The sequence below is a fragment of the Vidua macroura genome, chromosome 1 (genome assembly GCF_024509145.1).
Source record: "Vidua macroura isolate BioBank_ID:100142 chromosome 1, ASM2450914v1, whole genome shotgun sequence".
Lineage (NCBI taxonomy): Eukaryota > Metazoa > Chordata > Aves > Passeriformes > Viduidae > Vidua > Vidua macroura.
Window position 1 is genome coordinate 32,372,144 of NC_071571.1, and position 72,089 is coordinate 32,444,232.

A 72,089-nucleotide genomic window follows, 5' to 3' on the forward strand; every position below is an offset into this window, starting at 1 on the left:
AGCGTAAATTTGTTACTGGACTTGGCATTTCTACCCCTCTTTGGAGGTATTCATGTCCTGTGCCAGTATTGGAGATGAATAGATGCTGAAGCTTTCAAGTGCATCCTATTTACTTATGAAATAGAAACAACTAACCAGAAACTCATGTACAATAATTATACACTAACAAGCCTGTTTACTCTCCATCTCCTTTCGAAGTATGTGCCCTGTTACTCACAATTTTATAAACACAACAGTAAATAATTTTGAATGTTTTAAAAATAGGTTATAAAAGCAGTATAATTTCACTTAATGAATATATACAACAGTAGGAAAGAGTGAGCCATGTTCTCCATCACTGGAGGGAAGCACAGTGCTGGCAAAGATGAGTGAGACCCTACAGAAGAGCTATGTCCTACAGTTGTTTGGGGGAGAACATGTTTAGACTAAAAAAAAAAATTGATTGAGCTGTAAAAATAACTTTAAATATTGATAAAATAGGAGGGAAAACTTAAAAATTCTATATTTATGAAATGGATGAATGTTTTATTAACAGTGACTTAGGTTCCAATTCAAGTAATTTTAAAAGCCAAATCAGTCTAACTTTTTGCTTGAAAAACAATGTCACATTATAAGTTTTGTGGCATTGTGTTAATCTCACAATATTTTAACTGCCAGTACTACTGGAAATTAATATTTGCATTGAAACAAGTCTTCCTTTCTTGGTAGGAACATGAAACCTTTCCAGTAAAAGTGGTTTTGCAAAGCTGTAGCCCTTTGAAAGTTGTAAGCCCAAAAGAAATTGAATCACAAAAATAGGACTTTCATGGATCTTAAGCTGGAAACCTGGAAATAGGTTTTGTGAAGGAATAATCATTCTAAAAGAAATGGTTTAACACCTTGTTAAGGGAAATATATCTGTCAGCTACAGTTTCTACTTCAGCTCCTCAGCAATAAAAGATGAAGGAGCAGGCTAGTCTGGAAGCATGGAGGGAATGATACCTTCTGATGTTCTCCTAAATACTCATGTTTGTAGTGCTTCACAATTTTTAGTGTAATATCCTTGCAACATACTTCTGAAGTGGAGAAGAGCCATGACTCTCTTTATACTGATGGGAATTTGAAAACAGGTAAGCTGAACTCCTTTGATTTGGATCAAGCAGATTGTTTATGGTCACAGAGGAGATTTGTGGTGAAATGGAGAGGAAAAGCAGGCTGTTATAATCCCCAAACTCACACACAGGTAGCAGGGCCATATTGTCTCCCTGGGAAACTGCTGGATCTGGTCTTTAGCTCTAATTCATTCATATTGCAGCCAATAATATCCATCTGTGACACAGCAGCTTCTCCTGATCTACAATAAGAAGACAGGCTCTGGAGAAACTGAAACATTTTAAAAGCCCTGGAAGAGGTTGCCCTGGCAGATGAAGCCTTGTGTCCAGCTCATAGGTAGCTAATCCTCATTGTAACTCAGTGAAGAGGGTGGAGGAGGGAGAAGCACTGGTTTATTAGTACAATAAATCAGGCGTTCCAGTTTTCTTAAGTTTTGCCTGAAGCTGGAAGATGGCAACCCCAAATCTAACTTCTCTATAAAGTCATTGGAGAGAACGACTTGATTACATGTAGAGGTGTGTCTGTTTCTTTCTGTGGGGCCTTTCTTGATCACTGCATGGCTGATACAAGAGCCCTGCAGCACAGACATCTTGGTGGCTGAGTTAGGTTTCTTTCCGATTGAGTTACGATGTTGGTGTCATGTCTTTCCTTCCCCTGGTGTGTAATGTAGCTCTCTCTGGGATGCAAACAGGAGAGATGACAGCAGCCTATGCTGTAACTTCATGGCTGATGCATCCACAGTCAAAGTACTTTGGTGTCTCTTCATTCTGGTTTGAAACCAAAACCAGTGAGAGACTCCAAGTCAGAAATACAATTTATTAGGAAAAGGGAAAAAAGCCCCACCAAAATACAGGCAATAATACAAAAGAAAAGCCACTGACAGAGTCAGAATACAACCTGACACCCTTTTGGTCATGGTGTTGGTAGCAGTCCAAATTGGAATGGCTGCAGTCCTCCTGGAAATCCAAGGGAAAAGCCTGAGTCTGGTGTCCCAAAAACCCAGATTATATCCAGTTAGGAATGCTTGGGTCCTCCCTCTGGGCGGAGCATCTCACAATGGGATGCTGTAACTTTTATCAGTCATGCAGTGACGTTCAATAGGCCATTAACAGCAGATGTCTTCCCAGAGGGAGAATTGGTTGTGGAAGAGATAAGGAAAACTGCCCACTTAACAGAAGACAACTGCCATACAGATGGCAAATGGAATACATCTTGCCTTGCAATCTGGGACAATCTTTTTGACTGAGAATTCAAAATTCAGTTTTCTGATTCTCCTATCCCCATGTATGTAGGTGTCCTGACTCCTGGAAATACGCATTGCACCCATCCTCAAATGCCTACATTATGCTGACAGTGACATGGGAGAAGGTGAGGGGAGCACCACGTGTGTACCTGAGCTGAGAGAGCAAAACCTTCACCGGGTGTTCTCAGGCTTCTGATTGCCAGCCAACAAGATTTTGCACATACCACAGTCACATATTTTATTTCCAAGGGTTACTTAATATGCTTAAAGAAAATCTGTAAATACTTGAAAACAAATTGTGAAGAAAATCATACCAGGTGCTTAAGGAAAAATAGCTAACTCTTAACACATGATTACAATTTTTTTTTTTTATTTCAAGGTTAGAAATTTAAACAGATTTTTTTTTTGTCATTTCTTGCCTAACAAATATCTGCCTTCATCATAATTTCTTTCCTAAGTTATTCTTTGAGATAAGAAATGAAGGAAAAGTGAGAAGTGGGAGGGAAAGAGTAGGTTTGCAGCTGATTTGCAAACACTTTATCAGGCCCTGTTGCAATAGGACAAGGAGTAATGGTTTTAAGCTGATGGAGGGTTGATTTAGATGAGATACAAGGAAGAAATTTTTTACAATGAGGATAGAAACATTGCTCAGAGACTGCTCAGAAAGATGATAAACACCCCATCTCTGGAAACATTCAAGGTCAGGTTGAATGGGGCTCTGAGCAACCTGATCTAGCTGAAGATGACCCTGCTTATTGCAAGACAGGCTGGATAAGATGGCCTTTAAAAGTCCCTTCCAATCCAGACCATTTTATGATTCTATGATTTGAACTGTTTTAACTGATGTTTTCATTTCCTCTGCTTATTTTTCTCAGGAAGAGTTCAGACATAAGCAATCCACTTACTCTTATTCACTTGAGCCAAAATACCAGGATAATTGTACCTGATGGCAGAAGTGGTGACTTCATGCGCTTTTGCAGGCACACATGCCTGCTCCAAGCCAGAATCTGTTCCTGACCTACTTCACTCAATACAAAGTTTTCAACAGATAATTAGAGAAATACTTTATTTCAAATATGTCAGCTAGTCAAGACTAAGTTTGCCCTTTCTAGTGGTATATTTTTAAAAGGGAGGGAGATACTCACTCTTGTTATCAGAGGTGTATCTTCTCACTTTAAGCTGAAAAAAGGGGGAAAAAGGGGGGAAAAAGGAAAAAGAGGAAAAATATATACTTTTTCCAAACAAAAGGGCAGATGGCAATTTTTTTTTTTTTAAGACACCATCAAGCAAACAAGAAATTCAATTCAGTTTTTATCTCTTAATGCCAGAAAGCAAGGAAGGTTCCATTTTGGTCGAACGTATGAGCTCTGTGTCTGGCACAACAAACAAATATTCAATGGATTTGTAATTTACCCTAGAAACTGACTGGTCTGATTGAATATAATGATGTCTGACAGTGCAGGGGCAGTGACTTGGCCTTTGTTAATGTACAGCTAACCAAGAACTACCATGCACAGATACTGGAAAACCAATTAGCTATTCTAAGAAGTATTGGCAGATAAAATGCTCTGATTAATCACACAAAATATGAGTAGTCCCTTATTTCTGTAACTCCTGTTTGAAAATGATCACTAATGCTTCTGAATTAACTAATTTAGTTGCTGGATATCCTAGCAGGGTTTTTTTTGGAGCCAGATATAATTTGAATATAATTTGATATATGAATTCTTAGGAAAGAACATAGCTGTGCATATAGGCTGATGTCAGGTATATTTATACACATAAAATGTGTATGTGTAAGAAACAAATGAGGTTTGCTTACTCTGCTGCATATCACAGCAAGCTGAGGGTTATTAAATTACAATTGCTACATCATGCTAACTTATTTTTTATTTGCAGCTTACTAGAACATTTTACTGCCAAATGTGCTATTTTCCTGCTATATGTTTTTAATGCAGACATACTAGTATGGTAATGCACTAGTCCTTAAATAATTTAAACAACAGAGGCTTACCCAGCCTTCAGATGACTTGTTTGATAAAAATTATACTTGCAAAAAGAATTCAGGTGCTCTTTCAGTGCATGGAAACTAAATAATAGAGTCCCTTATTTTCTTCCACAGAATCAATAGGAAGCAAGGGAGAAATATTTCCCTGATGAGAAATCACACACAGTGTTTGGCAAATATGTTTGTTTATGCAGCTAAAGGTGACAGAGATCAGGAAGAATAGGTAGAAGAGAGGCTGAAAACCAGCTGAGATAGTTCAGGAAGATGAATACATGGTGCACATCTAGTTATGGCATTTGAGGATCCCTTTTAAATAGTAATTTTCTTCAGTGAAGACACTCAACACAAGCCAAAAAAACAACTGCCCATCCTAAAAAGGGAAGGTATCTCTGCCATTCACCCACATACAAACATTACCCATTCTGTCTGAGCCTTTCCTCTCAGGCACAGGTCTTCCTTTCTCAAGTTGGCAGGAAGGAAAAACAAGTTACTGCAGCCCTTGTGAGAGTGAACTTAACTTTTCTCTTCTACTCATGAGTTCATGACTAATGACTGGAGGGAAAGAGCACCTGCACTTCTATGTTTTCTGCCTTCACCTCTTCACTGGCTCTCAGAAAGGACCACCCAGAGATCAGAGGCTCTGTTGACTGTCAGGTTTGGACCAAGCTTCACAGTGACTTCATTCGGGTTGAAGCTTTTTGCTCTCCAACCACTTGTTTGAAGGTCAAAGTAGACAGGGGACAGCAGACAATGATGCAGCGATCTCCCAATGGAAATACGCTAATTAAAACCAAATGCCTGTGATTTCTTCTCTTTTCTCATGCTGAGGATTTGGCCATTCATGGATGTTTCTGTTGACACTGCTGAAGCACCCCATTTCTCTCTTTTATTTGAGCTGAACCTGAAGGCATGCTGGGCTACCATCCAGAAAACAGCTCATGAACACTCACTAAAAATATATTCTGGTACTGTAATATCCAAACACATCTGTCCAGCAGACACTGTTGCACAACAGAGTTAGCAGGCTGCCAGTTGCAACCCTGGAACCCAAGAGTTGTCACTAAGAAGTTGATTAAAAGGGTAGCATTCAGCACAGGAATGAAAGCACATGAGGAGCCTGTGGTTTCTACCATGGCCTCCCACCCAGAGACCCTTTAGGTCAGGACTGGGAGCAAGCAGCTATAACAAATTTAAACCTGTCTCTGCCCTGTTCTTGCAGGCTGCCTTTGAAGCTAAGCCATGGAGGATATGGTGAGGGGAACACCCAAATGTAAAGGTAAGAGTGAAAGGGGGTTCTTGCAGCACCAGGACCACAGCCTGGTCCTGATGCATCTTGCAGGTAGATGCCAGGCTACCACTGCTCCTGCTGGGTGCCTTAATTAAGTGTCACAGTATTTTGCTTGGGTAAACATTGCCATAATGTAAACAACTCTCTGTCCTGGAAGAGATGTTTTGCAAGCATAGCTGTTTTCAAGATTTTCCGTAAGTGGATGTACAAGCTATGAGGAGAAAAAAAATTGCACAAAAATAATTACAAAACCCCCCATTACAAACCAAAACCAAACAAAACCAAAATAACCACCACCACCAAAAAAAAACCAACCAACCAAACAAACAAACAAAACAAAAACAAACAAAAAAACCCAAAAAAAAACAAAACCAAAAAAACCCAAAACCCCAAAAAACAAAAAAACAAAGAACCAAACCAAACCAAAAACCAAAAACAAAACAAAGAGAGAATTTGGGCAGGTTAATAAAGCCTTTGTTCTTGGTAATAGCTTTAACATGTTAATGAAGTGATCCTTGATTTTGTTCAAGGAAAACATGTGCTTCGTATTTTTGCTGTACAAAACAATGAGAGAAAAATGTATTCAATTTTGCCTCACTCTACCTTAACAAAAAAATTGCTTAGTGTTGTCTCTAATAAAACTGAAAATGAGGAATGAAAGTACAGATTGCTCTGTGCAAGGTCTAATTTTTTGTGTGCATTAGATTAACTATCTCTGCCCAATTTTGTGATAATAAGGCAAATAAGGAAAAAGCCTCAGTTGAAAACCTCAGCATATAATCAGCAATTACAAGTGGGTAGTGCTTCGTTGTAGAGGTTTTTATGATCATTATGGATGGTAAGAGTCTTGTTTAAATATTTGAATATGATTTCCCAGAATCAGTTAGGTACCTCTTTGTAATGACTATTGATGGAGCTGTCCATGTACTCACCACCCTGTTTTTTTGAGATTGTGGCCTCTGAAATCTGCAATATTAATTTATCATCTGCCTCTGTGCAGGGCCACTTTCAGCCAAAGGTGGATAATGGGATCCCAGGGTGGCACCACTACAGGGAAGCTCTGTAGAGCTTCTAAAGAAGCAGGGATACTTCTCCTGTAGCTCCATAGGGAGATCTGCAGCTCCCCAGCCTTAAGCTGAACAAGACACCAGAAGATTGTGACTCACTGAAAATTAATCTTGTCCTAAAAATTCTGGCAGACAGTCTAACCAACTCACACTGAGCTAGAATAAGAAGATTTGTATGCTGCAAAAACAGATGAATAAAGGAAGTTCCCTCCCTGTTTCATGTTCATAACTTCTAAGATTTAACAGACAACAGAGATGAGTATAGACATATTTAGAATAAAAAAGAACTGGTAAAGAAATTCTCCAAAGTTTAAATGTAATGGAATTGTGATGGAGGACCAGTAGGTGCTAAGAAAAGTCTCTAGTATGGAGAGATGATGACTCTCAGAGCATTAATGAACCTTTCCAGAATACAAAGAAGCTGAACCACACATTTGAATTCCACAGTGGAAATTGGTTGCTTCCTTAAATATCACAGCCTTTTAAGTTCTGCCTTAAACAATTAAAAGACACTATTGTTAGTAAAAAAACAATTATTTGTTCATTGATTTTGTAAAATTCTCATCTGGTAGGTAATTTATATGCTGGATTGGGCTAGAAAAAAAAAGTTGTTTCTTTCTAACAAATGCATTAATGCTACAAAGGAAAGGGAGGAAAGGCTGTTTTTTTCTTGGTCAAAGAAAAAGAGTGAAGATGTCAAAAAGGAGCTGAAACTTTCAAAGAAATAGCTTGTGCACAGGAAGGAATCATGGTATTTTAATGCATGCAGCAGAAATTTTACACTGTGCTGAAAAGTGCATGTATAAGCCCACACTCGTGCAATGTGCAACTCCAGGAAAGGTGCAGGCGAACATAACATGACTAAAGCAGGCTTTGCCTTTATGTGATTGATAAAGACTCATTAATTTTACCCTTATGCACTTTGTCTATTTCTATCTCGGCTGTACTTCTTGCACCCTTCATTTGCAGCACCAAACATCCTGGATTGCAGCTGAGAAATGTCATGTGCCTGGGTGACATGCACTTCTAGGGTGGAGGACACCTCTGGCTCACCTCATCCTTAGTATGTTTCTGGAGTCTGATGCTGCTCTGGAAATGTCCTTTTTTGGGGGGATCTACCATCTGCTTTTGAATCAAATTCTTCCCACTGAACAGCAGTTCACTGCTCTATTTTCTCACATCAGCTGCTCCACTGAGTATTGCTGGGGCAAGGGTAAGGGAGACTCACTCTTGTAGGGCTGCAAGAAAATAATCCACCAAGGAGAACCAAGAGAAAGAAATAAATGCTATAATTGGATTGTGCCCAGGCATTGAATCATTTAGCACAAAAAATGAAAAAAAAAGACCTGTGAGTTGACTGAAAAGACCCATACCTGCAAGGTATTTGGAACTGGCAAACATTTCAGCTGCTCCTCATAAAATACTTTTGTCAATGGTTCGCAATCTGTGCATTTGCTTCCTGCATGATGAAACCAAACAGAGACATGCACATGAGAAACACACAGGCACTAAACCGTCTGAGTTAAATTCATCCTTTGTGTAATTCCAGCAACATTTCTCTGTTGGATTTGAGTGCTCAGCATTTACAGAAGAATCTGGATTGAGTTGATCTTGCATGAACCAAGCCAAAGTTGTAATTACAAGGCTTGGCAAGGCATATATCTCTTTCCTGCTTATTTTATATTTGCCATTGTTAACAGTGAGCGAGTGCCTCTGTTATTCACACACCAGTCTCAAATCTATGGAGAATGTGGGGAGATGAGGAGCTTGATCTGAGAGAAACTGAAAACATAAGGCTCAAATTAAAGCACTCTGCAAATAAAGTGAGGGTTTTTAACTATCAAAATGCAGGAAGCAGTGGGTGGCAGATAGTATTTTCCCTCCATTTAATTTGACAGTTTAGAATATCACCTACTGTTTTCTGAAGGAAATTGGTACATTTAGATTAAATCTTGAATTATATACCATGCAACACTGTCTTAGATATGGCTTCTCCTTTCATTACAAACTGCTTCTGTGAGGAATTATTCCTGTTACTGATTTTTTTTCTCTATCTTCACATGATTTTTTTGTGTACACCCTCTTAACAAACATCATTCTATACTTTTCAGACCAAATTTGTTTTTTCTTTGCATGCATCTGCTGCATGTTATTCTCACAAACCTAACAGTGTTTCCCCTTCCAGTTATATTCAGTTTTGCCCCATAAATATGTAGTAAGGGCAGTAGTTCCTACAACCAACTTGCGTATTGCAGGTTGTAGGACTCTCTGAGCTGATTTGTGTTTCATGTAGAATACTGGCTTTTGAACTACATTCAGTCTTTGTTTAAAAACTGATCTTGTCATAAGATGCGTTTCACCACAACCAGTTTTTGCATCTTATTTCCATTGTATCTCCAGCCTTAACTTTCATTTACTTGCTTTGTCTGCTGAATTGAATAACCCATTAACAAAGTTGTATTCCCTTGTAAGTACTTACAAACTCTTCAAATTCCTTTTCAACCTTTTCTTTCATTAACTAAATCGATTAAGTTCCTGCAGTGTTATTAACACATGCTTTCTCTTGTTCTTTAATCTTTTTCTGTGCTGCATTATTCCCTCTCAATGTCCTTTCCAGAACACAATATTCCAGTTGTGATTACATCAATGTTCAGTGCAAAACCAGGACCAGTTCCACATCTTTTTAAGAGATCTGGGGCTCCTTTTTTGGCCACAGAACTGAACTGAGAACACATGTTCTTTCCTAGGAATTATGTTCCTGCTTAGATGAGATCTCATATTCATAAGGAACATTGTTTATCCAAATTGAATCCCTAGAGATGCCTCACTTCCTTTGTTTTAAAGACATATGATCACCAGCTGGTCTGATTAAAGTGTTTTTTTATTATTATCCACCTTGCCAGGTGGTAAAATTCGGCTAAGCATTGAATGTTTGCTTTTATATTTCCCCTTTTATGTGTCTTTCTGTTGGCCTATGTATATGTGGGAGAAAGTGGGCAATTTTTGATGTGCACATCATACTTCTGACGCATCATAAAGTGCTCTCAATCCCTCTGCATCAGCCATCCATCATCTTAATTATATATTCCTCACCCAGTCTTTGTGTTATCTACAGTTCTCATCAACGACAGATTTATGCTTCCTTCCACGTCTCAAGCAAAAAGTTTAACTGGTGTAGGACTGGATCCCCAGTGAACTTCACTGAAAGCACACTTCCCTGCAGTGACATTCTGGAATGCGAGCACTTGCCAGTTTTAATCCCTTTAATGTGTGTGGTGTTGATCCATGGCATCCTTAATCAACGTTTTTTTTGCAGTATACGGTACTGACTGTGTAAGATGTCTTGTAGAAGCCCAAATATAGTGACACCACTAGCTCTATCAGGCAATTTTTAATCTCATCAGAGAAAGATATCAAGTTAGTTTGATGGATCTATTTCCCAAAAAACCCCACTGAGTGGCGATAATTATACTGCCTCCCTCTTATGCCTCATTAATTAGTTCCTGTATCAGCCTTTCCTCTATTTCACCTGAGACTGATGGTAGTCAGTCTGAAAATCTGGAATTACCTGAGTTGTATCATTTATTCCCTCTTAATTTTTGTTTTTAATACTAGTGTTACCTTACTTTTTCTCATCTTCTCAAACTTTCCTGGTATTACAAGATTTATTGAAAAGATCAACACTAATGGTGTGGAGGGGCTTACACATAGACTCCTTTTAGACTCTCATATATTCATTTTGAGACTTAGTGCTATAAATATGTCTAAAATCAGTAGCTCTTATTTGACATCTTCTGATGCACTGTTGGAGTGAAAATTGCTTCATGATTTTCTTATGAAATGAACACATATCTGATCCCTTGCCAAAGATACACCAGTTACTTATTCAACACTTCTGCCTTTTCTGGATTATTCTTGGCAATTTTATAATTTCCAGTCTCACTGTTAGTGTTCCTTTCTCTCCCTTTATGTACAAAATGTCTTTCTGACTATTGTCAACCCTATTTACTACAGATTTGCATTCTTTACTTCACTTACTAGCTTTCTTGTTTTAAAAGTCCTAGCTTGTAATCTCTATCCAAGTCTACATAATCAGCAACTTTTTTTCTTTTGGATTTTTTTTTCCAAATGTGACCTTTATTTTTATAACAAGCAAGATTTTTTTGTGTGGTCTTGAACATCAGTGGTCAGTCACCAATTGACACTTTTATCCCCGGTCATTTGGGCTCGTGAGGGCTGGCAACTTCCTTTAAAAGCAATCCCAATGAAGAAATGAAATATGTGAAATAAAAGTGAAGAAAGTGAAATAAAAAAAAGAGTTCTGTAAAGAGTATAAGCTTACAAGAGGTGTCACCTGTGAGAGGCTGTTCATCAGTGACTGTTCAGACAAGAGTACCCTGTCTTAGGAATGAGAAAGCAGTTTAGCTATATTGAAAAAAGCTGTGCTGTTACCTTGCCTTCATGGCCAGAGAACCGCCCTGGGTCATTGTAGCTGCAAATGCAGATTTCCTGTATGCTTCCGACTATCTGGTTGGGTTTAGGGAGACTTTGTTTGACTTTTACCCACTAATTGCTGATATAACTACTTAAAAAATCTAAAACCTGGGAATATAAACTTAATGATAATATCATCATGGTAATGCAAAAGCAATGTCATATTAATTTTGCACTGCCTGGTAAGTACATTAAAAGCAAATGTGTTATTTTGTTACAATGGTGAAGCTACCACAATTGAACAGCACCACTGAGTGTAAGAAAGCTACAATAGGGACTGGTTTGATCATTGGTTTGACCTTTAAAAGTGGATCATTTGTTAATGTGATTTTGCTTCTGCTCAATAAAAAAATAATTGTCTGGAAACTTCTGAGAAATGTGGAAATTGTTCTCTGAACAATTAAGATCATAAAAAATACCAAACAGGTATTCAAGCAAATGCCAGAAAATCTTTGCAATTAATTTTGTGACCATATCACAAATATAACTGGAGAAATTTCAGCTAACTACAAATCTCCATCAAGTCTTCTATGAAAGAAATAAATTAATTGGACAATGCAGTTGAGATTTTGTTTCTTCAGAACAATGCTTTGTTGGTTCCATTTGAACACAAGTTTATACACGATCACAGGTGTGGCAAGTTCTTATACACTCAGAAACAGAGTACAACTGATTTAAAGTATATGATTACAGAAAAATACTGGGGTATTCCTAAGGTATGGGTACCTTAGGAAAATCAGATTTGTGGGTATAGTGGATGTCTTTCCCCCTCCTCAATGAAGTACCTTTTTCTGCACTGATTTCTGTTTATATTCATTTGATACTTTGATCCATGTGTACAAATGATGAGTTTTGTGCCAATGTGCTGGTTGTGAATGATTGCTGACTCTTCAGTATTGAGGTGACAGTCTTCCATTACCAGGAGGCTACAGAATTGTTGGGGACGCTTGTGTAGAGTGCTGGCAGATGAGAGCTTAATTACATCAACTGCTTCAAACATACATGGACAACAAATGGGAAGGAAAAGATCAAACCTGTATAAACAACAGTGCTATCTCTCAGCCAAACCTTTCAGGATTCAAAGGATGGGCACCCTGCGTAGCAAGTCTGTGCTTTGCCAGATGCATTTTGCAGAGCAAAGGCTAAAAGCTGTACCAGCATATCCTCCCGTGAAGCTTTGCTTGGAACTTTGGAAAATCTGAGCAGGGTGAACACCTCTCTGCTCTCCTTTCTGTAGACCATCCCTCCAGCTATCTGCAGAGCACTGGTGCTGTGCATGTAGCAGGGCTGGCATCGTGCCACCTTTGGCTTCCAGCCTACAGCTGGTCCCTTCATCCAACCCACGCTGATGCTTCCCAAAATTTGGTTCTCATTTGAGCATTACAGCTCGCATTTGTCTTTTCCTGCTTTGGGTGGAGGTTAGCATATTGCTTAAAGGGAGCCAAAAGTATTTCAGTCCATTCCTTCTCTCATGGGAGAATGTAGAAAGAAAGACCTTTCCACAAGATCTTAAACTCAAATATAATCATGGTGATTACAGATTGGGTAACTCCATATTTTCTTACAGAATCTCTCAGCAGGCAAAAATTAACAGGTGAGACCACAGATAGCCCAGCAGCACCATATTACACCTCAATGTCTTCTATTTGCATAAATAATATCACAGCTAATTTTAATAAAATTATGTATGATCTCTGTATTTTAAGATGACATTGAGAAAGTAGGATCTTCTGCAGGATTCCCAGTTATAACAGACCTCTGTCTTAGGTGAATTGCTCTGCAGCCTCCTATCTTTTTGATTTGATGATAAGTGTCTGAACCAGTCCTTAAACCAAGAGCCTACTTTGTCTTTGGATAACCAAATCTCACCCTGTATTACCCTGAAATTAAACAATCTATCACCCCTCCTCCAGGCTTAGATCTGCTTTCAAAAATGCTGCAACTGTGGCACTTAGCGTTTCCTGTGCTGCATGCTATGACAAGCAATAAAGCATTCAACATACACAAAATTATGAAACCATATAGGAGAAAGTTAACTCTTAGCTGTGTCAATGTTGCAGGACAGGAAGCAAAAGTAATTCTGTGAATTTGCTAGGAGAAAAGATGGAGTTTTTTGAGTATAATATCCACATTTTAGACAGATGGATGCTTTTCAGGTCCACTGCCTTGAATGTAGATGAATTTACTTCTGTACACATATCAGTATGTGGTAATATTCTACAAATGAACACACAAAGCAGGCTTTTTCAGAAGGTGTCTTTCTTATATTTGCCTCTCTGATTTACTCCCTGCAGGTAAGAAGTGTGACAGTTCTCTGTGTGTGTGTGATTGGATTCTTCAGTCCTTGGCACAATCTCATCAACCTCTGATATCTCTTATGTTTCAGGCAAGTCTTTGTTGCTTCAGTTTCAGTCAGAGTCACTCAGCACAGTCTTACAGTATAGTCTGTCTGGATTTCTCTCACTTTTCCTCCTATTTCCATCTTTAACACGATTTAAGTCAAGATGTCTATTGAAGCAGAGAATGATTAATTCCAGTAATTCTGTCTGTCTTTAAGTCATGACAACTTTGCCAAGTTCCTCATCTAGTGCACATGAAAAATCACTTTCTCTCAGCATGGAGAATTTTTTTATTTTACTTTAGATTCTTAATTCATTTGCTTTAAATTACTACCTTTTTGCAAGCTGTTCCATACTGACTTTGGTCTCAGCGGTAGATGTGTTGCCAGAGGTAGCATTCAGATCTCCATCCTACTAATCTGTCAGGGGTTTTTGTAGTCCTGAGGGAATGGAAAAGGGAAGAAGGTATAGGAAAACAAATGTCATTACAGTTGCAAATATTTGGTTTGGTTTGGTTTTGTTGCTTATTTGGGTATCATTGTGTTACTGTCAAAACTGTGCACTGCACCATATGTCCCCAGGACAATTGCTCATGCCCCTCTGACCTTGTTGCAGCATTTCATAAATCTCTTTGGCTGTGTTTTCTGGAAAAAAAAAACAACCCAAAAAAACCCCAACAACTTTCATTATGAGATTCCACCAGGCTTTATTTTTCTGATTTCCAGTCATATGTTGCTGTGATTGTGAGTCAAATGCTTGCAGGGCTTTTGCTGTGAAGCTATGAAAAACATTGCTTTAAATAACAAAGAATTTATTTGTTTTATGTCTTGGGTCTGCAGCTCACAGTCAGGTAGTTGTACAGGAGCCACTTGTGCATCACCAGTGGAAGTTCAAGCCCAGGAAAGCTGCTTTTCCCTTCCCTTCCCTGCTGGAGGACAGGAGGTGTCCCACAGACAGGTCAGTGGCTCAGTGTGGTAGCTCGGTGCCTGTGGTGTCACATCACCATGGCATGTGAAGGCACTCCCTGCCTCAGTGTGTGAATCACAGGCACAGAGTGGTTTGGGTTGGAAGGGGCCTTAAAGATCATCTAGTTCCACCCCTCTGCCATGGGCAGGGACACCTTGTACTAGTTGGTCCAGGTTGCTCAGGGCCTGATCCAAGTGGGCCTTGAACACTTCCAGGGATGGGGGATCTGCAACTTCTCTTGATAATCTATGCCAGTGCCTCACCACCTTCAGAGTGAAGAATTTCTTCACAATATCTAATATAAACCTATCCTCTTGCACTTTAAAACCATTAAGCCCTCGTCCTGTCACCCACCTCCCTGGGATCAGTGTTGGGCTCTCCTGGTGCTGCATCAAAGGTGACATAGGGGCACAGGTAGTCACCCCAGAGTGGTAGATGGTGCCAGTTGATGATTTCATTCCTGGCCTGGAATGCACAGCAGGAATGCTGTGGAACTGCTGCAGGACACTGCTGATCCTCATAGTTTGCTCTGAGATACAAAACCTCAACTGCTGGTTAGGATGTTCCTAAACCAGTTTTATAGAAGTTGGGAAAAATTTACTGGGGAAATAACATGACATACTCTTCCTGTTCTGACAGTTCCAGAAATCAGCTTTTATATCTCATTGAGGGAAGGATAGATGCACTGTTGGTTTGATCCAATAAGTTCTTAATTTCTTTTATATTTTCATCTTGTTTTACTTAACCAGGCCCTACTTTCTGGTGCAGTATTACAAATCTGCTTAATGCTTGCTGGACTTGCAAGGATGGCTCTTGAAAGAAATACTACTGCTGAGCAGACAGGAAGGGAAGTTGCTTTAGGATTACAGGGTTTTCTGTTCAACTCTGACTGGTAGGTACAGGCAGAGGTGAATAAAACTCCTGAAAAGGGCACATAGAATTTGAAGAGATGGTTACTGGTGTGATGTATAAAAAGCACAATGAGAAGTTTTTCTGAAAATATTGCTAAGAAGATTGAAATCAGCAACACTGTAAGGTTTGTGAGAGCCTAATTTTGTGAGATTAACAGCCGCATTTCCTGTCCAAATAGGTTCTGATAAATTCATGTAACTGCTGAATAATTATGCACTGCTTATCTGACTGAACTTCCAGTCCTGAAGTTTCAGCTTTTCTGGAAGGTTTGCTCAGCTATGGAAGCCTTTAGTGAGACATTTTAACTGCAAGAGCACAGGCAACATCAGCTGATAAAATCTGACATTACCATGTCTCTAGTACCACATAAATCTTTTCTTCCTGGGGCTCCAGTTTTTAACACTTTCTCCCTAGTAGGAGATTGATCTTGTTCCCATATATGAAGCAGGGACTATTAATGAGGTACTATGGAATGGTAGTTTAGGATCACTGATGTACAAGGCCTTACTTTGTTACAGTGAGAAAATGACATTATGCATATTTGTAATAATGAAGAACAGCTTTAGTTCCATGCCTGCAACAGAAAACATGTGATAAATAATGCTCTGTCCAAAGTTAAGCACACTGAATTTTGTATTAATTGAGGCAAATATCATGCCCCTGTGTAGTGCAATAGAAGATATTACCATTAATAAATGACTTGAATTTTCTTTCACATTTATGCCGCTTGCAGAACAACATTATCTTTTAATATTTGGCTGTCTTGGAAGTCTTTCTGTTCTTAGTATAGTCTGAAATTTGTACAATAAATTGCTGTCTCTTGAATCTTCAAGTGTCATGACATTAAAATGTAGGCAAAATTTAACTGTCATTTTCGTTTTCACTTTTTATCCCATCAGTTCTGTATCTGGCATTGATACCTGCTCAGAGCTTTGAAGCACCCATTTCCCATGTAGTTAAATAGCTCTTTATTCATTAGCTAGGGTGTTAACTAGGAGATGCACATCTGCAAGCCCGTATGTGGCAAAGAGAAAATGTGGATATCTAAGTGCTGCTACACATGAGCTATGCCCGAGTCTTTCTGCTCTCTCTCTCAGGCTACATTCTTTAATTCCATGTGGTTCTTCTTGTCTTCCTCCACCAGCTTTTCTAAGTCTTACTCATTTATTTCCAAATACCTTTGCCACCTTCTCGTTCACCTTTATGGTCCATCTTAAAGCTGCTTGTGGAAAGTGCAGCTCTGCCACTTGTCAGAACACAAATGTCTGCCTGCTTCATGCAAGGACAGCAGCACTGGGCAAGTATCCAGGCTGAGGAATCATCAAGAGGTAAAGTCAAAAGAGCAGGAGACCATGAATCAGGAAACCAGCTCTAAAACACTCATTAAGATCACTGAGACCCAGGGACATTTGGTCCCCCTGGTATTCCAGAGCCTATATACATCTGTAACTTTAGGTATAGGGTTTATTTCATTAATATAAAAGTGCTGTATTTTTTGCATTAAGATTATACTGATGATTTTGTTATCTAAAGTATGCTTTATCTATTATTTAAAGTTAATATATGTATTAGAGTAGAAAGTGGATGACCCTGCATGGATTTGCAATGTTTCAAAACAGAAGAGAGGAATTTTTGGAAACGGGATGTTGTAGGATGGCTCCAAACATAAATGTTTCCAAATTCAAGAAAGATATGAGGTGTGTACTTTTCTTAAATGATGAAAAAGGGCATAGGCACATATCTGGAGCTGAACAGTGGCTCAATACCGTTACAGAAATAGGCACTGTGGAAAGCAGGGTATTCAAAATTGTGGGTTCAGTGTTCTGGACTTCCTACATTAAATGCTGAAACTGTATGGAAAGAAGTGTTCTCCTGGAGGTGCCTTGGGAATGGCAAAGTTTAACATATCCTAAGCCTTTAGGCCACTCAGGATCCAAATTCAGCACAAGCTGGGAGGTGCTACTTCATCCAATGGGAAAACACAACAAATGTGTTGATGTGGTCACAGTGCTCCAGGGAAAAAAATTTCTCCCCAGATCCTGCTGAACAGTTTGCAGTTACAGGAGCTGCTGTCTTGAATGGGAGGCAAAATTGATTCCTTCTCTTGCATTAGAAAGAGAGAGTTTTCCTCACAGTGTGCTGTGAAGCAAACTGACTGTTAGTGTGGCCTGTGAGTTGTTTTTTTGAGGTAACTGCTGATCCAGACGCAGAATTTTGTAGAAGGACTTAGCAAGTGTGATTCCTTAATCATTTCCTGTAAGGGAGAAGCTTAGTCCTTGTACCTCTTCATTAGGAAAAGAGAAAGGATTTGTCCAGGGGTCCTGGAGATGCCGACTGCCTGGGTGGTGGTCTGTGCCAAGATGTGCCAATGTGACATAATGCTGCACCAGGGAATACAGACACACATACCCAGGAATGTGGTGATGGAGGAATGTCATTGCCCCTTGTAGCCCAAGTAAGGGTGCAGACACCAGATTTCATGCTTATCTTGCTCTGCTGCTAGTCTGTTGGCTTTTTCCTCTCTGGACTGCCTTGAAGACTGATAGTGTGGACAGAGTGGTGTGAGTGGGAGAGAAGCAACCTCAGTTATAAGTGGTGAAAGAGTTTAATGGTGACAGAGTCACCTCCAGTTCTGTGAACTGGTGGGAGACGGTTGTGCAAGAATCATGCAGAAGCTGGTGAGAGCTGTGACTGTGGCACACCTTCCCAGATGCTTCAGTCTCCAGTGCTGTCACCGCTTGTCCCCCACACCCCATAAAAGCTGATAAACTGGATCAATACAAGCTTTGGTTTAGGCATCTTATTGGATTCAGCATAGCAAAGGAAAAATGATGGAGCCAGAGCACAGCTGCTCTTCAGAGCATTTGCAGTATCACAGGCATCTGGCTGTCACATCAGCTGCATCTGTTGAGCTGACGTGAGGACAACGTGAGCACTGAATGTACAGGAGTGTGCTGGTGGGAGGACAGAGAGCGTGGATGCAGTGAGGCCACTTTGTAAGATGTGATGTCACCCTGTGCACACATCTGCAGAAATTAGGAGCTAAAGCTGCTGGCTGTAGCACGGAAGATTATTCACACACATTAAAATTCTTCACTCAGTGTGTGATGTAAGGCATCCTGTAGTCTTGCTGTTAGGTCTGTGGCCAGTGCACTGTGGAGTCATGAAGATTTCAAAATATCTCTTGACATCAAGCTTTCTGAAATTTTCTTTGCTTTCATGGATGGAAATGGGCACAGCCTCATGAGCTTAGCTACACAGCACAAAAGCCATTTATTTGTTAGTTTTTTGGTTTTTTTTTTTCCCTTAGATAATGTTGAGATTCTGTTTCTGGAGTGATGAAAACAATTCCTGGCTTTGCTTTTGCAAACTGAATATCGTTTTTCAGAATCTGCTGTATTATTATTAAACCAATAACTGCATATGACACTAACTATGGAAATTAGTAACAGTAGTATATAAATGATATAGTTTTAGAATATGTCCTGAAGCCTTTTGTCAGTATATCAAATGTTCTTACTCGTGTGTTTGCTATTTTGCCTTCAAATTAAAGTAAAAGTAAGATATGATGAGAGTCATGATTTGTCATTCCAACTGGAATTAGTCAAGATGCTAATCGAATTATCTGTTTCTAAAGAATTAACCTTATTTTACTAATATGTGAGGCTACTTTCCAAGTCTACCAAATGCTTTGACAAATTCTGAAGGTTTGTTTGAAGGGGATTCATCTTATCCAACTTCAGCCACTCTGGTAGTCAGGTGTCTAGCCTAGCCCAGTCACCCAGGCTGTTCCTGTCATCAGTGGAGAAGGGTGTGTTACCAGAGGATTCCCACTCTGTTTATCTCAGACCTCTTTTGTATGAGGGCTTAGATCACTGTCAGGGTGTCCATCTCTCCCCACCGACTCAGATCTGGATAAGTTTCAGGAGACATGTAAGTCTGACACCTTAGCTGAATCAGTAGTTCCATGTTGCTAGGACAAGCTCCATGTCCCAGATTCAGCTGTCCTGCCCTGGGCCAGGACAGCTACTGGAAAGGCTATTGTGATCCCATGGCATTGATGAGTTGTTTTCTGTGACATGTGTCTTAGGCACAGAAATGAAACAGAATAAAGCCACTTTAGAACAGATACTCAGAAGGTGGCCCAGAATAGGAGGGCAGAGTAGGTGTAGAGGGAGGTAGAGTTGCAGCTCTGCTGCCAGTCCCCTAGGAAGCTAACTAAGCCTTAAGATTTGTTGTGGATGCCTTGAAAGTGCTCAAAACCACGCTGGATTGGTCTCTGAACAATTTGGTTTAGTGGAAGGTGTCACAGTCTATGGCCCAAGGGTTTGGAACTATCTGGTCTTTAAGGTCTCTTCCAACACAAACCACTGTGTGAGTCTCTGATTTAGCCATTTACTGGGTATGATGTCTGAGCCTATGGCACTGATTTGATACTTCTGGTTGTCCCAAACCGTCCCACTTTCTTGGCTTTATGTCCAGCAGCACCACTGCTACAAAGCCCAAGCCTGGGGCCCCTCCGGTGCCATAGGTGCGGGGCCAGCTCTTTCCCCAGAGCGCCCTTTCCCCGGGGAACTCGGGCGCTGGCAGCACGGCGACTCCACAGCTGCAGACATCCAGGCGCTCACGGCCGCTCCGGGACACTCGGGGAAGGATGCCGATCCCGAGAACACATTTCGTGGGCAGCCCGTGGGTGGGCTTCCCGGGGCGGCGGGGGCGGTGCGGGGGCTGCGCGGGGCTCGGCACCTCCCGCTCCCTCGGTGCCGCCCGGCCCCGCCCGGCCGCGGCCGCCGTGCCCCTCCCGGGGCAGGGGCAGGCGGAGCGGGGCGGGGGGGACCGGAGCCGGCGAGGCGTGATCGCCCGAGGCCCCTCCTGCCTGCCGGGGAAGCCTTAAAACACCCCGGCGAGGCGCGGAGCCCCGCACTCGGGAGCCCCGACGCACGGGCAGACGCGCCTCGCCTCGCCGAGAGCCGCTCCGCTGCAGCCGCCGCCGTGAGTGCCGCGACGGGGCGGGCACGGGAGCGGGATGGGCATGGGGATGGCAATGGGGATGGGGATAGCGATGGGGATGGGGACGCGGGGCTGTCCGGGCCGGTCAGGGGCTGCGCTGGGGCGGCCGCGCTGCTCCCGCCGTCGGGGCAGGTGCTGACGGCAGCTCTCGTCCATCCCGCCCCGCCGTGCAGATGCAGGGCACCGTGAGGCTGTGGGTGTCGGTGCTGACTTTCGCCCTGTCGCTGCTGGTCTGCCTGGGAACGCTGGCAGAGGCGTACCCCTCCAAACCGGACAGCCCCGGCGAGGACGCCCCCGCAGAGGACATGGCCAGATACTACTCGGCGCTGAGGCACTACATCAACCTCATCACCAGGCAGAGGTAGGCAGAGCGGGACGGCAGACATCTCCCTTCCCGCTCCCCGGACTGATTCTTTCCTTGGCGAGGCTCAGGGGAGGAAGGTGGGGTGCCCCCTCACACTGGGTGTCTCTCGTTGTTTTCCCCAAGGACACAGAGAAAGACGCGGTGCACAGATTCCTTTTAGAGAGCAATGCCCGTGAAACCCTGAGTTGCCGATGGGTCCGGAGCTGATTTTCCACCACCCAAGTTGGCAGAAGGGGCAGGGGTGTCAATCCTGCCTTTGCTCTCTCAGCCTCTTCTAGCTCTGACACAGACGAGCTGGCAGGCAGGAGCATGAACAGGGCAGTGTGCACAGGGAGAGCCCCCCAGAAGGGAAAGATAATCTGGGAGCTGGAGAGAGCTAGACAGGGCACTAGGAGCAGTTTCCCACTTCTGTTGCTGCCATTGACTCCATTGAAGATTTTGGTAAGAAAAAGTGCCCATTGTGGAGATGTAGTAGTCCAGATGTTTTGTGGTTTGTAGGCTACTTCATGCAGCTGTGAGTGTCAAAAAAACCGTAGTCCTAACAAAAACCTCTCTCAAGATCAAGAACTCAAGCCCAAAGAGTGTGAACCCAAGCCTCCCTGGCTTTAAACTGGCTTTCTGGGTTGACTGTGCTTGTTAAAGTATGGGTCAAGGCTCAGTCTGAAAAAAAAGGGCAAGTTATTATAAAAAACCATCTTCTTTCATAAAAAATCGTCTGTCTAGTTAGGCTGTGTGATTGATAGACGTTTGCCCTGAGGTCACGAAATAGTGTGCGACACAGAAGAACTTTGACATATTTATCTATTGTTTAATATCAAGACCAGATTAGACCAAATTAGGCTTTCATTTGTCCCTCTAGAAGTCTGAAGAATTAAATTAGAAGGGTGGCTATCATGCAACTGAGAGCTTTCCCAGAAAGCCCCTAACGTTTTCTGCCACTGCCCTAAGAGCATAAGATGGATGAAGAGGCTGATAGAAATACAGTTCTTTGGTTCCGAACTTTTAAAGCAATATTCACAACTGGTTCACATGTGAGGCATGCTTCCGTGTCTGCAGTCTGCACTCAAATAACCTTTTGTCTAGATTACCGTTAAAATAATCCAGTCCTCAAATTCTGCCTCTGCTGCCGTTTTCTCTTGCATGCAATGGGATGTCCAGGCTGGTGTCTCATCCCTTCTTTTCTTTCTTTCTTTCATCTCCTTTTTCAAAGGTGGCTTCTGTCCAAAGCCAAGTCATATTTAAAAACAAAAAATCCCAAATCCAGATGACCCCCCCAATCTCTGTCTAGCCTTCACTTCTGGTGTGTGCTCTGTGTGCTTGCTTTAATATTGACTGTGTAGCTTTTATCCTGATTTTATGAATTGTAAGTACACAACTCAGAGACGGAAACCAGTTTCATTCTTTTGTGCGGACTTAGGGTCTGAAATGAACTGAAATAGTTATTGTTTCTGATGGATAAAATTTAAATTTTGTTCTTTAGATTTTCCTCATATTTCCTACCCACCCTTGTATTTAAAGGAGCAGAGTTGACCTGGAAGTACAAGAAATTTGGCAGAAAAAAGCACTACAACAGCAACTTTGTGATGCACATTGAAAAGTTGACTGCACATGTTAACTAAACCAAAAAGGTGTGCTGTTTTTCCACTGTGGTGAATTAACAGTCCAGAAATAAAGCCATTGCCACCTCCATTTGGAAAACTTAACTGCGCTGCTGGAGGTTTCTTGTTTTGGCAGTGACACAGTCACTTGCAAAATGAATCAATAACTTCTGAAGCATTTTGGACCGGTCTAAGGATGATTGGTCTATTTCATCAGACGTGCTCAAAGTTTTCTCTCTTCTTACAGATTTTTAAAAAATCAGTTTCTTATCTCTGCTTTTTGTGCATGGTACTGCTTGGGAGCCCTGTGGCAGGGGGAAGATGAGGTCCAGGGGCTCACCTCCTTCTGTGGGTGGGTGAGCAAGTCCCGACCTGATGCCTATAGCTGGTGAGGTAGAAGCAATAAAAACATGTTGGCAAAGGAGGAGATGAGGAGATTGATGTTTTTTTTTTTCTTCAGGTTCATCTGCCCTGCCTTGTTTGATGTTTTCATGATTATGAATACCACCCCCCCACACACACACCAATACCCCCTGCTCCTGGCTCATCTTTCTGCCTTCTGCTTCTAGCCTGACTCAAACATTTGAGTGCCATTCCCCTCGGAGCTATGGTGACCTACAGAGTCTTCACCTGAACTCAATGAGCTTCTTCCTTCTAGACCATCCTTCTATTCTTGTATTTAGACCTTCTCCATCTGGCTGTTTGCTCCCTCTCTCCTTTGAAATTCATCTTCAGATCCATCTCAGCTTTAGACACCAGTGCCTGTCAGCTTTAATACCCCTGTGAGATTACCTGAGGTAAACAGGTGCTTGTATGGTGCAGATCATGAGAGCAGTTTCAGGCTTCTTGATTCTGATGAGATCCCTTGTTCCTTATGTGCCAGCTATTCATAACCTAAAAGAGAGCCCAGCACAGATACAGACTCCTGCTCTATAGATGTCTGTGTGTCTTTGGATTAGTTCCACCTTCATTTCCTGAGTTGTCCTGTGGTCCTTGCCTCATATCTCTCTACCACACTGTTCAGGAGGCTTTTATCAGAGTCTATCTTTACTCGTCCTCCTGCTACTTGCTGCTACCTGTGCTCCCTCTTGCTAACAAACTATCTTCTTTCCTTGTCACTTGCAGCTTCTCCATGAGTCTGTGGCTCTTCTGTGCTGTAGCAAAGCTGCTGGAAATGGCTCGAGCTCTAGGCAGAGCAGAGAGTATATTAAAGTGTGTATGACTTGGACGGTGCTGCTGCTCCTGCTTCATGTCAACGCCCTTTAATGGACATGGGAGCAGATCTTCCTTTGCTTTGGTTTCTTGACAATTTTCTGAATCAGATTCATCAATTTTCTGAATTGGACATTGATGGGATTTGAATCCTAGAGCCAAAGTTTCCGTAGGAAGCTCTGAGATTTTGCTGAGCCTGACATACTGTGTCCTTATTCAGACTAAGTATGTTTACTCCTTAAATCTCTTTGACTTCAGCTGGACCTGTGGCTTATCAGCATGCTCCAAACTAGGCCTTGATGTCTCAAATGGAGTATAAAAACTGACCAGGTGTTTTCACCTGGCTTGGAATAATGATTTTTAAGTCTTTTAAAACAGCCATGATTTTTGATAAATGTGTATCTCAGAGCAAGGAGCAAGGCATGAAGCAGCTGGAGCAAGGGATGTCTCCAGGCATTTGCATCAGGAAAAAGAGATTGACCCTGTCTGTTACCCTTATTTAGTAAGTCAGTAGCAAGGATGCTTCCTAGGGGCAAAATGACAGGGTATACAGGAGACTGATGAAGCCAGACTGTCTTTGCATAGCCCAGTTGGTTGCAGTCAGCGAACACCTTGTGTGCAGCTTTGCTGTGTGAGGGCATGGTGGGTCCATCCAGCACAAGTAGTGGCATGGAGTGGCCAAGATGCTGAAGGAACTCATGTAAAATATAGAGCTCCCCAATAGAGTGGTCCTCATTATTTGAGTGAATCTCTGCACTCTGCGTTGTTGCTACCTATTTCTTATTCAGGCAAAACTTCCTGAGAGATTAGTGTGAGTTTTGTCCAAGTGTGAGGTGCTAGAGCAAGTTTTGATTTGTTAAATCAGTTTCTTTAACATAACAGAAAATTAGCCTCCTCCTCAGTTGAAGTCCAGGTCAAATCCATATTAATCGGGGCAGGGAACTAGGAAGAAAGAAATCCCTTGGAGGTGATGGAGTGCAAGGTATTTGATTCAGCATTGTGCCTGATTGCACTATTGTAATAGCATTTTACTGTGTCTGGCTGGTTCTTTTCAAATACCTGCTTTCAGTCAGCTCAGATTAAGAAATTTAATTTCTGAAACTGATGCTTTGTCTTTCTGGAGCATAGGTGATGCACTAAAATGATTAAAGCAATGTAAAAACACAAAGAAGGTTGAAGAAAAGTACTGAAAAGTGGAATATGTTTCCCCATTTAAGTGCAATCAATGCACTCAGCAGTTAAAACTGTTAGTTTTTTAAATGTAGTTTGGGGTTTTTTTTTTTTTTGTTTTTTTTTTTTTTTGTTTTTTTTTCCTAAACTAAACCCCTAGAATGACTGGGGTCACTGGAGAAACATCATGATAGTAATGGATAAAATGTAAGTCTTAACTACACCTTTGTAATGTAAGTAAACTACATGTAAAATAAATGTAAGTTAACTACACCTTTGATTTTTCTGAAATCAGAATTTCACTCAAGCAGCATTCACAAAAGCTCCTAATGTACTTTGTGATTCAGAATGAAGCTGCACACACAAGTTAAACTGTGATCTTAATTCTTTCCAACCAAGGGAGCACTTGCTTATAGGTATCACTCTTAGGCTAATGAATCCTTGTAGTGATGTAAGCAGGCTGCTCATTGCCACTTCTGTTTTCCCAGGAAAAGAGATCAAATTCCTTCCCAAGTAATGGAAATTGCAGTACTTTTAACTGTTAAGTGATGTACAGTATTCAGGTTTAGAAAGGAAAAGGCAAATAGAAAGCCAGCTGCTGTGTAAATAAAGGACAAAAGTAGCTCCTGATATCCCATCTAGTTGAAGAACTCTGAAAGAGCAAGTTTTCATTCTCATAGCTACATAGTTAAAGACTATTACCTTGGGGTAGTTCAGTGTTTGCAAACTAATGTGCTATGTATTGGGCAGCCCCAAATGTGCTGGCTATCTTAAAAAATCTTGCAAAATTTCTGATGAAGGATAAGTATAATCTAAACCAATGAGAAAGTTCATGTGATGATGTAATTGGGATTGCAGGCAAGAATGACATGGAAGTCACATCATGCACAGCTTCTTCCCTCTTCCTCCATGCTCTCATCAGTAAGGTGCAAGGTCCTAGAATATCCAGGAGCAGCCATCAAATTGAGAAATATTCAGAGTTTCTCAATATAATAATGTAAAATAATTATGGAAAAATGCAGAAAAATATGGAAATAAAACAAGAATTAACATTTACTCACATGGCTAAGCCAAAATAAATTGCTGGAAAGTGTTATTTATGTCTGCTCAATTTTTTTTTCCTGAGAAGAAAGAAATCAATAATGGTTCTGTGCTCCGTCTTCATTTGTAAAAAGTGACATATACAAAAATATAACTTTTAAAAATTTTTCCTCAGATATGGAAAGAGATCAAGCCCAGATACACTGATCTCAGACCTCTTGTTGAGGGAAAGCACAGAAAACATTCCTAGATCCAGGTATGTATGAAGGATTTGGATTTAACAGTTTCATTTGTTATCATAGATATGATTCACAGGGAGAAAAGGTACCATCAAAAGCTGGTTAATCATGTCCTTAAAAAACCAAACCTTTAATTCCTTTTTTTTCCCAAGAGATAGCACCATCTATGAATGCAAGAACTGCCTTACCAGGTATGATATAGTCCTCATAAACTTCTGATAAACTCCTCATTCGCTAATTTTGGGAGCAGGCTACACCTGTTATTCAGAGAAAGGGAAGCACTCCCACGATGCTTGCCTCATTCTGGGCATTTTCACATAGAATTGTATGCTGATGTGTGATGATGATTCCTTACATATTAGAGCTCCAAAGATGACATATTGCTACTCATTTGCTCCTTACACAAGTTTAAATTTTTGCTCTAAGGATGTATAAGTGCTAAATATGCACCTATATTAACTCAAACACAAATGCACAGCGTTGACTTTTCTTTATAATACAGTACTTCACATTGGTTTTGTATCTAATGTTTTACAAAGGGAAAAAAGGCCTTTAGATTTCCAAGTGCACTTGACTAAAGTAACAATGGTGTTTCAAATAGCACTGGGGTTTCAAATGTACATAATGTATTTATCTAGTTAGGTAATGACAATTTAGCCATAGTGTAAGATACTGTAGTAGTGACTGCAATTTGCACAGCTGAAAATTAAGTACATTGAAAAGGTAAGATGCAAGAGTAGTTTTGGCTCATGAAGGAAAACACTGGTTTTACTCACAATCCAGCATGAATGAGCTCAGTTTAAGCCTTTACTGATTGTCTGAAGTTTGCTGACAATACTTCTACTGCAGAAATAAATGTTTTATGCAGTTGTCTTCTCAGGAGTCTTCAAACAAGTGCTCTGCAAAGGCTCAACTAGACTAGTTGAGTACTTAAACATAATAGCCTGTAGCATTGAATTTAAGGCATGATCATGACACTGAAAGGTGACCCCAAATTCCTACTTGCCATCCAGGGAGGTTGCCCGTGAGACCTGCAGTTCTGTGCGTAGGGAGAGCATTGTGTGATGGTTTGATGACTAACCACAGCTGTGGGGATGCAATTTTCTCTGCAGATGCTTATCTGAAAAACTGCATGGAGTGCAGTGAAATGTATTAGACTATTTTGTGTTTGGTAATGGCAAGGGAGAGCCCTCACATAATGGGAAATTTCCACTGTCTTGAATTTGAGGCAACACACATACTCTCATCATACTCTCTAATATAGCTCCCTAATAGTCTAATACTCTCTGTAATTTTCACCCCTTTATCACAAAACTTTATGATTATTATTATTGTTTCAATAGTGCTATTTATAACACACCAGGGAGCAAAAATTCATGAGCAAAATAACCAACTAGTCTGCAGTTAAGATCAAGAACTGATGAGAAGCAGATTTTTATTTCATACCCCCTGTAACAGCACTTTAAACTGAGTATGGTATTTTTCACTCATTGCTGACAGTTATGGGAGTACTGGGAACAATGATGCCTAGTTTCCTATGGATATGTTTTCTAGGATAAAACTCTGTATGGATTCTGAAGCCCACTCCAACTTTTTCCTCCATGTGAGGACACAATTAAATTTTCTTTCTATCCAGTCCTGTGTTTCATGGCACATCAGGAGCCAAATCTCTCTAAAATCGGTGTACCTCTCCTTGACTTGGTTGAAATTGTCCAAAGGGTGTGAAAGCTGGGGAAGAAGTGAGAAGAGGCATGCAGGGTAAGACAGCTGGACACACAGCATGGCTGCCTAAGCCTTCTTCCTGGGGGAAGTGAGGCTGAATGAGTGAAAGGCAGGCTGCTATTATTCCAAACTTAAATAAAGTAAATGTTTTAGAAATTGTTACACAAAAAGCTAGTTATGGAGCAAATGTAATTTGCATTCAGTGAATCAGTGACAGAGAGAGATACCTCTTGAGTTTGTGGGAACTGAACTTTGTAACTAAACATTGAGATAATGATAAATAACTTAATTGTATTCAGCTTGACAGGCTTCGTTTGACATTTCACTTTTGCTGACTAAAATACACCCCAAAGGATGTTGTAGTCTGGGTGTATGTCTGACCACATGAAGAAAGTTTAGAGAGATTCTTTTAGAAACTAATTGCAAAATAGGAAGTTAAAGATTAAAAAAAAAAAGGAGGTGCCTTGACCTGAGTACTAGTAAGTTCTTATGACAGAAATGTGTGATATGGCATGTTTCTGATTTTGTCTGTCTTATGGATTGATGACAAAATGTTTAATACTCAGTAATAGGCTGTATATCTCCTGATGCTGCCTCTTTTAAAATTAGATATCTAGTATGAAGTACTCATCTAGGTTGCCTCTGCAGTTGGTCAAAGAGATGGGTAACTCCAGAATGAGCTTTCCTGCCTAAAATGGGCATGGTCTCAGTTGCCCTCTAAGGTGCCCGTGTCTCTCCAGTGACTGTGGAGGCAGATTAGATATTTAATCGAGATTTGATGTGCTACTTTTAGATGGGAAAAATTATGGTAAATGCATTTCTCCTGGTCTTTTTCCATGTTCTCCTACTTGTTACCTTTCCTCCTGTGTAGACAAAATATCTGTTTGCAAGCAGAGGATTTCTGGATAAAATCCTGTCTTCAGCACCCCTTTAAATACATTTCAAATGCTGATATTGAGCAGTGGAATACCACTTATTTTAGGATGGTGGCTTTAAACTTGGGTTTTGTTTAAAGGTGCTTACAGCATGATGTGATTTGGTTTGGTTCAGTGAGTTCTCTTTGGAAGTTGTTTACTCCTGAGTTAGTGTGAAAAATATGTCTTTAAGAAATTTGTATCTCAACCTATCGTAGTTTTCTAGCTTAATTTCACTAAGTGCTATTTAATGGTGTAAGGCAGCTTTGTAGCTAGTCTCAGCCATGTAAAGCATGGTACCAGGGTAGCAGGATGTACAGGCAAGTTCTGGTACCAATTTTTACAATCAAGTACAGATTTTTGGCAATTCATAATGCATCTGTTTTTGCTGGAGTCACGTATACAATCTTCAACTGCAAATATGCATATATATTTCTCATCACTGCTATTAATGAATGTTTTAGGCAGTTTTAACATTGAATTTTTTCAGAGGGGGCTTTAATATGTTTTTAATGTGGATTTTTTTATTCATAATATGTGTTGCAGGTTTGAAGACCCTTCGATGTGGTGATGGGATTTTCAGCACACCTTCAAAACTTTTCCTAGTTTTCAGTTCATACTCCACACCTCTGAAGCAAATCATAGCATCATCCCCAGTGCATGCAGCCATTGTACTGAATTCTGTAGAGTTTCTCTCCTTCATCATATTTGTATATATCTTTATTTAAATAAATTATTTGTGCATTCCAAAACATAACATACTAAATGAAAACAAACAACCATGTCATTGGTATAACAAAGCATTGTTTTAAACTATTAAAACTGAATTATAACTTCCCTGTAGTGTGGACAACAATGGTGTCACAGTTATTACAGTAATTACTGTGCAAAGTAAGATAAAGACGTCATTTATTGTGGCCTCAGACTGGGCTCAAAACTGTTTAAAATAATTTATCACAGACTTCATAACTTGGGAAAACAGTGTTCTGAAAGTCAATCTTTTCAGAATGGCCATTCTTAGAACTTTAGTCCTTACGTTGACAAATGTAATAAAATTAAAGGCATTTTTTAAATGAAAAGGAATAAGTCACTGCTTAATTCTGCTAACTCCTCGAAACTGGTTTGATGCTTGGCTGTAAGCCTGAACTAGTAATTTTAAATGAAACAGATGTAACATCTTTGTTTTGGCAATATGCGAAATAGCAGAAAATAACATCTAAAGTAACTCATAAACCAAGACAAGACTGCAATTATTTGTGCCAGAAAAGAGACCTCTCTCATTTGAGGTTATTAAGTTTCTGTTTGTACCATAAGATCCACAGAACAGGAACAAGGTGAACTGTTTCCAGGTTTATATTTTCTTATTTTTGGATTTTACATGTTTAATCACTAGCCTAATGCGGGTCTTAGACACACTTGAAGTTTTTACTCTAAGTAGTATAGGGATGGCAGCACCTTCCCCTTGTTCTTAAGTGGTTCTAGTTCACAGATGTGCATCTTGCTGTATGGTCAGGACCCAGACTGCGCATGACACAAATGCTGGTCTCTGGTTCCTGATACAACACTTCTTTTCTTTAGACACTGTGACTAAACAATGCATAATAAAGCACATAAAGAAATTCCAAACTGGGAAAGAATCAGCGTGAAGGTTTAATCTATTTAGATGTCCCTCCCACTTTTCAAATGCTTCCACATGGCTGTTGCCCCCAGGAGAGATGCATCAGTGCAACCAAGTTCCAGGATTCTATAAATGTGTTTGCAAAGTATTACCAGCTTACCAGGACCGGTCAGCTTTTGTGGTCACATTGTCTTCAGCAAAGCAAAACACAAGTTTCCTTTTCATTAAACACTCCAGTGCTACTGGAATTGGCAAACTTAGCTTTCAGCAGTAACACATTAACTTACAGACATGGTAATGGTTCTATAGTGCTACACATGGAATTGTGATGATTAAGAGCAATCTAAAGTCACAGAAATGATTGGGGCCCCAGGTTGCACTAGTTCAAAAAGAAACCAGTGGGAAATTCCAAGTCAGAACTACAATTTAATAGGAAAATTAAGATAAAGGCAATAGTACAGAAACACTGACTTAAACTGACAGAGTCAGAATATGATCTGACATCCTGTGATGGTAGCAGTCAGATTAAATGGTGGCTACAGTCCCATTGGAGTGATGGATGTGGTTTTGTTGAAGCAGTGATCCTGTAGAAATATCTGATCTTTCTCTGGAGGTCCAGTGGTGGGTATCGAGCTCTTGTCCTCTGGGAATCCAGTGGTAATGCTCCTGTGGTGTTCCAAGTCTCAGATTATATCCAGGTAGGAATGCTTGGTTCCTCCCCCTGGGCGGGGCATCTCAGAACGAGATGTAATTCTGTGAGACATGCTGGGAGACCTTGATGGCCCATTAGCAGAGATAGCCCTTGGAGGGAGTTATCAGGGATGAATCATGGAAGAGATAAGGAACACTGCCCCACCTGTTTTAACAGCTTATGAAGATGGTCACAGAATACATACTTCGATTACACTTTTTCATTTCAGTGGTTTACCCAAGACACGGGGTAAACCGTTGCTACTCATGGCAGTAGGCAATAATCTTCAGAGGGACTTAAGGATGGCCACCAGTTGCTGGAGTGAGCAGGTGTTCTTCAACCTCAGGCCAGGATCTGCTGCGGCAGATTACACAGAGCACTCTGCTTGGAGTAATTATTAAAATGAAAATTGGAAGTTAGTGAGGTATATGATACACAGTATCTTTAATTCCAGCTAATTTTTAGTATTTCTCTATGTATACTAGTGACCATGTATATTGCAGTGTCAGTAGTGATAAAAATGATAAACTAATCTTATGTTGCTTGTACTGTCATTACAAATGTACCTTAGGGGAGAAAAAGAGAATTAAAGAATTAGCAAATGCTAAACACTTGTGCTGAGTTGTTCCACTCAATTACCTGAGTTTTCCTGAAATTTGAGAACACTCATCTGTATAGAAAAGCTATTACCTGATGAGCTCTCAAAGACAGAAGCAAGGCAAAACATTCACACAATATTTATTTATCCACTCTGTGATATTGTTTTTGTTCTAAAATCATCCTCTGTTCTCTGGGGCAGACATAACATTGCCATAGAATTTCAGTGTGCTTAGTTCTTAGCTTCCTTGTGTACTTCATATACCACTCTTGACAGGCCAGGACACTAAAAATATTGTATCAGCTCTGCAAATCAGAGGATAGACTTAAAAAATGAGCTGTGAAATAAAGATAAATACCAGTTTTCTTTGGCCTGACTCCTGCATTTTGACTTCAGGGTTAAGTTTTTCATCTTTTACTCTCTAACCATGAGAAACAGTGCCTTGTTTCTAAAACAAAGGCTGAAATTTATGTTAGAATCTGAGGAAGTGCCAGGAAAAACAAGAAGTAATAACCATGGTAGGAAAGTAGGTAATAATATTTTCTCCTTTATTTATTGTGGGTTTGAAATTATGAGAAATGCACGTAAATAGGTGTCGAACATTTGAAAGACTGTCCACCTTTACCTTTGGCAATTTCTGTGAAGTACATCACAGTTATGCCCAACATTGATTTAACCAAAGAGGAGATCTAGATGATCCCACCTTATCTTCCAGGACAGGAAATTCTCTCTATCTTCTCTCTCTATCCCTACAAACCTAGCCCACTGCAGTACTTGCAACCCTGAAATTCCCTGTGCCAAAAGACCCTCCATTATGGTACTCCAGTGTGGGCAGTGCTGCCCAAACATGGCATTGTGTTGGGGTGAGGTGGGATTTGCCTGGTAGCTGGCAAATAAATACCAAGTTTCAGGTGAAGCATCAAGTGTTTTCCATAGAGGTTTGTGTTACCTTCTGGTGTTCTGCTAGCCCCTCACCTTGGTGCTTAGGGCGAGGTGCCCAGGAGCACTTGGCATATGTGGGAAGGGTATTTTTAAGCTGAACTGACCATTCCTCTGTGTTTGCCATGGGATTACATGTCTTGCCTGGCCACATGACCTTCAGGGGTGCCTGTGTAAATCCAACACTGGAGCTTTTTTCCCATTGCCACCCTTGTGTTATCACCTGATCACCATTAGCCACTAAAAGCCAACCAAAAGAAAAAAAAAAATCAGCACAATCAATCACAAAATCATAGAGTACCAGGTTGGAAGGGAACTTCAAGGATCACCTGATCAAATCTTTCTTGGCAAAATCATGGTATGGACAAGAGGACAAGATGGTCCAGCAGCCTGTCCAGCTGAATCTCATAAATGTCCAACACTGGGGAATTCCCCCAGTTCCCTGTGGAGATTCTTCTCCTTGTCAAAAATGAATGGCTGATTGTTGTGAAAATTTCTCGTCTTGTGTCCAATCAGAATCTCCCCAAGAGTAACTTGTACCCATTATCCTTTTTCCCTTTCTTGAGACTGCTTGTAAAAAATGAAATCTCCCTCTTCTTAGTAGCTACACTTTAAATACTGCAGCATGGTGATAAGGTCCTCCAAGGCTGCCTTTTCTCAAAGGTGAACCAACCCTTTTGTCTCAGCCTTTCCTCATATGTCAGGTTGCCGAGTCCTTTGATCATCTTTGTGGCCCTTCTCTGGATCTCTCCAGCCTGTCCACATCTTTTCTTGTACAGCAGGGACCAGAATTGAACACAATATTCCAGGTGTGACAAGCACTGAGTTCAGTAAAGAAAACAAAAAGTTTCCAGATGGATTTCAGTGAAGGTAGAAAACTAAATGCAAACTAAACATAATGTAACATACAGTAATGAAAAAAAAAAAATAATCTTGCTTTGTTTTGGTGGGTTAGTACCCTGAGTAAGAAAGTGCTACTGTGTGGAAATTGCCTAACTAATGCAGTAATTCATATCAGGTCAGTGTATTTTATTTATCTGGCTGTTTTGTTATCAGTCATTTATTTATCTGTATTACAGCAGCACCTGGAGACTCCAGATATGGGACTCATTGTGCTCCGGTTTGTAAGACCATAATAAAACAAAAAAATCTAGACTACCGAGATATTCCATCCACGTGCAAAGAGACAAAATGGGATGAAATTCAGGCTCATAAATAAATGGTTAGTAAGTTGTAGTGGTCCTACTGCACCTGCAGCCTTGCCCTTGTAGACTCTTGGATTACAGCAATTAAGAATGTGCTATAAAACAAGTAGTGCAACATTATCTTGTTTCCAGTTAATATGTGTGTTCACTAAGCTCTCCCTTATCTAAGTTATTTGCTTTTCTCTAATGACCCAGTCTTTGCCAGGCCCAGAGACCTTCCAAGCTATATTTAGCTACAAGCAGCTCCCACCTGCCTGTAATGAACACCCAGCTTGGAAGATTTCAGACTCCTTTCTTTATCTCATTTTCCTGTGCATTCAATAGAAGGTCCTGGGCTGTGGGCTGCCAAGTGCATGTCTCAAGGTGTTTAAATTCTATGGAAATGTGTCTGGAGTCATTCCACCTTTGAAGAAACAGAACTGATGGGAGCAGGAGAGCCATGAGGTGCCCTTGCAGACAGAGCTGATGGTGACTAAAACTGAGCACAACTATAACAGGCTTCCCACAGTAACTTTCCCAGTAAGCTGTAAAATGGGAGCAGGGAGCCATGAGGTGCCCTTGCAGATAGAGTTGATGGTGACTAATACTGAACGCAGCTATAACAGCATTCCCACAGCAACTTTCCTGGTAAGCTGTAAATTGGCAGCCTCTCCCAGAGGTACAAGAGTGTGAAATGCTCTTTGTCAAATGTTTGTATCAATTAAGAAGGAGAGTTTAGCCAACTGTATGCTAAATAGGTGACAGGCTCTTTAACAGACCTTTCTTACTAGTTTTTCCACAAGTTCTTATGTTGTATTTTCATAGAATCGTAGAATGTTTTAGGTTGGAAGGGAACTTAAAAATCACCTAGTTCCAACCCCCTTGCCATAGGCAGGGACACCTTCCACTAGACCAGGTTGCTCAGAACCCCATTCAGCCTGGCCTTGAACGCTGACCGGAATGGGTCTTCCACAACTTCTCTGGGCAATCTGTTCCAGTGCCTCACCACCCCCACAGTAAAGAATTTTCTCCCGTTTTCAAGCTTCTTTTCCTTTGAAAAACATCTTTTTATGTTCTGTTCTTGTTTCACTTTCTTTTATATGGAAGAAAAGGATTGCAATTTGATGTTATTCTGCATTTATGATGCAGACTATTCTGCCAGGGTTGATTTTCTTGACTATACCCATTCATTCACTCTGCCATGTTTCTGATGATTACTCTGGTTCAGCTATCACCCCCACTGAAGTCAGCTGAAAATGCTGTCTTTCCACACACCTTTTTCCAAATCCTGTTCCATCAGTAGTGGCAAAGATTTATCTTTTTAAACAATCGCTCCAGTACTTGTTCAATTGCATTATAAGCCTTGAAAGTGGATTCTAATTAAGTCACCTAAACCAGGAAATAAATTTTATCAATTGCATATTAATAGCTCAGAGGTTCAAACACATTTTGTTATGGTCAGCTTTTCTTAAGAAGGCAGAGTTAAAGTTAAGTAATCAGATCAATCAGAAATGTTGACTTGCATTCACATTTGAAACATTTAAATTTGTTTGATTCAGCAGTCGTTTCAAATCAGCAATCAGAAAATTATTGAATTCTGACATGAAGTTTTGTGTTGCTCCACCAGGGCCTTAACTTAAATCTGCCTTTAAAAGATGAAATGCATTTAGAGCTGCTTAAAACCACATGTTAAATTGGCTGCCTTATCTGTCTTAGCCAGCAGTACATTTTACATTTCTCCACAGGCAAACTGACGGTGGTACCCAGGCCCACCGCAGCTCGGCACACGTCAGAGTGTCTGTGCTTCAGTGCTCATCGTGACTGTCACAATAGCCTGAGAGGATTAAAATATATTTCCTCTTCTGTGACTCAGACCTGGGGAATTAATAATAATCTCCATTTAAGTGGGAAGAAATAATTTTTCATCTCATATATCAGGTCTGATTTATCATCTTCTTTAAAAAAACCAACAAGCCCAACCCTCCTGAAAATAACCTACAACAAAAAAGAGGTTCCAGCCTAATGTTCTGTCAAGGAAATGGGCTGAGACAATGTGCTGCCATATTCAAATTTTCTTAAGCATGTTTCTTTCTCTTACTCCAAGCACTCAGTTGATATCACCATGTCATCCTCCTCTCTCCTTAGGCTTTTTTTGTCACTCTTTTTGTCCTTGATAGCATTTCATAGAGAACCTACCCCAAACTTCAAAGCTTTCAAAGGGACATTGGCTGTCCCCAGGCCAAGTTGTACAGAGAAATGTCTGCTACCCTACAGCACAACAATGAAATGTGCAAAATTACAAGCTCTTCCTCTTCAAGTGCACCTGAGGGTCTACAGGTATATTTCTAGTTTAAAATGTAGTTAAGGTACCTTAGATTGATGTTTCTCATTTCTCCACCAGATGGATAGCTATTATCCAAGTAACTCTGGCTTACAGGCACTGACTGCATTTATACAGCGCTCTGCTGTCCCTGTTCAACACGCCTGCCAACAAAGAAAAGAGTTTTCACTTTTTTACCTCTTCTAAAGTTCCTTAGAAGTAAGGGGTGTTGGTTTTGCCAGCCACATAGGTTTCTGTGCTAAAGCCATGTCATTTTAAACTCAAAGTACCTTAATCCACATACAGTGCAATAGGGTGAGATTTTCCCTGGTGTTATAACCCCTTCTCCAAGCTGTACCTCTTATTTGTCTGCTCAGACATCTCTATCAAAGTTGCAGTGTTTTGACAATTCCCATTAGGTAATCTAATTATATAATGTGAGGAAAATCAGATAGAAAATTGTCATTTGGAAATATCAGAAATTAATTCATTGACATTGAATTGAACCAAATTAATTTTTTTAAGTAGTTGTAGAAGATTTTAACATAAATTTCAAACGAATGGAGATCTGTGTGGTATATCAAGCAGCAATTAGGAACTTGCGTTTTCCTCTTTTCACTATGGTGAGAAGTGACTCGTAAGGTGAATGCTGGGTTGTGATGGTTGCCAGCCTTAGCAGAGAATCAGCTTGCTGTCGGACTGGATCAATGTAAGGTGAGCACCTTAATGTTTTAGCAAGTTTTTGGCTTAGTCTGCCTGTGGGAATCGCACATTTCAGGCACTGCAAAGGTACAGGGATAACTTTGATTAATACAGATTGCTAGTGACTCTTTGAAATTCAGAGTGAAGACTGTGCTGGGGGCCAGCAAAGGTGCTCTGAGCTTTAATACAACACATGGCCCATCTCTGCCAGCAGCTGTGCTGGCCACAGAAACCTTGTGAGCAGAACCCCACTGGAGATTACAGGCAGGTAAAAATTTATTCTAGGAAATTATTATCTCCTGTGATTTTTGGGGAGCACACATCTTTTTGGCTGTGTAAACTCAAAGGGGGAATATTTCATTGAAAGAGAGTCAGCAATTATCAAAGATTAAATGAGACTAAATGTGAACTTGGGTTTAATCCATGGCAAGTCACTGGCAGGGACAGCAGCAGGTATCAGCCCCCTTCCCTGCCCTTTGCTCTCTCCTTCTCTGTCCTTCCCTGAATTTTGATTGGGGCACCAGTGCCCAGGTAACACCTGCATCTATGTTCATGTGGATTTATGAAAATCATGGGACCAGAACATCACCAGTTAATTAGTTGTTTCACTTTCCTTTCTCAGCAGGGATATTTCTAGCTGCATGTGAAGGAAACAGAAACATGCCTAGATGCTCAGGCAGGAGAGGCTTGCAAGAAGACCTGTTCTGCTACTTGCTAAAATACCTTGGGTTTTAATTCTACAGAGTGAAGAGGGAAAGAGGGAAAAAGGAGGTGATTTATGATTTTTGGGTGCTGAGCTGGAAGACAGATGTTTCTATTCTGCTTTCTCCCTTCCCTGTGTATGGGTTTGCTCAGCTGTAAAGAAAGAATCCCAGACTTTTTTCTTTCTTGAATCCATGAGAGCACATGAGACAAAACTGCACACAGCTTTTACCTCACCAGAATGGCTCAGCTGGCCAAGCAAAGACATTCAGCATCCAAACTGGGACTGTTGCTGAATCCCAGTGGTTTGTCAGTAATGGTAAGACCAACTGCTCACATCTTGGGACCCTGGATTTTTTTGGACTATCCTCACCCACGGCGCAGAAGTAAACATCACCAGAAAAGCTGCACTGGAAAGCATGACAACACCCCAGATAATCAGTAGGTGTCCTCAGAAAAGAGCATTTCTTTCATCTGTGGATCCCATATGGCTGGGCTGTGTGCTAAGATGTCATGGAAAATAATGGGATTTTTGTGCTTTTCTTTTTTTTTTTTGTTTTTTTGTTTGTTTTTGTTTTTTTTTTGTTTTTTTGTTTGTTTGTTTGTTACTGTTTGCTTATTAAAATAATTTTGAACAACAACAACAACAACAAAAATACTAAAACCCTAGTGGATCTTTCAGTAAATAGACTAGAGGAAAATATATTGGCACATCTCAGGCTTTATATGCCTTTTTCTTAATCCATCCAACATAGACTGCTATTAAAGACATAGAACTAAGTTCAGCTGACCATTTGTAGGTGTCATTGTGGCAATTTCTATCTCTGTCTAAGTAAGCAGTTTCATTAATACTGTGTATTCTGTGTATAAAAAGTCTGGCTTTCTTTCCATCTCTGCTATAATAACTGCTGGTTTAAAAAGTACAGCTGAGAAGAAGAATATAAAGCATAAAACGGACCTCTCTCCAGGTTATAATATAAATGGCACAGGGAATGTTTTCATGATGAAGACAGACATAATAGCATATAAAAGCCACTTTATAATGACTTTACATGCCCTGAAATATTCAGCATGGACCATAATGGGTATGAAACTGCACTGCATCCTGTGGAGATGTCCTTTGCAACCTAAAGGTTTTAATAACAGGATACCTGAGACTTGTATTTAAAAAGCTCCCCCTGACATGTAGTGGATTTAGGTTTTCTTGGGAAGAACCTCTTAGGATTCCCAGTCTTAGAAATTATGGACTTGAATTTTACTTATACATTGATGTTGTCTTCTTTTACACTTTTACTATGGCAGCTGAACACACTTTTGCTTTGACCAAAGTCTGGTGCTGCTCTGCTCAGTGCCCCAAAACTGTTCCCTGCTCAGTGGAGGAAAGAGCTTTTCTGCCCTGTGGGGTCCCAAGCACAAATGGGAACATGAGGGGCACAATCAGGCAGAGGAGAGTGTGTAGGAAGAGGGATGGAAATTTCTGTTTCACTCCTCAATCCCTGGTTGGCCTGATCCCCCAGGGGCTGCAGAAGAAGGAAGATTCCAGAGGAGCATGGTGATGAGTCCTCAGGGACCGTCACTGTTCAACATCTTTGTCAGCAACTAGGACAGTGAGTTTGAGGGCACCTTCAGCAATTTTGCCAATGACACTGAGCTGTGTGGAGCAGTCAACTCTCTGGAGGGAAGGAATGGCATACAGAGAGACCTGGACAGGCTTGAGAGTTGGGCCTGTGCAAAACAAACCTCATAAAATCCAACAAGACCAAGTAATAGGTTCTGCACCTGGGCTGGGGAAATCCCAAGCACAAGTACAGCCTGGGTAGAGAGTGGATTAAGATCAGCTCTGGGGAAAATGACTTGGAGGTCTTGGTGGACAAGAAGCTCAACATGAGCCAGGGATATGCACTGTCAGCCCAGAGAGCCAGATGTGTCCTGGGCTGCATCAAAAGCTGTGTGACCAGCTGGGCATGGGAGGTGATTCTGCCGCTCTGCTCCATTCTCATGAAACCCCACATGGGGTGGGGGGTTCTGGGGCCCCAGCACAAGAAGGGACATGGACCTGCTGGAGCAAGTCCAGAGGAGTCCATGAGGATGATCAGTGGGCTGGAGCTATGAAGACAGGCTGAGAGGGGAAGAGAAGGCTCTGGGGAGACCATAGAGCATCTTCCAGTACCAAACAGGGGGCTTACCTTAGAGCTGGAAAGGGACCTTTTACAAGGGCACATAGGGATGGGACAAGGGCGAGTGGCTTTACACTGAATTTGAATTTGGATTAGATATAAGGGAGAAATTCTTCACCATGAGGGTGGTGAGGCACTGGAACAAGTTGCCCAGAGAAGCTGTGGAGTGTTCAAGGCCAGGCTGGATGGGGCTTGGAACTACCTGATCCAGTGGAAGGTATCCTGGCCCGTGGCAGGGAGAGTTGGAAGTAGATGACCTTTAAAGTCCCTTTTAACCCAAAACATTCTATGATCCTATTAAACAAGGAGATAGTGTGACATTTCCTGGAGTGGGGATTACTTAACGATAGACCACAGTTCTGTGGCTTGCTTGCCAGGGAGCTGTCAAAGCCAATATGGCTCCCAGCCCAGCAGTGAAATGGTGAAAGGCAGCCTAGCAGGGAGCCAAAAGTAAATTTTACATAGCTTCAGGGTAGGTACAATAGATGCAGTCCATCAGTGCCAGTTCAGCTGGCACAGCACCGCCCGTCAGTGCTGCCCTGGGCCACCCCAGGTGATTCTCAGGGCAAAACACTCCCTCCCTTTCTGGGTACACTGTGGCATATCTGTTCCCACTGAGATAATTAGATCTAATAGTTTCTATGCTTGCATGAAGTAAGATTTTTGCAACCTTCCCATTACTTGCTGTCAGCCTGTAAAAAACAGCCAGTTCACAAACCTGAACAGTTTTGGTGGTGATATTACAGTAAGTGATGTTAACAGGATCTGGATGTTACACCTCATCGACCAGGGAGTGGATGGCATATTTTGGCAGATTTACCCACTTGCTCCTTAATGAAGAGAATGTGACCAGACATTTTTTCTGTACTGTTCAGAGAAAAGCTCAAAGGGAAATACTTGGAGAGTGCAATGACCTATTAAGTTGCCTGATTTGTGGCTGCAGCTGTTTCCTTTGTGCGAGCACTGGCAGGACTGGTGATTCATGGGCGGGAAAAGATCACTCTTGCATTTGGTTTGCTGCAAGCTGCTCTTTTGTACCTTCCTCACTCCCCGTGGCATGGGCAGGTTTGGGGCACTCAGCCGGAGCATCTGAGTGCTGCAGGAGAGGCAGGGTCATCCTTAGGCTTTTGAAGAGCTGTTTTGAGGCTGCAAAGTAGTCATCAGTGCTGGACAAAAAAAAAAAAGCAGTGAGATGCCGTGTTCCCATTAATCAGGTTAAGCCAAGAGGCCAGAAACATGAGTGTTTAAGGAATATCAAGCAAGTTTCTGTGTTTTTAAATAGGAGTTTGGAAATCTACTTCCAAAAAGGCTTGGAGGGCACCAGCCCGTGCATCCTGAGCATCACTGCTTATGCACAACTCCCACAGAGAAGAAAGTGGGGTGGGGGTGGAAGGCATTGGTGAACCTGAAGCAGAGCTTGCCTCTGAGGTTTGCAGAGTACCAGACTGACACTTACACACCTCTGGTATGCTTTTAATGCAAAACAACGAGCATCATGTACTAATCATCGGCATTGCTGGAAATGCTTGTAAGTCATGGGGCTGTACACTCCCATCCTGAATGGCAGAGGGTGTAGGTGACTTACAAGGACACTGATAGGATGGTAATCTTCAGATAATTTCTGGAACAAAACCTAAAAACTGCCAAAGTACTTCAGGCAAATTATAACACCCACCTTATATTTTAATGCCACCTTAAGCTGTATTCTGCATCAGTCAGCTGTGGGAGGAGATGACATAAACAGACAATTAATGTTTCTTTTCACTTGCAAGTCAAGATTGAAAAATGTGGTCACTAAGCTGTCTTTTTCTGACATTGTCTTAACAGCTCTACATTTTGCAGAGAAGTTTCTGTCAGTCCCAATGCCAGAGCTGTGCCAGAAGCAAAGGGGGAAGCCCCTCCACTGCACTGAGTGGGCCATCAGCATCCACGTGCACCACATGTATCTCAACTGACTGCAAAACTGCCTTCTTGTTATCTGGGGCCATGTGCTGCCAGCTGTGGTGAGATAAGTGTTTCAGAGGGTTTACACTTCCCTGGTTGGAATCCAAACAGGGTTCTTTTGGGGAAGCCCTACACTCAGGTTCACCCAGATCTGGATGGAGACAGAAGACCTGTTTAGCACCAGGAAGCTGTGACGGCTCATTTGAACACATCCTTTGGGTCTGTTTGAGCTGTGTTTGCACTTGAAGTATTCTGCAAGTACAAATAACAATCTCTTATACCTGAGTATATTGAATACCTGAGTGTGCAATGTTTTCTGGAACAAGCACCACCTTCCCCCTGGTGCCCATTGTGGCACAGAAGCTACCTGGAAACACGGGGTTGTCACCAGGCACCTAGTAGTGAGTTACACCAGTGATTTTCGTTCTGGGTTCCACAGGTGTAATCTGCACTGTCAGCAGTGACTTTTTGGATACTGACAAGCTGAGCTCAAGATATGCTATCTTACAGGTGGGTGGTGGGGAAAAAAAGACCTGTCTTTTATAAATATATTTGGATAATTGCAGTTACCCAAATCACCCTCACGTCCTTTCCCACTCTCTCCTGAAGATGAGAGTGTTAACAAAAGAAGTCTGCTATTTTATTGTTATTGGGATAACCAGATTCCTGACTTTTCAATCATAATTCAGATTTTTTTTCTAAATGTCATACACTGAGTGTGATTGACTTTCTGCCAGATTTTTATTAGATAATTGGCACAGCACTTCTCCCGTCAGTGAGCCAGTGTGGGAAAAATGGTGCAAAGGAAGGAAAAACAGAAAAATGGAAGAAACAAATAGGAAGAAAAGAAAACTGAAGTATCAAAAAAAAAAAGCTTTTTATTTTGATAAAAGAAGTGTGAATCACAGCCCAGAGTTGGCTTTACAGCTCAGTTTTACTTAGTTAAACAAGCCTCCATGTGTGATTTGGGTCTGATTTAGTTACCCTACTGCAGTCTCCCCAGTAGACAGTCTCCTTTTTATTTAAAGTGTTCTTATTTCCCATCATGAATACCTGACCTAAACCTAAATCAGCATGATTTCAATCAGATATACCCAGGAATCACTAATTCTATCTCCTGAAATCTGGGTGTGTGCTGATAGCACAATCAAGAAACTCAGGGTCTCTACAGAGCAGGTTCCACAGTGTCCTTGACAGAACTGGGGCAAGCTGCTTCCCACAGTTTGTGCCATTTGAGCAGAATCTCGTGGCAAGGGAGGGACACATGAGCACGCTGCAGTGAGGTAAGGCAGGGTGTGGGCTCACAGTGTCAGACACCTGCAGCAATGTCTGGCTGTGTGCTTATGTCTGTGCAGCCCATGGAAAACACAGCACCCTCCTTGCATGGGTATGAACGTGCACAAAGGTGGTTCCCTTGCACCCACTGAGGTACTTAGGGCACAGCAACTGTTCAGCTGCCTGTAAACAGTCGCTCCTTTCTGACTGGAGCAGAAGCACTCTGGAAGGATTTGTTCTTGTTAAGCTGTACAAATTTTCCACTAAGAAACCCCACCCTTCCCCACAAAACCCCAAACAAGCAAACAAAATAACCCCAAACCAAACCAAAAAACACAAACCAAACCCAAACAAAACAGAAAAACAACCAATAAAACGAATAAAACAACAAAAACAAAAATAAAAACAAACCAAAACAAAAAAACAAACACAAACCCAAAAGACACAAAGGACAACAGAGGAGTTTGCAGCAACTCAGGCTGTCAGAGGTGTAGTAGTTTGAAAACAATTGAATGGCTCTAAGTAAATAAGCTTGATAACTACTCTTAACATCTCAGTAAACAGGTATCAAAAGCCCTTAGGGAAGAGGGGATTATTTGCATGTATGAATATATATTCCTTCCACTAGAGTGAACGAAGACAAGGCGAAACCAAGCCAGAAGGCTGCAAACACAGATGACCACATATTGATCAGACTACAATAAAAAGAAAACCTGGTTTATTTATGCTAGAAAACCATTAGTCATAGTACCAGAAAGAGTGTTCACAAAGGCAGAAATCTCATTTTGGAGGAAGCTGTATTTCCTAAATTTTGGAAAGGAAAATAATGAGATTTATGGGCATCGCATAACTTGACCAAATATAGAACTGTGTAGCACCCTATGGCATGAGAATTTTGCATCCAGTACTGATTATTTAGCTGTGCTCTGTGTGTGTATATGTACAGGTATCCAAGCATTTGCTGCACATACACCTGTATCTGTACCCAGGCACACACACACTTGCATGCATGCATGTAAATAGTATTTTATGGGCATTTCAGGGGCATATACTTTTGCTTCTCTTTGGTCTCACAATCTTGCTTCTTCTCTTGCTTGCTTTAGCATAACTAGCCAACTGCTGCCATTCCCCTCCTCCAGGTGCAAGAGAGGAGGTTTTATCTGACAGCAGAGAGAAATGGGAAGATTATTCAGCACTTCTGGAGAAAAACTAAATAAAGTGGCCAGTTTTCAGCAGTGCTGCAATTCACAAATCATCATCATCATCCTTCCCTTCCCTTCCCTTCCCTTCCCTTCCCTTCCCTTCCCTTCCCTTCCCTTCCCTTCCCTTCCCTTCCCTTCCCTTCCCTTCCCTTCCCTTCCCTTCCCTTCCCTTCCCTTCCCTTCCCTTCCCTTCCCTTCCCTTCCCTTCCCTTCCCTTCCCTTCCCTTCCCTTCCCTTCCCTTCCCTTCCCTTCCCTTCCCTTCCCTTCCCTTCCCTTCCCTTCCCTTCCCTTCCCTTCCCTTCCCTTCCCTTCCCTTCCCTTCCTCCCTAGGTGTACTCTCTTAAATTCCTTTTTATATGCTTCAACTTTAAATAATTGAGTATCTGGTTTTTTTTTTTTTTTTTGGGGGGGGGGGGGAAGCAAAGAGGATATTCATAATAAATTGGGAGAAGTATTAATCACATTATTCTAGGAAGTAATACCATAGATCTTAATATTTTCAAAGATCATTTAATCACTTTGTTTTCTTCTCCCTGAAGGGAATCTGATTACCAACCCATTCACTGCATCCTAGGGCTGTACAGTTGTGGTTTTTTGTTTTTTTTTTTTTTTTGGTCAGTCTCTTATGGTTAACCTCTTTGTCATAATATTGATTTTTAACAAAAATATCCTTTCTGCCTTACTTAACTTTGATATGCCACAGAGCCATGTAACTATAGCTATCTTTAGATCATTGTCTAATCTTAGTATTTGAAATTGAGTTACTATGTCTAATCAGTTTTCCCAGAAGTGCCTTACTAAAGCCACAGAAGAGTTCATTAAGAAACCCATCTGATTTGAGATTTGCCTCCTGCAGGCTTCTCTCAACCCCAAAAATACCAACAGTATTTTGAAAGAGACCAGTGATGACAGGCTTCTCCCCATCCCTCTCTGAAGAGCAAGGCAGAGCCTGAGGTGTGGCAGAGCCTGGGCAAATGGAGGGGCTGTGTGCAGTGCCTGCAGGGAGTGAGGAGGCTGCTGAGCTCCAGGAGCACACGAGAGGAGTAGGTTGCAACATCAGGGACCTGTGGTGTGGATGTGATGGCTGTCAGGGACAGTCAGTTCCACTGTGCAGACTTTGTCACCAAACTCTGAGATTTTATTTGGATGCAAACATGCAGGCAGTCAGCTCTTGGCTGGGAGGTACATGTGTCCATGGTAGCCATGTTCCCCACGATGATCTGAATCCATCAGATCATACACCTTCCAAGCAGCTCAGCACAGGCTGCTGGAGCACATCCCATGGGCTGGTACCTTCTCTGATCTTGGCTGCCACTGGCTGCTGTGGCTTGTCCCCTCTGCTCTCATCTGCCCCTCTGAAGATCACGTGCCCCAGTTGGACCCTGTCCCCTCGCCTTCTGAGAGCCCCCCAGAGCCGTGCAGTGCTACCAGGTGAAAAACAGGTGAACAGCATTGAAAGCAATGAGCCATGGAGTGCCCAGGTGCACTGACCTGCCAGGAAAGGGAACAGAAGGCACAGAGGTGCAATGCCTGAACCATGAGGGGTATAAAAGGTTGGGCTAAAAAGCAAGAAGGGCAGATGGCTTCCAGCTTTCTGAAGTGGTATGGTGTTACTCTGTATGGGTTGAAGCTTTCTGAAATTGTATCATGATATTCGGTATACTGTGGCTGTCTCGACTACAATATGCAATATATATATATATATATGAATGCTGTGACAGGAAATCCCTCTCCAGCCTCTGTGCCGTGGCTTTTCCCTAAGCTACTGCATCCTCCCCTTCCTTTCCTTGCCCTCGCTGTGACTGCTGCTTCATCCACGGAAATCATTTCTGGCTCAGGTCCAGCCTTGGACTTTTCCCCCAGGGACCTCTTAGAACAACACTGCACCTGTGACCTGCGGTTTCTGCAGCCCTGTGATGTTTCTGGTGCAGACCTGATGCTCTGCAGCACATGTAGTCTGCACACACACATGTGTGTGCGTATGATCAAGCTTTGCTCCTGACTAGACAGCTGATGGCGCATTTCCCTGTGCCTGAGCAGAAAATGACACATTGCTCCATCATTCCAGCTTTAGAGAGGCAATTTTGTCAATCCTTGTGAGTTCTACTGTGTTATTACCATCCTAAGCTTTGTTTTGGTGTTCTTTTTCAAGGGACATCTAATTAGGAGTAACAAACTTTTACACTAGACAAAGTTCATCAATTTGTAAACATTTCTGATTGGAGTATGTAGTTCTTTATGAAATACTGGTAATTAAGTCCAGATAATAATCCCTCCAGCCTTTCAGAACAATAAAAAAAAAAAAAGTTAATTAAACAATCGGTGTCCTCCATGTAGAAAAAAAGTAGTTCAGGTCATGATAATTAATAATCTTTCGCTCTATTCCCCAAGCAGTTTTTATGACTGTGGTCTGTGAATATTAAAAATAATCTGGTGATGAGAGACCAGATGGCTAAGGAGGTTGAAAGTGGCATGTGTTGCTTTTCACTTGAGGATTATGTGCTTCATTCAGATGTTGCTGCTTTTGATGGCTGTTGAATTGCCTAAATGAAATGAGTTGGTGAACCACAAAATTACCCCAGAACAGGCCATAATTTGCACCACTGAGGAAGAATTCGTAAGACTGAGAAGGATTTAAAGAGGTTTACAGCTGGTTACATGTAGCTTTAATTAATTATTCTAGACACCATATTATTTAGGGATATATATAAAAATATGATTTAGGAGATCTATTATATTAGGAATAATTATACTATTCCTAAGAAAGTATAGTAATTGGAATATTTATTTTATGCCTAATTTTTCTAATGATTTCCAAATTATTCATAATAATTTTAGATTAATCATTTTAGTTATTTCAAATTATTCCTATTATTTTAGGAATAATAACAGTCTTGATTTTCAAGTTGGACTAATCTGGTGAAAAGGCTTCACTGATGCCTGTGAATTTTGGATCAAGCCTTTAGGAAGTGGTATGATTTACACATATTATGAATGTTTGTTTCTTAATCCACAAAACATATCAAATCCATTGCCTTTTACAGGAATTGGATGTATTTGTGGAGGTATTGTTTTGTTTGTGATCTCTTTGTCTTCTGGGAGCTTCAGTTTCTAATGCAGAGTCCTTGGTACTTTGTAGGGAAAGCCATGTTTTAAAAAGTAGGAGTAAATAGTGAAATAAACCACTCTCAAGCAAACAGTGTCAAAGCTGGGTTTTGTAAAAGGGGGGACAGAGCTGTGCAGCAATTTTATGCTCAGGCTGAGCACTTCATTATTGAAGAGAGTAAGGTAACTCCAATTCCATTTTACCTTCTTGTTGCACTCCTAGCTTTGTAAGCATCCCTGCATCTAAGGCATTTTGTATTTTATTGAAAATTCTGAGAAGGCTCTTTTGTGCTGCAAGTTAACTTTAATGCTCCTTACATCTTTTTTGTTTGTGTTTTTTTGTTTTTTGTTAAGCTTAAAGCCTATGCTCTGAACATGGTTTAGGCGAAACTTGAGGTTCCTTATTCCATACTCCCACTACAATTACACCTTGAAACAATTCCTTGGCCCTTTGCTGAGCATTTGCACTACTGAGTGGGTCATATTGCATCTAAAGGGACACTGGGGTAAGCCCTTCCACTGTCATTAGAGGATCCCTTTCCAAAGAGCAGTGCAAGGAAAAGCCTTTGAGAAGCATCACTTTTCCTTGTCCTTTCCAGCCTGAATCGTTCTGTGATAAGGAACATGGTTATGAAAAAAAAAAAAAAGGAGAAAAACTAAAGAAAGCTACTTTTTTTTATGGAAATAAAAAAAAAATGATTATTAGAGATTGGAAAAACTGTGTTTTCCTGTTTGTAAGATCATCATGCTCCTATCACTTTGAAAAGCTTTTCAGGTTGAGACTCACAGGGTGTAATTAAAAACTTAAATGAGTTGCTTCAATAAGGAGCATCATCACTGACAGCCCTTTTCACTTAAAGACCAACTCCTAATTTGGAGCTGCCTTTCTCTTTATGGTGATCAAAGATCTGGTGATCAGGAAAGTGATTCTTGACCTCTGACTCTGGAAGCTTCAATTGCCCCCCAATAAAAGGGAGATGAGGGTGTTTTTCTCTATATCACAGAGTTTTTGTGGGAGTTGATGTTTGTGAGGCATATCTGAGTGCCTCAGGTCATCCTGTATTGATTATATGATTCTCTACTTAAGCCATGACATTTATATATAAATTTATAGATGTAGTGCTACTTCTTTTCTCCCAGGGCTAATTTTTGAAATCATAGAATCCTAGAATGATTAGGGTTGGAAGGGTTCTTAAAGATCTCATCTAGTTCCAACACCCCCTGCCAAGGGCAGGGATACCACACACTAGACCAGATTGCTCAAATTATGTATATTTAATATAGCAATCCTTCATACAAAATTAGAACATCTATAAATTCTATAATTCTGCTTTGACTGTTTTGTTTCTTCTTCTTTTACAGGCACAGAGCCAGCAATGCACAGTACATTTAAGATTTTATGAAATGTTTTACCTGGTGCTTGGTCACAGGACTATCACATTTTCTTCTTGAAAAATATCCAGTCAACACAAATGCTAATTTTCTCAACAGGATTTAAAATGCACATGTAATTTTTGCAACTTCATATATTATGTAAAGTCTGTCATTTCTCAAGCTGTGCTACTGATGATGTCTGATGAATGCTGAGCACTTGTTATCTCTTATATGGAGCTCTGCCTAGTCAGCAATGACAGCTGATCCAATGGCTGCTGTAAGAGGCTCACCTTGTCTTGGGGAGACAACCCTTCAGGACAAACAAAACTTTGGGTGCCAATCTGTCAGGGAGATTTCTACCATCTAGCAGATGGCCTGTGCTCAAAGGCTGGCCTTCTTTACGCCTTCTTAAAATTCAGGTGGTTTTGGTCACTCCAAAAAAGGGTAACAACCCCCTTGAGTCTTGCACACACGGCTGTGCAGCGGGTGAGGGATCTCCCAGTTCAGCCCAGAAGTTGAATCTGGCTACAAGAATCAATCCTTCAAGCAAAGGTTTTATAACTAATTCAAATACTTTTAACCAGGAAGACCTTTGGAGGCAACCAGCCTATTCACTGACAATTTCCACAGAGAAAAATATCTGAGAAGAAAGGTATTTCCAGTATTGGCTTAGCAGCTCCATTTTTAAGAGATAAACCAGAGCTATATTCCTGTTGTGAGATATATATGCCTTCAGTAACAATCACTAAAGACCAGGTTATTTTTCTGTTGTTCTCACACTATCCATAAACATGGCTCCATTCCTACCTCTCATGATCTGTTTGTGAGTACATAAAGCAGAGTATGCCCAGTGCTGTCTAATATGTGGAGAGGTATGGGCATCTCTGTTCTTAGAGATTTACATAGAATAAAAGGGTTTCCCCCCCCCTATTTTCTTCTGCTACACTTCTGATTCTGTTGTCAGTAGAATGTTCTTAGGATTCTTCAGCCCTCAAGGACATGATTTTTTTTTCCAATGGCCTTTATGAGAGTAACCTTACAGCTCAGCCAGTTTTAAGGGTTAAATTCTTTTCAAGCACTGATGGACAGAATTTCTTTCAAGATGTCTTATAATAGCCAAATCACTTCAAAGAACTCATCATGGGACTACAGAAGTCAGAGGTTATTGGATGTCTTTCAATGCATGTTATGGAAATCCTCATCCTCTGATGAAAGCCAGAACTAACTTTAAAGTCAGGACAGAAACCTAGAGCTATCCATGATCCTATAGTGCAGCCTGTTTTCTTCCCACAGCTGTGGGTAACAGTGGGAGGTATGAAGTCTCCATGAAAGAGACCATAGTTATGTTTAGCCACCTGTGGTCTTTGTTTCTGACAATTACAGCTATTAATCCTAATATGACACCAAATATTTGGATACCTCTAGGGAATGGATTTTTCTCTTCTTACAGTGCCACCAGATTTGTCCTAGAGCATCTGATCACAATCAAGGCCACACTGATCAGTCTTGCTCCCACTGACACTAGCAATGACACAGCATGTGCAAGATTCCCTACCCAAACCTTCTACCAGGTTTCCTGCAGGTTCTGTTTCTGCTCCCAGGACCTTGAGCCCCTCTGTTGCTCTGCAGGGACCTCTGTGTCAGGTTTCATGGCTGGCACTGATGGGGCAATCCTACTCAGGCCTGGAAGGCTGGAAATGCACAAAACACCTGAGTCTGAAGGCATTGCTGGGTTTCTTGACATCTTCTTCCCAAGCAATAAGAGAAATTCAGAATCACACGTGTGTGTTGTGAAGAGTCTAGAGGGTAAGTCAAATAAAGAGCAGCTCAAGGAGCTGTGGATGTTCAGCCTGGAAAAAAGGAGGCTCAGGGGAGACCTTATTGCTCTCTACAACTGCCTGAAAGGAGGTTGTAGCTGGCTGGGCAGAAGCCTGTTCTCCAGGCAGCCAGTGACAGGACAAGAGGACATGGCCTCAGGCAGTGCCAGGAGAGAGGCAGGTTAGACATCAGGAAGAATTTCTTCAAAAAAAGGGTTATTAAACACTGGGATGGACTGCCCAAGAGGTGGTGGAGTCACAGTCCCTGGATGTGTTCAAGAAATAACTTGCATGTGGCATTTAGTGTCAAGTCTACTTGAGAAGATGGTGATTGGTCTAAGGTTGGACTCATTAGTCTTGGGGGCCCTTTCCAGCCTGATTCTGTGACTCTGTGAAATACTGTAGACACGTCCTCAGTTTCAGTCTATGCCGGCAAACAGAGGAGCATCCAGGAGAGAGATGATCTAAGGAAGACTTCTATCTAATCATCCTTATTTGCTGGCACCCTAAAGAGAAAAAACAGAAACTATGAATTTTCACCTTAATCTCATACATACATTCCCCTTGGGAGAAGTATGTTCACTTCCATTCAGAAAGATGCTCCACCATTTCATAGAGCTGGATTTTAGTCCCCATAGCCAGAGGCTGGCTAAATTAGTCTTTCTGTCTTTCTTGCCCTGAAATCAATCTATCATCTGGTCTATTTAGTCTCAGCAATTTCTCTCAGATGAGCCTGGTTTGGCTGAAAGGGAACTCTCTGCAGGCCTTCACTACAATAAAACTCAGCTTCTTGCACCTCAGAGAAAAAGAGTGAAGTTTTATGACAGTGGTTATTTTTAATGCCAGAAGAGAATGAAGGGTAGTAATGCCTAGTGGACTTAGAACCATGAATCTTCTTACTGGCCCAGCTCAGAATTGACATTATCTCTGTTTTCCTGACCATTCAGGGAAATTTTTATCCCTTGGCTTTCAAAATGCCTGCTACCATTTACCTATCTAGGCATCTTATCAGAAATAATCTTTATTTCAAAGTGGTCTATCAATTTTGTCTCTTTCATACTTTGCTGTGACTCTTCTCAGAAGTGCACAGGGATAGGACAGGAGGACAGGAACACATGGAAAGAAATATTTCCTTTGGATAATAGGAAGAAAACATTTTCTCATGAGGATAGCCAAACTCTGGAATAAGCTACCCAAAGAGACTGAGAAATCGCTCCTGAAGATATTCAGAGTGTGACTGGACAAGGTTTTGAGCAGTCTCCTCTAAGAGTTCTTGCTTCAAGTGGAGGGTTAATCCAATAACCTGTGGAAATCCCTTTCAAAAGAAATCACTTGTTTATGACTCATATCCTCCTTACCCTCTCCTGAAATCCCTAGGAGAACCTTGGTGCCTCCTTTCCACGAGCCAGGTATGTAGGTCTTTGTTGCATGTTGGCCTCTTAGCCAGCACTAGAAGTCCTTTCTAGGGCTGTGAAAAACCAAAGTGAGCACCTACCTGGCAGCCCACTCCAGATGACCTTAAATCTTGTTATCTGCTAAATTATCTGGAAGAGGCTATCAACAGTGTTCTGCTAAATCAGCTGCATCTTACTTAGTAACTGATTAATCGGTGTAAAAATTACATGGCAATTGCCTAAAAAAATAGGAATCATCCTGGAAAGTCACAACACTCTAAGGAGATTGACCTTCCCTTTAGTGTCCACAAACACCTATACTGTCAACAGTCTGAAAAATGCCAGCAGGAAGGCCATGAAGGCTCTATTACAGAGAAATAATATCAGTACCTGAACTTTACAAAATATTGCTGATACTTCCTCATCCACCTGAGGTGTTTCAAAGGGAGAAATCTTTTCCCTCTCTGTCATTTAATCCTGTATTTCAAGAAGTGATAACAAACCAGTTGCATTCATTATTACTGTGTTCTTAAGCAAGTGGAGTACATACCACTGTGTTAAATGTAAGGCAAAAGTATCAATCTTTTCAGGTTACCCACCACCAAAACACCATGTACTGTAATTGTTCCATTTCTTTCCAAAATCTAGAATGACCACAGCCTTGAAAGCATATTAGAATTTCTCTTCATGACAGAAATATTATCTGTACCGTGGTCTCTTTAAGTTCTTATTGGTACTTTCTTGGGAGATGGGATTTGAAACAAAATTAGATTGTGAGATACTGCAAGATTGTACAAAAGCACTTTTCAAAAAAAAAAAAAAAAAAATTTATTTTTCTCTGTGGATAGCTAGAAAACATAACAGCCTGGTTTTGCTGTTTTTATTGTGCTACTCTAATTTTTTCCTGGTGGGTATTGGAAAAAAAAAAAAAAAACACACCACATTTCCAAATCATTATTTTCAGAGTTGCATATCGCTAGCAATGAAACAGTCAGTGCTAACTCTGCCAGCATCTTCTCGAAAATAAATGCCATTTGAAATGATTATGTGAGCTAGAGAGGTTGGAATAGGTGCTTTGCTTCAGTTGCCTTTCTCCCTGAGTGCTGCTTTATGCATACAGATAAAATGTGCTTAGGCTTTGGCTGATATGGCACTTTCTGCACAGGGTGAAGCATGACCTTCCATCCCTTCCCAGGGCGTTAGATGGCACCAAGCAAGGTAAAATAAGAGCCCTACATTTTGCTGTATCTTTTGGGGGTCAGAGGGCATTGTCAAAAGGAGTTGTAGGTTTCAAAATTAATCTGTTATTTCAGCTCAACACCCAGGCAGCTCCAGTGCCCTTGTACCATTGAAATGTTGAAGATTCTTAGTCTGGAATTTGGATGGCCACAAGGTGACAGGTAACAAGAGAAATGAGTTTTCCTGGGTGAATTTTAATACATGGCATCAATTCTTGAAGTGTTTTGCTAAATCAGTCACATGCTATGAGGCAATACTGCATAGAGAAGAAGAGGAAAATCCATTTAGAAAGCACATAATGAGGTAGGATTTCTGGTGGTGTACATTGCTGAGGAACGGAAAATCATCGAGCTATAAAACATTCATGAGAGACACAAATGATAAGGTTCTTGTTCCAAACTGTAAAATCACTGTTTCTATTCTGAACTCTATTTTTGGAAGTTGTTCCTTATTCCTGAAAAATTGCCTTGTGCTGGAAGGTAGCAATAAAAACGGTAACCCTGGAGAAATGTTGTCTTGTTCCTCTGGGTTTGGTTCCTGTTAGAAAAAGTTAGAAATTTCTTAGTAGAAGATCCATTTGGTCAAACAATAAATGCTCAATTTCTGATTATATTTACATGCTACCCAACCATCTACAAGGAGGAGATTGTATTTAGGAAGAAATATGTTTAAGAGAATCACTCATCATGATACAATGGTCAGTGTCAGTCTCCATCATGGAATCACCATCCCTGAAAATGTTCAAAAACCACTTGGCAATATGGTTTAGTGAGTGTGGTGGTATTTGGTTGGAGGTTGGACTTGATTATCTTGGAGATCCTTTCCAACCTCAATGATTCTATGATTCTTCTCTGTGGCTCCAGCTTTAGAAGTCAGAGGCTGTTTGAGTCTCAGCAGCACCTGGCTTGATCCACCCTGCACCTGGGGTTTGGATATCAATGGTGCTTCATGGCAGTCGGTAGCTGGGAGGATGTTGGGGAAAGCCAGGTGGAAGGAGATGACACTGCAGTCTGGTGGACAGACTCTGCAGAGTTTCCATCAGTTCTGAAAATGAGGAAAAGGTACTCAAGGTCATTTGGGACCAGATTTTTCTCCTTAAACGATTTAGGCATCTTAATGTGGGAAATTAAGCTCAAATACCCTCATGATAAGCTCTCCAGATGCCTCTCTGCAACATTAGTTTGTGAAGTACCTGTAAAATCAGGCCCCTTGGCAGAACTGAACAAAGCCTAAGCAAGTTTCTGATTTAGGACATGAATGTTGTGACAGGAGCCAGGTGCATCCCGAGCACATGCTCCTCTCTGAGACAGTGCCTCCTCTGGCATCAGAAACCATTTGACCTTATTGAGAAGTGTGTGGCCTGACCCCCAAAATTTCCTTCTATTTTTTGTATTGCAGAAAATTGTGTTGCTAACACAAGGGAGCTTGAGTGTGTGTGTCAACCCCATCCTGATGGCAAGGAGCTGATAGAGCTGCCATGAGGGATGAGGGTGTCTCACAGCGTTGATGCAGTTGAAGATCTGAGGGTAAGTCTGATACAGATGCCATTTCTGAGCCTGTCCCAGTGGCAGCATTGAAGAAATCTGTGTATATTCTTTACCTTGGCAGGTCACTTCCATTTATTCTCATAAAGTCTATTGTGCAGATATTAATATCTGCAGCTCTCCTTAATTTCTGCTGTCATGATGCGCTTTTATTACATTAGAATGACCTGAAATTGTGTCCTAGTCTCATAGATCCTATTTTCACAGCTTGCACTGTGGGTTTAATTTCACAGTTTTTAGTTTCCCAGCTTAAAAATATGAACAACTTATGGAGCAAAATTAACAGTTTATTAGAAATATCACTCACTGCAAAAGTCCTAAGGGTAATTCACAGCTCTATAAAAGGTCGTGGTATAAATAATTGCTTGATGAATATGGACCATGTCTGTTTGTCATTAAACACCAGCAGAGAGCTAATGCACTTTAATAGTCCTGCTAACTGTTGTCTGACAGGCATAGAAACCACAACCAAATGCAACAATTATGCTGAACAATTGCTTCTTACTCTTCTTTCTTTACACAAAAGGTAAAATAATGACATATGCTGTTGTCTTCACCCATCATTAGTAATCATGACTTTTACTCCTATAAAACATGACAACCAGTAACTTAAATATTGCAATGCTGTTGCACTGCTTATCAAACGAAATGTCCCATTAATTCCACTCTTTTACGTGTGGAAAGGCTGCACTCACCGTGCATAACAGTGAAAACTGTTACTCCCCAACCTGTTTGTAAGAACATGATTAAGGTCCCTGGTGTAATCACTGTATTAACTAGGCCCTTGTGATCCACACATATCTGTGTAGTTCTCCATTTAGGATTGGAAGATACAGATTTAAATCTTATTCAAGACAAAAGCTTTTAGTGAGATTTCTCTAATAACTGCAATTACTTCTATTTTAATTTAGGTCTTACTGTATTCAGTTGTGACTGAACCTAATTACAGCACACCTAGTCCTGCTAGTGAGGATAAGGACAACAGTCCTCTTTGTGTTGGGAATAGATGCAGAAAGATAAAGGACACTGATAGAGATTAATTCCCCCTTTGAGAGTGTCTGGCTCTATTCCAGAAGAATTATGGTTAAAGAGGCTAAAAGATACTCCATTCCCTTACTCCCATTTGCCTTGTAGCATCTGCCCCAAAGGCCAGGGATAATTAACCTGTCCCCTCCCAGCTACCCTTGGAGAGGCTTTTCTACACACCAGGGACTCCTTTGGATCTGCCCCAAGCACCTGTGGATCCCATCATCTTCTACCCAACCCATCCTGAAAGGTCCCTGTGGAGTCCCATTTGGTTTTCTCCATAAGAGGATCCCTAGTGAAGTGATTGAGCTGCTTTGTGTTAAGAACTTCCCACAGATAAGATGGGTACTTCAGCTGACCTGGATCAGAAAGTAATCTATTTGTGTAAGTTATTTAGCCCAAGAGAAATTAGGTGGTGCTGTGGCTCAGCCAACAGGAAATAAGGCTTTAGGGTTTGGTCATTTCATCAGCCAGTCAGCTCCTCAGACTACTCTGGCACCTAGATGGGATAGTGAATTGAACCTCGAAGTATTAAGAGGCAGCCTGTGTATAAAATCCATGAGAAAAGTTAAACTTTTCTTCAGGTCAGGATTCAGCAGATGTACCTGAAGCCACATAGTGAATGATACAAATAAAATTGCTTATTAATTGATCTCTGTCCATGCAGGGCAGTAAGTAGTCTGGCACTACCCAATAAACGGTATGTGGCCTTGCAATTAAGTGCTGTGTCATGATGAACATGCACAAGAGCATGTTGAAATGAAGTAACAGGTACACCCTTGGTTTTGAATTTATTGAATTTTGCAGTGTTGGTAGAATTTGGCTAATGCAGTTTCTTGGTTACTGTGAGGCAAATGTCTTAAGTGAATGTTTCAAAGTAAATCAGTTTAATAAAGAAACTACTGATTAGAAATAGGAAGAGTATTATCAGGGAGTTTATCTTTGTTCTGATGAGATGGGATTACATTATGAATCTGAAATAATAATAGGTAGAACCTATTCTGTTTTCAGAGGCAAGAGAGAACCTATGGCATCATGATAAATAATTACACATAAGAAATTATGGCTTGGTTGCAGAATCTGGTTGCTCCAGTTTTTTTTTTTTTGTTCAAACGGGATGAGTAGTTTAAGGGAAAGAGATACTTACACTTTTAATGAAAAGATTTGTTTGACATTTCTTTTCCCCAGACCTACCTTGGGAAGTGACACTTGCACAGTGAGAAATGAGCAGCTTCCCAAGAGGAGAGGCAGGTTATGCTTCTCCAGCAGGTTTAGAAGTTCCTGCCCTTCCAGTTACCTCCGTATTTTTCCTTGACAGTAAAAGTTCACCAAGTTGGCAGTATATTTAAAAAAATGTCCTATCTGCAGCTTACCCCTGTGCTGTGGTCAGCAGGGACTTGCAGAAAGGCCATTGATAAACCCTGTATGAAGAGATTGCTTCCTGCAAACATATTTCATGTTTCTGATTTTAGTTTATTTGTTGCTTTTCCCTATAAGCTCCCTGGAGTCTTGGACAGCTCAGAAATACCAGGCTGGTATTTCAAACCTTGACTATTCAGTCTTAGCTGAAAGGTTTACAAAAACCTAATTGCTTACCTACACAAGCAGTGGAATTACAGAGCTGCCAGGAATGGCATATGGGCATTGCAGCCACCTAAATATATTCCTTGTCAAGAGATTCTTGAAATAGCCAAGGAAATCTCCAGATGTTGCTGTCTTTGGTTGAGTGTAAACAGAGAAAAGAAGAAACCCACGTTGCACCAAAATCTGTCAAAAATATTAGGCCAAGTCATGGCAGAATTGCTAGTGTAAACACATTGTAAATACTAGGATAGACATACATTAAACTTTGATGTGTTTTTGTCCCCAAACAGGTCTAGAAAGGACATTTATAAAATGCTGTCTAAACTGTTCCAGGATGCTCAACAGAGGCAATCAAACAATCGTATCCTAAAACAAAACTAGTCAAATGAAGTGCAAGTTTTTTAATGCAGTATGGAGAAAAAGCATGGCTACATGATGCTTTCACTTCCCAATTCCTGGAAGTGTTCCAGGCCAGCTTGGACAGGGCTCTGAGCAACCTGGTCTAGTGAAAGGAGTCCCTACCCATGGCAGAGGTGTTGGAACAAGATGGACTTTAAGGTCTCTTCCAACCCAAACCTTACTATGATTCTGTGATATGGCACAACAACACCTGGCAGGGTAATGGGGAGACATGTAAGGATCACAGTATTGCCCAAGCTGTAGGACCGAAATTAGCTCAATTGAGAACAAAATAGTTCTCAATTTCCAGGTACAATATATTGGGATACTGGGTTTTGGTTTTTTGAGGGTTTCTTTGTGGGTTTTTTTGTGGATTTTTTTGTATGTGGTTTTGTTGTTGTTTTTTTGTTGTTGTTGTTTTTGCGGTTTTTTTAAAATATACTTCTTGTAGTGATGTGAGCAGAACAATGTATCTCCCCTCAAACTTATGAATGTATCTTCTCAAACTTGTGATGAATGTTTTTTGTAGTAAGGTTTCAAAGAGGTTCTTATCTGTGCCAAACATTTTTCATTGAGTGTCCAGATCATCCGTCAAAATCTTTAAATACTGTCTACATCCTCATTAAGCAATCTGTTCAAGACTTTGCTTGCCTTACTGTTTTTGTTGGTACCCAGTCTAAATTCCTTTTATTCCAACTCATTATTTCTTATCTTTCTCAGGATGGGCAGGGAAAAGAGTTTATACCCATTCTAGATTCCTTTTGTTTCAACTTTTGCTTTTCTGTCTCAGGATGGGCATGGAAAAAGTTTACTTACACTTTGTTTTTTTCTTTTATATGAATGAGAACTGGCATAATTTCCCTCTCACCTCTCCTTCCCTGGACTAAACAGTCCATTTTCTTTAATCTCATAGCATAGGTCCTGCTTTCTAGAGTGCTTTTTATTCTCTCCATTCCCCTTCGGTCCCTCCCCATTTGGCCCGTGTTTTTCACAGCTAGTGCTAACAAAAGCCAGACCCTTATTACTACCAAGTACAGACAGAAATTTCTTCATCTGGCTCAGAGACAGAAGCCTAACTCAGCTACACCAGGTTTGCCTGGTTTGCAGCTGTGTGATACTTTTGACTAATGATCAGTTTGTGATTCACTGTAAAGCTTGCTGTTTTTCTGCATTACTGCTGCATAGCCAGACATTTTCCATCCTGCATTTAGAGAAATAAATGTAGAACTTTGTGTGTCCTTATTGAATTGTTGCCTATTACTTTCAGGCCATTTTCCTAATTTATCAAGAATGTTTTAAATTCTGGTTCTGTCCTCCTTCATGCTTGTAGCCTTTCCAGCAGTGGTGTTGCTTGAAAATTTAATAAAGTATACTTGTTAATTCATCATCTAAGTCATTAATGAAAATATTGAATAATACTGGATGGGGGACAAATCCTTGTGGGATCTTTCTTGATACATCATTCTGTGCAGATTGTGAACTATGGGTAGCCAGTATCTAAGTCTGGGTTCCCCAGCCAGTTACATACCACTGATAACACCTCCAGCTAGTATACATTTCACTCACTTGTTTGTGAGCTTGTTGTACAGGCCAGTGAAGAGAGGGTAGTGCCAATAATGGTACTAAGAAGTAGCAGGGAGTGCCTCTCTCCAATTCACATGGATTGTTTCCCTGTCATAGAAGGAAATAAACTTTCCTTGATTTATTATTGTCAGAACCATGTTGGCTGTCATTTATATACTTTTTATGGTTACAAGTTGCTTGATTAGTCCCTCCAGATTTGGAAGAGGAAATCAAGATAAGCTGACTAGTCAATAATTTATATTTCCTCCAGATTTAGGAGAGGAAATCAAGAGAAGCTGACTAGTCAGTAAATATCTCCTCTCTTCAGTGGTAGGAACAGCATTAACCTTTCTCTGCTATGAAATATCTTGTTTTAGCTAAGTTCTCTGAAGCTCCCTATCAGCTCTGAGGCTGCTCTGGCTGGCTCCTGAAAGTTTGCATTGCAGAGTGACTCCCCAGAGAGGTTGTGGCCACAGCCATAGGTCCTGCCCCATTCCTGCCCCTCCCCGGGGCATAGCCGAGCAGGGAGCTGGACCCAGGACTGTGATCAGGCTGAAAACCAGCCTTTTCTTCCACGGGATCACAGCAGCAGAAGTGGCTGGCTCCAAGTTGGGGAAGGGGTTGGCAGGGCCAACTGTGAATACCTCACCTGGTTGGAGCCATTACTCCTCAACTGAAAGTGTGACTGGAGCCCAGCACCCTGTGTGACCTTTCTGAGCCACCAGGACTGAGAAACTCTAACCTTCATCAACACACTCAGTTTACCCATTCCCTGCTGTAGCCTGATTTTTTATTTTCAGCTGCTGGTGTTAACTACGTGGTCCCAAGTGACCCTTAGTGACTACTGAGGATGCTTTTCACCATGTAATCAGTAGATAATTTTCCTGCTCCATTACAAGTTTAGATGACTCTTAAGTCATTTCAATATTATGAAAGCATTAATACACCCTGTTTATCTGTGTCCCAGGGGAGGTGTATCTGGTTTTGCTCCTAAGCTTTTATGGTTGTGCCCCTGCACAATTATCCTTTCAGTCTGCCCTTAATAGACAGAGGGTTTCTGGGAGCTTTTTTCCTTTCTCTGAGGAGGCAGAAGAACTTGTGGCTGGCCATGCTAGTCTGTGACTCTGTCTTACAGCCTCCTCTGCCAGGATGAAGTTTGTACTTCCGTCCTTCACGTAGCTTCTACAAGGAGATGCCAAGCCTTGCAAGCTCGTTTTCCTCGAAAGCTTCCAGTAGGATTTTACTTCCCTGCAATAGGTTTTTATGCCTGTGAAACTCATTCTCTTTACATTATCAGTTTGGCCTTTTCTTTTTGTGGGAGTTGTAAACCCCCTCACACCACACATTGCCCTTTATCTTCCTATTTTCATCGCCCTCTTTTCTGCCTTGACCCAATGCCTGAGCACTCAGCTGTGTGTTACTGGTGGAGTTTGACAAGGTGCTAACATACAAGGAAGTGTTTTCAAGGAAAAAAAAAAAAAGGAGAGATACAGCCAGGGAGAGACATTTTTGTCTGTCTGAAATGCTGTCAGAGACTATTCTAGCCCACCACTAGGTAAGTGGATTAGCTTCCAGGACAGCCAGATAAGACCAGATGTACCAGAGAACTCTAACTGGAATTCTCCTAGGTCTCATCTGGATGCATTGAAACTCAGCCATTGCTTATGAATAAAAAGTGAATGTAAGGCTAGTATTCCTTTTATTCTTTCCACCATATCTCACATTATATATATAAAATTTTCTCCAAAACTAATGCTATTTTTAGTTGGCTTCTTCCTCTTGAAGCCAGGACAACCATGTGCTGATAGCTGCTGATAGCAGAATGCTTTGTTCATGGGTCTAAATGACAGAGTTGTAGCTCACAATAAAACTGCCTGCAGGTTTATTACTGTGCTGTCATGCATTTCAAAAGCTACAGTAGAGTGAACCTGAGCAATGCCCCAGCCACCATTTGCCATATTTACCTGATGATAAATGTCAGGTCTCTGTTGAGTTTCAGCAAGAGAGCAGATCATGGTAAGTAAAAGAGCTTGGGTGTAACAGCATCACCAACAATCTGACTGCTTGTGACCCATCACATTTTTTATAATGTGAAAAAATGATACATGACATCTACAACCACTCCTCCTATGACAAGAGCTAAAGGAGAACACCTTCCTTCCATTCTTATGTACCCGTAATCATCAGGAGAGTTATCAGGATGGGGACTGTTTGTACTTGCCTTAAATTTGAAGACTTAAGAGTCACAGTTTAAGCCTGTCTGCCAACAATAGCTCCACAGATTTTCACAAGGATTTTGATGATGGTTTCAGAGGGGCTGTATTTTCCTCAGTTTTTGTGCCAAGGAATGTTAGCCCTTCTAAGCAATCAGGATGCTGTAAGGGCTGTCCTTTAAAAACAAGAACAAAAGCAAAATGTTTTAGTGTCAGGACGCTCACACTGAAATCACAAAAGGTAACAACACTGCAAGTCCTGCCAACACCAACTCAAATTATCTGAACGCTGACTGTATCTTATGTCTAGTTGTGGAGAGCTGCCCCAAGGTACCAGGTACCACCAAACTGAGAAAAAAAATTAAAGACAGTTGCTATTGAAAGAAATACTGCAAAAACTTTTCCAGTTTCTTAGCTTTTAAGAAATGAACCCTAAATTTTGTGTGTGTATTTATTAGTGTTGTTTGCATGCTTATCACACGTGTACAAATGCTGCATTCCAGATCTATTACTCCAAAGCTCTTCAGAGAGTCTCAAAGAGTTGTCAATCTCCAATATGCAAAGTAGTTCAGTAGTATGATGTCAGTAATCAGCATTAAATCAAGCATTTAAGATTTATATTGCTAAAGCACCCTCTAGTGGGGCAGGGACAGAACAGTTGTTTTCAGCAGAGATGGGATAATGGCTCCACGTATTAGAGAACAGACAAGTAAAAGGCTGGATACTCGTGGGATAGGCAAACACACTTAATCTTTAGTTTGCAGAATCACGGAATCATTTAAATCGGAAAACACCTCCAAGATCACGGAGTCTGGTCTTTGACCGATTACCATCATGTCAACCAGACCACTGCCACATCCAGTCATTTCTTGAATGCCTCCAGGGATGGAGACTCCACTACTTCCCTGGGAAGTTGGTTCCAAAGCTTAACAGCTCATTCTGTGGAGAAATTCTTCCTGATGTCCAACTTGCCTCTCCCCTGTTGCAGCCTGTGGATATGTCCTCTTACCCTGACAATGTTTAGTCAATGCTCCTGCTATCCATACAATAGGCAGAAGTCACAATAATATCTGAAAGGTGGCTATGCTATTTTATTGCATGTAATCACAGAATGACAGCATCATTTTATTCAGAGACCTTTGGAGGTCATCTCATCTAAGCTCCTGCTCAAAGAAAGTTCAAAATGATCAGGTGCCTTGTAACCATTTCCAGCTGAGTTTGGATATATCTCCAACAACTGCTCTTCCCAACATATTCCAATATTTGACTGTCATCATGGTGACAAAAAAATTCCTTGTATCCAAGCCAAATTTCCCTTGTTGCAATTTCTCTTTATTGCCTTTCGGCCCACAGCTGTGCACCTCCAAGCATTCCCCATAATTTCTCGGAGTCTTTACAGTGTTGTCATCTTGAAGTACTGGAAAATATATTTGCAGTTACTGAAAGAGAGAAAACTTTTGGGCCAAGGCCTGGCTGAAAATGAGTTGAGGTTTGTAGTAAAGAAATTAGTCTTTGTTCACTTGTTCAGGGAAAGAACATTTTTAAGCAATTTGTAAAGAAACACAATAACTTCAAAGAAGATCGCTCATTTTATTTCTCTTTTTGAAGGAAGGAGCTGTGAGGTCCTGACTGAGGAAAATCACTTGGTTGCAGGTAGGTAGGAGTGGGGACCCCAGGGTCCCACAGGGTCCCACAGCTTTGTGGGTAACAAATTCCCATCATCAGTACAGTACCTGGTGCCTTCAAATAATTAATCTTGTTTTGAGAGGGAGGAGATGGGTGCGATCAAAAGCAGAAAACAGCTGAGTCATGGAGAACCAGAAGGTCACCAAAGAGGGTGGTGGACCCCCAACTGGTGGTGATCCCTGCTTGTTGCCTGGCCCTGTGTGCTACCTGACTGCAGCAAGCAGGTGAACAGGAGACAGTATGATCTGACCCCTACATTTGGGGGTGCACAGCATAGTCTTGGCTATATTTTTGGTAAGAAGGTTGACCAGCCATGCCATGGCACAACTTTAAGGGCACAACCTAGTATATTTCTAGGAAATCAGAAGCATTGAGAGCTGCTGTTTTCTTTTACTTCCCAAAAACCAGGCTTTGAAGCTGCTGATGTCTGGATAAATGCAGATCCCAGGTGAGCACCTTCTCCAGACCTGCCTGGGGCCACAGTCAATGCCTGTGGATGCAGCACCCACCCTTCACCTCTGCAGCTTCATTGCCACACTGTGCATGCCTGCTGCCTCCCCTGCACTGCTTACAGCCTGCCAGCCTTAGGCAAGATATTTAGAGGAAAGATTAGGCAAAGAGTAATCATAGTTCTTTCAAACTGGGTGGATAAAATTAGATGTGTATAATTAGTGGTTAGGTGGTTAAAGGAAAGGAGTTTGTTTGTGAGTGGTCAGCACCTGACAAACATTGATGGCTTCAGTATTTGTGTGTTTGCCTCAGTATGAAAACACTCACCCAGGCCAGACACAGGGACTGAGCCTCCCCTGGACTTGGAATGCCTCCTGTGTTTTCCATTTTCACCTGCCACCGCTCTGCCATCTACAAAGCTCTGCATTTCTGTGACCTTGCTTGGCAGGAAAACCAGAGTCTCTGCAGGTGGCCAGCTGCCAGGGACATTCATTTTTTCCAATTAGTGAAAAACAGAGGGTGTTACCTCTACCCATGATTTAAAAACAGCACCAGAGCAGAAACTCATGGAGGACATCCAATATCCTGGTCAACATGCTGCTTTTGGAAGCCAGGAGTGCTCTTCTCTGTGCAACAGAAGACACACCTTTCCCCAGACCTTTTGGAAGAACTCTAGCAATGATGGTTTGAAAAAGGTGGATGGGGGAGCGTGGAGCCCCTGAACCATGACTGCCTTTGACCCTCTTCAGGCAGAATTAGGGAGGCACTGAGCACCTTGTGCAGCTGAAGTGTTCAACCTGGTGCACTCACTGCTCCAAGGAACTGCTCCAGGTGCTCCAACAGCCTAAAGACCTGTGTTCCTGAGCTCCACAGATTGTGGTAAAATGATCTAGGAAAGCATATGAAATCATAATAGACATTAGGGCACTTAGGAGACTCCCTTTTTATTTTCTGATGGATTTCAGGAGTCCTTCCCTGGATTTTCACCTGACTCTAGCTCTCCTGTTTGGCACCTTTCTGTTACAATTTGGCTTTTCAGATGTTCCCTTTCAAAGCAGTAGTTTGGAACTGGAATTAAAGAGGTTTGCAAAAGGCCTTAATCAGAGACCTGGCTTTATAAATAAGACAAGTACTTATTTTATCGCACTGTTTAATAATATATTTCTTTTCTATAGCTGTAGTGCTGAGGAGGCAGAGCAGCAGCAGGTAGGACTGTTGTTAATTCTGCACATCACTATAAATTATTAACCTTAAAATGTGTAGAAATGAAATTGCACCTTGTTTTAGCATTTTTAGCAACATTTGATCAAGCGTGGTTTAAGCCTATATACAATTTCTGACACTAGAGGGAGTACATAATTTATTTTATAAAAATAAGCAAGTCTTGTTTTTTGACTAGAAAATCTATCAACGGGGGAAAAGCAAAAATATTCAAAGAGAACTTTATTCCTTCACTTCATGTTATACTAAAAAAAAAAAAAAAAAAAAAAAAGATGTTGAGAAGCTGCCTTATCTAACCAGGTTATGCAACTGTGTCTGTAAAAGCCAGTGTGGGGCAGATAACCAGCCAGCCTGTGCTCAATTTGTGTGTTTGTGTCTATCGAGTCTGAACACATGGGGTGAGTAACTAACCCACGGGATAACACACGCAGACATCTCTGCCCACAGGTTTCTATCTCTGGTGCTGCTGTGTTCCCACTGTTCCCCACAAACACCGCAGCGTCTGAACAGCTATGATCTCTCCAATTTGTTTATCCTCTCAACATGCTTGGGAGGTAGGGAAGAAGTACTATCCTCTTTTACGGCTAGAAAGTCAGGTGCAGAGAGGGTGAAAGATGCACCCACAGCCTGGTGGGAGGCTGTGGCAGAAATTAAGACCATGGCCTGTCTGTGCATGGCCTGTCTCGCTCAGGTTCCCAATTCATCTCTGGGTACAGCAGGTTGTTAAGCTGCAAGGTGCCTTTGCCTGGCTGTTTTCTTCCTGGCCACAGGTGCAAAGGTTGCCCAGTGAACTCTGTGTTGTGTTTTTTGTGTAATTGGATAGACGTGTCACTGTGACCCTCTCTCCAGTCCCGGTTAGCAGGAGCTGAGTCAGGCTCAGGTTGATGTGGAGACCATGCCCTTTGCAGGGTGCTGTGGGGGGAAAGCAGCTCCCTCACTCCTGTGGGGGTAAAAGGCCATACAGCACAGCCCCCACTGCTGCTGTGACAGTGGCTCTCACACAAGCTGAGGCAGATAATCTCGTCCTCATACTAAATAGTCACAAAATTGAGAGGAATATACAAATGCAGTCATTCAGGACAACCTGGATGATTTTGCAGCCCAAGCGTCTTGATTATCATATGAGATCAGTCACTCCCAGCACTTGACACTTGACAGTGTCTATATCCATTACAATGTCATTATCTGATACAGAGATCTCCTAAAAGTCTCTTTATCACAGGGAGAGTTTCTTTTAAGTGGTAGAAACAAGGTCAGTTCTGAAAATGCTATCACCTTGTTATCACTGTCCATGCCAACAACTTCTCAGAGTCCCTTCTGAAGTCTTCCACTGAGGCCTCCTTCAGCCCATCTGGCACTGCACTTGTTAAAGCAACAAGTAACTTCAGCAACTCGTCCCGTGAGGGCTTATTATGCAATGAAATTGCACTGCTTTTAATAGAAGTTCTAATATCTTTAGCAAAGGATTTGGTTTCTTACAAAGTGGTTTGGGGACAGATGTTCCAGTGTAAAATACTGTAATGATTGTAGGTGGCTCTTATCTCCCACCAATCACAGACACCAAGTACTAAAGCCTTGGCAATGAAAGGTGGTCTGTCACACTTTGGCCCACCCACAAACACACATGGCCAGATTAGGAGAGCTCAATGAATAAAAGCACCAAAATAGATCTTCTTCCCTCTCCCCATTTCTCCTTCAGAGTGCTCAGTGCTTCCATCCTTGCTAATGTTTGGTTGCTCAGGCTCCAGGGCTTCCTGAGAAAAAAACCTCAGCAGCATTCCACTCCTGGGAAGAACCCTATTTATGCTTAAGATTTAAGGAGCTGAGTCTCACTCCCACAAATATTTTCTAGAACTGGGTAATGATTTGTTACTGAGGAAAATGCCCCTTGGGATCCTGAAAAATCCATTTAATGCAGTGCAGCTGCATTTGAAGATTTCTTTTGTTTGCACACACAGAACTTACAGAGTTTTGTATGCCTAAGAAAGGCAAGATCTAAGCTATGCAGGGGGCGCCTATCGTTAAGCATCAGGACCTTCCTGTCTGTTTTGCTCAGATATGAAATATTTCTCTTCCTTTCAACTGCTACCCATTGAAAATACTGTTTTTTTACTCCCTCCCGTGTACATACAGAAAGAACAACAAAAAAATCGTAAGTAGGTGATGAAACACAGTATTCAGTGTCCACCCAAATACCAGAGCACATAAAGGCTATTATCTCAAGTCAAAATATTGTGTGGAATAGGAACCACTGTGTGAAGGAAACCACTGCAACCCAGGACCATGAAGGAGTTGAGGCAGTTAACTCCTCATTGACTTGAGCTTTTTCTGCATTTAAACACCCAAGTCTTCAGCCCCTCATCTGTCAAATGGGGTTGTTGAGCCTGGAGAAGCGATGGCTCTGGGGACACCTTATAGCACCTTCCAGTACCTAAAGCGGGCCTACAAGAGAGCTGGAGAGGGACTTTTTACAAGGGCCTGTAGTGAAAGGACAAGGGAGAATGGCTTTAAACTGAGAATGGATATTAGGAGATTAAGAGATTAGATATTAGGAAGAAGTTCTCTACTGTGAGGCTGGTGATGCACTGGAACAGGCTGCCCCGAGAAGTTGTGGATGCCCCATCCCTGGAAATGTCCAAGGCCAGGTTGGATGGAGCTTGGAGCAACCTGGTCTGTGGAAGGTGTCGCTGCCCTTTGCCGGGGGTTGGAAACTAAGTGACCTTTAAGGTCCCTTCTGAACCAAACCATTCTATGATTCAAATAGGGGGAATATCTCTACATGTTGTGAGAATAGACTGAGAGAGACTTGAGTAAAACGGTGTAGAAAGGGTCACAGAAACAAAACCCAATTCTTATTAGAAAGAGGGTCAGTGGATGGAGGAAGGAATAAAAAACTGAGAAGAGGAATAGAAAGCCTAGACTAGTTTTAGAAAAAGACTGAGCAAATAAAAGCGTGGGAAGAGCCAAAGCCTCAGGGACAAAGTGATAAATTTTTTTGTAATGCTTCATGTACAGAATATCATAATGAAAAATACAGCAGCACTGCCAGGGGACATGGCTGCTTGGGAAGCAGAAGCTGAGCATCCTGGAAGTGAGGAAATAGCACCAGTGTCCCGTGTTCATTATTCAAAGCAGATATGTTCAGTTTTGACATGGGTTTAGTACCAGAGAAGCAGAATTTTGCATGGCTTGATGCACTTTCATACGTGATTAGAAATATGTACAAGTTTGGTGTTCCGAGGCTGTGCCCATGAAGGCACATTTATAGCCTCTGGCTGGAAATCCCATATAAGACCACTGCATCTTCCAGCTTCCCCTTGTTGCAGCAGCTTCTCCCAGTGAAGGAGCCCACCTCCCACTTGTACACTTTGCACTGACATCTTCCCCTTAATTGTGTTTAGCTGTATGCAAACTCATGTGTCCATAGATATTGTATCTATGTATCTATCTCTCATGGTTCCTGTTTTCATTAATCTCTTCTAAATTCTTATTATATTCTGTGCTTAATTCTGCTCATGAAATTGGTATTTTTATTGGCTCCTACTGCATTACATGTGTTCAGTGACTTTTAAAAAAATCAATTAACTCGAATGGGGGGATGTCAGAATGTTCTAGTCTGTACCACAGCTCAAACAAAGCTGGCAGCCCTGCCAGCAGCTTTCAGTGTTAGAAGTTGAGTAAATGGAATATTTAACTTTTATATTTCTCCCTAGGTACTTGATAGGGAAAGGATATCAATGATCCAAAGATATTCAACAGAGACTGATTCCTGACAGTTGTGGCTCTTCTCCCCATGGGAAATGTAAACACTGAGTGCTTTTTAGACTTGTTGCTGAATTTAGTGCTCACAGGAGGGTTGAACAGTTAGAGCAGTACGGAGTCAGACCCATCGTGGGAGCAAGTAACACCAGCTCCTTTCCTGGGTCACTGCTAAAGCACTGCTTCTTGGCGAAGTGCAACATGCCTGCTATCCTGGTTGGCACCCCTTCAGTAGAAGAGTACACATACATTTTTAGAGCTTGGAGCACTTAGCATTTAGATTGAAATAGGAGGAAGCAATTTACCTTTGCCTACTATTGCCACATGGCAAAATTACACTGACCTTGACAGCATCTTTTGTTTGCCTGGAGCACTCTGAATTCAGGGGAACGTTGGCTGCATGATGAACAAAAATTAATTGCCATCATAGTTAAAATGAAATACCTGAGTGAAAGGTAAGGGAACATCTTTACCTCTAACTGGATTCCTCAAATCAGACTCACAAATGGAGCTCAGTATCAGAGAAAACCCTGGCTTTCAGATAAGATCATTTCAGATGAGAAAAAAATCCTCTTTCTGGTCATGGGCTACTCTTCATACAGCATCCAGAAGGACTATTTTGCTCCAGAGGCAGAACAGCACAGATCTTTTCCTGATGTAAATGCAAAATAAGCCAACATATCCAGTGATGTATGGAAATCTGTGTTGTAGAAAACTAATTTCCAGATAAGAATTTAATTTCCTGTATTCAGGAACTATTCAATAAGAAGTGGGGGTGAAAGAAATTGAAAGAATTAAAATAATTGCATTAAGCTACTTTCTTCCTCTCCAGATACCCCATTATCTAATCTTTCACATTTCTAATAAGCAGTGATCAGGCACCTCGTTTGTCCATGGCTGATGTTCTGTGGAAGAATTTTAACTAAAAAACATTAAAATAAACCTTCTACCACAAATTCTTTCAAAATGTGATTCAATATGTGTGGCTGTAAAAGCCATTCAGTTTTTACAGAAAGGATTGATGAAAATGTGTGTATCATGCCTGAATTAACCCCCTTGCAGGTGGAATTTTGCAGGCAAAAATCAACCCACCCAAATAACTAGCCAAAGACTTTTGCCTGAAAGCGGGTATTTCTAAGTTGCCCTTCTGGTAGAAGGAACAAAAAACAAAAAAACAAAAAAACAAACAAACAAAAAAAAAAAAAAAAAAAAAAAAAAAAAAAACAAAAAAACAAAAAAAACCAAAAAAAAACCAAAACCAAAAAAAACCCAAAAGAAAACCAAAAAAAAAAAAAAACCCGAAAAAACCCCAACAACAACAAAACACCTGAAGCCTCACCAAGGAAGAAAAGCCCAAGCAGATATTGTAGCTGATAGAAGCATGAATGGCAGGATCGCTCCTGGTTTCTGTCTTGGTTTGGCAGAATGGGGGTAAAAGCCTGAAGTATGAAGGAGCTTCACCAAGGGAAAAAACAAGAGCAACTCTTGGAAGATCATCGAATCATTAAAGTTCAAAAAGAATTTTGAGATCATCAAATCCAGCCATCCACCTAGCATTACCAGCAAGCTCATCATTAAATTATGTTCTCAGGTGTGATATCTGCACATTCTTTGAACACTTCCAGGGATGGTGACTCCATCACATCCCTGAATATCCTGTTCCAATAATCTACAAACCTTTCCACAGAAAAAGTTTTCCTGATATCCAATCTAAACCTCCTCTGGCACAGCCTGAGGTAATTTCCTCTCATCCTGTCACTTGTTACCTGGAGAAGAGGCTGATCTCCTCCTGGCTACACCCTCCTTACAGGTCATGGTAGAGAGCAACAAGGTCTCCCTTGAGCCTCCTCCAGCTGCTCCCCACAAGACCTTTGCTTCAGACCCTTTCCCAACCAGCACCACCAGATCCATTTCCTCCAGGCAGCTTCCCAGCCTCCCTGCCCCCAGCCTGTGGCACTGCTTGGGGCTGTTGTGACTCAAATGCAGGACTTGGCACTTTGAGATAGTGCTGTGTTTTTGCTATTCAGGGGAAGAGAAGAATGCACACACTTTTCTCTCTGAAAGAACCATTTTCTTTCCAGTAATTTAGAACTATGAATGCACTCCTAAGGAGGGGGAATGAAAGGAACATTAAATCTAAAGGGTGATTTAAGAAAAACATAACTTTGAGAAGGAAAATTTTGGCATTACTAAGTTTATAGCATGCTTTTAAATGTAAGAATGGTTAGTGAGAAGTTCTCCCTTCTCACTTTATGAAGAGAGATAAAGGAGGCATACTGTGAAAAGAAAAGCCTCAGGAAGTTAGGGTCACATCAACATACAACCTGTTAGATTTGCATGAGCTGAAAGTTGTAGGTTTTCCCTGTCACTTGAAGGAAAGGAGCAATTTTTTACTGAAATTCTGAACAGGGATTCTATCTGGTATGTTTTTAAATTTTATTTGATATGAGAAACCTTAACATTTCAACCAAGTAAAAAATAAAAAGAAATTACTATTTTGAGGGTTTGTACTCTCAGAGTTTAATGAAATATTTCACATTTCCACTGTAAGCCTATATTTCTTCACAAAATAAATGTAATTTTTTATTTAAAAAAACCCAACCTGTTAAAATACAGACCCTTTAACACCACCACCACTTCCAGCAGCATCCATTGCTCTCTCCTTGGCTAAGGAGGTCCCTGTCTAGGAGAGTGTCTTCAACCTTAAGAGCAAGAACTCTTCTGTCCCCTCTGCCGGGCTTCTAGGAAGAAGAAAGGTAAACAGCCACCTCTGATCCATTGGCCACAAAGGGATAGGAGGCTGCTATGGGTTCACAGAAGTTGGTTCTGCTGCCACAAAGCCTTTTACCCAGCCCGCTTGATTACTAACATGAAAAGAGAAAGCTGCAACAGAAGAGAGTTCAAGGATACTTCGCTCAGGAGCTGGCTGCCATAGTGGTTATCATTTTGCCTTTTGCAGGATGATTGCAGTTGATCACCTGCCCACAAATGTGAGGGAACGTAAATCTGGAATTTGTGAATTCATCTGTTGTGTTTTGACAGGAGGGAGGCTTTTGGCAGACAGTTAGTGGAAATAAACTCTCTCTCCAGGGCTCAGAGCCATGTTGTAACTGCTGGAGAGTATTTATGCCCTCTCATCCACTCTTCAGAGAGGCTGCAGTTCAACCAGCTGCAGCGCTCTGAAACAGAAGTATTGCTTAGCAAGACAGGAAAAGTCCATCCACCTGACAGACAGAACTGCCAAATATTTTTTTGCTCTGAGAAGTTTTGGGCATAGGCTCTTTTCAGGTACTTCAGGAGGATGTAGACATAAAATGTCAAGAACTGATGTTAGATCAATTCTAATCCTTGATGACATCAGTTTTGTTTCTTTCATGGGAAGATTCCATCCTTTAGGAGAAAAAAACCCAACATAAAAACCAAAGTACTTTTCAGTTTAATTAAATCTGTGAGCTACATCTTTGGTAACATAGAGCAGTGTCACTGATGAGGGAGCATCAAAAGCTTGCCAAGCTTAGGTCAATTAGATAAGTACCCCAAGCACAGCTGCTAATCTGAATGATTTAACTAGTTTTTACCACTTGAGACTGAAAATTCAGCTCAGTATTTCATACAAACAGGCATTCCCATGTGATTTACCATACTTTTTCTTCCGTGAAGACCGGAAATTCCCATTTCAGTAT

General features: G+C 41.2%; 1 protein-coding gene and 1 long non-coding RNA gene across 3 annotated transcripts; one reads left to right on the forward strand and one right to left on the reverse strand.

Moving 5' to 3' along the window:
• Window positions 1-19,030: 19,030 nt before the first annotated feature.
• LOC128804592 (uncharacterized) lies at window positions 19,031-19,397 on the reverse strand. Its single transcript, XR_008436117.1, has 2 exons — window positions 19,311-19,397; window positions 19,031-19,201 (listed from the first exon to the last, which is right to left on the reverse strand). It is a non-coding gene; the product is annotated as an uncharacterized LOC128804592 (long non-coding RNA).
• A 161-nt stretch (window positions 19,398-19,558) lies between these two features.
• NPY (neuropeptide Y) lies at window positions 19,559-29,516 on the forward strand. Of its 2 annotated transcripts, none has more exons than XM_053972448.1 (4): window positions 19,559-19,783; window positions 20,593-20,780; window positions 25,980-26,060; window positions 29,226-29,516. In XM_053972448.1, exons 2-4 carry the CDS (start codon window positions 20,593-20,595, stop codon window positions 29,248-29,250), a joined length of 294 nt encoding a protein of 97 aa, XP_053828423.1. In that variant the 5' UTR covers window positions 19,559-19,783; the 3' UTR covers window positions 29,251-29,516. The 2 variants fall into 2 exon arrangements, with proteins under 2 accessions (XP_053828423.1, XP_053828415.1); XM_053972440.1 differs by lacking the exon at window positions 19,559-19,783 and adding an exon at window positions 20,243-20,401.
• Window positions 29,517-72,089: the final 42,573 nt, after the last annotated feature.

What these genes read in the sequence shown, in the direction of transcription:
- NPY (XM_053972448.1), top strand. Translation starts at nt 20,593, where the DNA reads ATGCAGGGCACCGTGAGGCTGTGGGTGTCGGTGCTGACTTTCGCCCTG. An exon ending in AACCTCATCACCAGGCAGAG is followed by an intron (nt 20,781 to 25,979) that starts GTAGGCAGAGCG and finishes ATTTTTCCTCAG; the next exon opens with ATATGGAAAGAGATCAAGCC. An exon ending in GAAAACATTCCTAGATCCAG is followed by an intron (nt 26,061 to 29,225) that starts GTATGTATGAAG and finishes TATGTGTTGCAG; the next exon opens with GTTTGAAGACCCTTCGATGT.